A 72,089-nucleotide genomic window follows, 5' to 3' on the forward strand; every position below is an offset into this window, starting at 1 on the left:
AGGATCTGATATCTTTGAGCGTTTACTTCTATGAGTGGATGAATATATAGTATCTTTAGTTCAAGTGGGGTTTTTATATAAGGAATAGATGTAGAAGGTTTTAGGGGGGAAGAGAGAGAGAGAGTCAGGGAGATTTGGACGAAAGTTGAATAGTTGACGCTTTAGACAGTTAAGAACTTTGAAAGAATACACGAGTTGACCGTCAGCAGTCTTGGAAGACCAGAGATCCAGTCAAAATAAAACCCCACTGGATGGATGCATGCATGGATATATGGAGAGCTGCTAACACGAGCAGAGCCTGATGTAGGGGCATGGTTTTTAAAACCGACGAGGAGACCGAACCGGTTAGGGGTCCGGTTATCGGTTTGACCTAAACAGTTGATCCGTTCTGACTAAAAAAATAAAAAAAATTTTAAAAATTTAAAAAATAAAAACCGGTCAAACCCATTAGAATGGTTCGAATGGTTAACCGCCCAGGTCAACGATTTGATGACCAAAATCAACGGTTTTTATGAAAAATCCGATTTTGGGAAACCAAAACCGGTCACCTGATTGGTTCCCGGTTTTTCCAGTCCAACCGTCCGATCCGATTTTGAAAACTATGTATGGGGTGTTCATGAAAAACTGAAAAATTAAATTGAATCAATTTGATTTCAGTTAATCTAAAAGAAAAACCGGCAAATGATACTGAAAAAACTGATAACCAATCAGCACCAAAATTTACTGGGGTTGTGATTGGTCAGAGCCTTCTATATATAATATAGATTTTTCTTATATTATATATTTTTAATATAAAATATATTTATAAATACTTACATATTATATATATAATATAAAAAAAAAAAACTGAAGAACCAAATTGAACCGTGACCACCGAGATAATTTTGGCGGTTGGGAGCCAATTTATGCTGTTGAGAGTATCTTTGGGCTGGCCACGTTAACCATTCATTCCCACATCTATCCTCTTGGTCAAAAGAAAATAGGGAGCAATTACTTTTATACCCCACTTCATGGTAACGCGGCATGCATTTTCAAGAATATTCACAACAGCATAGGCTGTTGGGCCCCTAACAGCCAACCAAATTATCTGTTCGTCAGCCTAAGCTAAACCGGGCAAAACTCGGCAGTTGGAGCTGCAAATTAGGTGGAAAAATAAACAGATATGTTGAACTTAATTAAATAATTAAAAATTTCAGTTCAGCCAAGTCGATCAATAATTGTTAGATAGCCTACAAAAGTTGCTAACTCATGGTTTATGGCCCAATAGGCTCATGCGTGTTCATCCCTCCACCTCTAAACCTTTATTCTTGGGATAAACTTCAACATAAAATCCATCGCTATGTCCAAAATAAGACTTTCTAGGAGGAGGCAGAGAGTCAACATGTATACAGTCAATCTAGATGTCCAATGCACAATTCAAAATGGTCACATCATCCCTCGAGAGAGACAATGTGACCCCTTTTCTGTGCTGAATATGTATTCATGCATGTGTCATTCTTCTACGGGAATAGATTATTAGGACACATATTTGATAAAATGGTAATTTAGGCTGTGTTTTGCACTGATACAAAATTAAGGTAGTGCAAATTATTTGGGTACAAGTTTTTTTATTTATGTTTGTTTCAAATTTTGCCTACTTTGTTTGGTTGCAATAAAAATGAAGTCAAATAAGAAAGGAAAATCCAAAATAAAATTAAACCAAATTTTGCATTTTTTTCATTTGCAGCACTCTCATACACTTGTACTAGTGCGAATAAAATTGCATTGCAACCAAACATAGCCTTATGTGAACAAAATTAGACCCTGATGTGGGTTAGCTTGGCCCAGCCCACATAGGGTTAGGAGGCCCAGCCCACTAATGCCTACTAGCGTCAGCCACAGTAGGATGGAGCTCTGCTGCCTTCATACGGAGCCAATCACATAACTGTCTAGCGTACATGTCAGGGCCTGCAGCCTGACCTTGTACGGCTCTCATCCGGGGCATTCATCTTCACCTACCCCCAGCACGCTCAAGTATAAATAAGATGTAGCTGCCCCTTAAAAGGGGCCAGAATAGAGAAACTCCAACATCACTCATTCATTTACTCCCTGCACTATCCTTGTTTTCTTAGCATTGATTCAGGGAGATCTGGTGCATCCGAGGACTCTCTCCAAGGGCTCTCCTGCACCCTTCCTTATTCTACACCTCGTACTAACTTGAGCATCAAAGCCTCTGCCTCGGTATCCATCCCAAGGCCTCTAACACTCCTTGTCTTGCAGCATCTTTGGCCATCTGGGACTTCGCCTCGACCTGCAGTCCTCGACTACCATAGTCCTCGGAAGTAACACCTCGCCTCGACCAACAGTCATCGGCTACCGTAGTCCTCAGAAGGAACACTTCGCCTCGACTTGCAGTCTTTGGCTTCGGTCAACCTTTTTCGAGGCCCGGGGGTCCTCGGCCAACACCTAGAACCTAAAGAGTGAATTTACTTTGTTGCCCCAAGCCAATCCGCGGAGCAACAATTGGCGCCGTCTGTGGGAACCGTTGCTAAGATGATACCCACTTTAGGATAAAAAGTAAGAATACTCAAAATCAAAACACCCTATAAGCTCGAAAGTCATGGTGAGGAGAGCCAAGAACAACCAGAACCTGGTCACCTACGAGCAATTTCAAGTCATCATCGATCGTTTGGACCGCCTCACCCAACGAATGAAGGAAGTTTGCCCTCGAGCAGGAGGTACCTCTCAAGGCGACCGACCCACTGGGGTGTCACAAGATCAAGGCCGACACGAGAACGTCAAGCCACTGGCTCTCGGCCATGGTAATCCGCTGGTCAAACCGTCAAAATCAAGCAATAACCACCTCCTGGACTCACCTCGAAGGAATATTTGTCTTCCTAGCCGAAGGGAGAGTGTGCCCGCTCAATCCGAAGACAATCATCAATCTTCAAAGCAGCACCACCGCCACCATAGGGAGGCCCCACAAGACGATGGCGAGCACCACGGCCGCCCTGGAGTTCGCTCCCAAAGCGAGAGCCGACGCCACCCCACCCCACCTCCCGTCTCAGATCTCAGGGACGTTTTGAACGATTGTCGCGCCTCCAGAGGAGCATGGACCATATCTCAGAATATTCAGGAGTTCGAGCTGACACCCACCAGGTCCGCGAAGACAGGAGCGGGGCCCATGCCCATGCTGACCCAGGGCTCGCCGAATTGAGAGCCAAGTTTGGGGCCGTAAAGGACGAACTCCGCCAGGTAAAGGAGAGTCGAGCCGACGCCTCAACCAGTCATGGCAACTCCGTCAGCCGCATAGACGCATTCACCGCGGAAATCATCTCGGAGCCTCTCCCCCCACACTTCAAGGCTCCCACACTGGAGACGTACGACAGAAGTACTAACCCTGATGACCACCTAGAGGGTTTCAGGGCGCTCATGATACTATACAGCTACTCTGACGCCTTGACATGCCAAACCTTCCAGGCTACCTTTAGGGGGGCCACTCGTCACTGGTTCTCCAGCCTTCCTCCTTGATCAATCAGCTCGTGGGAGCAATTTACAACCTTGTTCCTCGCCCGCTTCATTAGCAATAGACGCTGCCAGAAGAGTGTAGTCTCTCTGATGTCGCTTAAACAGGAGTCGGGTGAAAGCCTGCGGTCTTACATCGACCACTTTAAGAAAGAAGAACTCAAAGTTCGAGACCTCGACCCTATGGCCTCCATGCACGTAGCCATCAACGGACTCTACCTCGGCTCGGCTCTCAAGTGCTCAGATGCTAAGACCTCGCTGAAGACTAAACTCGAATTCCTCAAAAGGCCAAAAAATACATCACAGCCGAAGAGGCTTCGGTCGAGGAAAACCAAGAAAGGGCAGGCGAGTGCCACGACGGGCCCCCGGAGAAGAAGAGGAAAGGTGGGGACCAGCGCCACCCCAGCAACAATGGCAACAAAGACAACAATGGCCTACAAGGACTACACGCCACTCAACTCCACCCACACCCAAATACTGATGCAGATAGGGGAAGAGAAGTTTGTGAAATGGCCAACGAAGCTGAAGCGGAACCCCAAGAGGGGGAACCCTATGAAGTACTGCAAGTACCACCGTGGCACTGAGCATGACACTGAGGACTGCTACGATCTAAAGAATGAAATAGATTACCTCATCCGCCGAGGACACCTCAAGCAGTTCATCGGGAGAGAGGTCGGCGCCTCGTCACCCCAGCAGTAGTAGCAGCACTAGCACCAACAAGTTGCAGGCGTCATCGACGTCATTTCCAGGAGCATGGCCTCGGGTGGAGCCACGGCCTCGGCTCGAAAAGCCTACGCCAGGCAGCTCAACATCCAGGAGCCTACCCCGAAAAAGCAGAAGTACCCGAACGCTCCGCAGAGGTCGAGCTGTCCACATGCCCTCGTCTTCACCGACGAGGACTTAGAGGGGGTTACTGTCCCCCATGACAATTCCCTCGTGATCACAACCATCATCTCCAATTTTATGATGAAGAAGATCTAGGTGGATAGCGGTTCGTCAGCCAATATCCTTTTTTACAACACTTATGAGAGAATGAAGCTCGTGCCAGAGCAACTCCAACCAGCTGACACTCCCCTTGTCAGCTTCTCCGGTAGCATCATCAGGCTGGAAGGAAAAATTACCCTACCCATCACAGTAGGGACAGCGCCACACCAGGTGACTTGGATGCATGAGTTCCTAGTGGTGAAGGTTCCCTCTCCCTACAACACGATATTGAGAAGACCAACCCTTCATGCACTAGGGGCAGCCATGTCCTCTTATCACTTGGCCCTTAAGTTCCCCACCAAGCATGGCATCGGAGTCATTCGTGGGAACCAGCAGATCGCCCGGCAATGCAACGTGGCAGCACTAAAAGGAAAGAATAAGGAGGCCTTGTCATTGGAAGGCCTCAACCCCCGGGAAGAGCTAGTGAGCTGAGGACCTCGTCTTTGTTTCTCCTGGATGAATCAGCCCCCAGAAAAGACGGCCCGCGTCGGGTCCAATCTTTCCCCTGAACACCTATTTGAACTAGTAAGTTTCCTCAAAACTAACGCCGACATCTTTGTTTGGTTCGCCGTTGACATGCCCGGAATTGACCCTTCGGTCATTACTCACAGGCTAAGCGTGGACTCGAGCTCTAGGCCAATCCAACAAAAGAAGAGGAACTTTGCACCAGAACGATGGAAAGCTATAGGAGATGAAGTTGATAAGCTACTCGACGTCGGCTTCATCCATGAGGTACATTACCCCAACTGGCTGTCTAACGTAGTTTTCGTAAGGAAAGCTAATGGGAAATGGCGGATCTGTATTGACTTCACAGACCTCAACCGAGCCTGCCCGAAGGACAGTTTTCCTTTGCCGAGGATAGACCACCTCGTCGACACCACCGCAGGGTATGAACTACTCAGCTTCATGGATGCCTTCTCCAGGTACAACCAAATCCAGATGCACCCCGACGACGAGGAGAAGACATCTTTCACCACTGAGCATGGCACGTATGGCGACAAGGTAATGTCATTCGGCCTTAAGAATGCGGGGCCACTTACCAGTGCCATGTCAACAAGGTTTTCAAGAATCAGATGGGGAGGAACATCTACGTAGATGACATGGTGGTGAAGAGCCTGAAGGCCGAAGCGAACACCTTGGACCTGGCCAAGACCTTTAATACTCTGCGTAAATTCAACATGAAGCTCAACCCGAGCAAGTGTGCCTTCGAGGTTACCTCGGGAATTCTTAGGCTTCGTCCTCACTTAAAGAGGCATTGAAGCCAACCCAACCAAGGTACAAGCCATACTAGACATGGCACCCCCTCGGTTAGTAAAGGAGACTCAGAGACTCACTGATAGCATAGCCGCCCTCAACCAGTTCATGTCAAAATTTGTAGACTGCTGCCATCCCTTCTTTTGCGCCATCAAGAAGCTAAAAGATTTTCAGTGGATAGAGGAGTGCCAGCGTGCCTTTGACGAGCTCAAGCTATACCTCGCCTCACTTCCGCTCCTCGCTCGGCCAGTACCAGGGGAAACCCTATATTTGTACCTATCAGCTGGAGACGAGGCCGTCAGCTCGGTCCTGGTGAAAGATGACGGAGTCCAGAGACCTGTATACTATGTCAGCAAGGTCCTCTGCGATGCCGAGACCAGGTACCCTGAAGTGGAAAAGCTAACTTACACCCTTGTCACCTCAGGCAGAAAGCTCAGGCCGTATTTCCAAGCCCACTCCATAGTGGTCCTGACAAATCAGCCCCTCAGAGTTGTCCTTGCCAAGCCAGAGACCTCAGGATGCCTAATTAAGTGGGCGATAGAACTGTCGGATTTTGACATACAATACCAGCCAAGGCCCGCGACCAAAGCGCAAGCCTTGGCTGACTTCGTAGCAGAAAGAACTTTCAATAGGCCCCTTAGCTGGCCCCATGAAGATGAGTCAGAAAAAGCACAACCGACCGAGGAGGCACCCGTCGCATGGAGACTGTTTGTCGACGGTTCATCCAATGCCAAAGGGAGTGGAGCGGGCCTCATTCTCCTCACCCCCGATGATGTCATCATAGAGTATGCACTGAGATTCGAGTTCACTGCATCCAACAATGAAGCCGAATACGAAGCCCTCTTGGCGGGGTTGCAGCTCGCCCGAGACCTTGGCTCCGCGCACGTCAAAGTCCTCAACGACTCGCAGCTAGTGGTGAATCAAGTCAATGGTGAGTACGAGGCCAGAGAACAAAGCATGGCTAAGTACCTCGCCAAAGTCCAAGAGTTAGCCCGCCACTTCCAACATTTCTCTCTACAACAAGTCCCGTGAGTCGAGAACACCCAAGCCGACGCCCTTTCCAAATTGGCGAGAACCTCGGATGCGGCCCTCGGCTGCACTGTGTGCGTGGAAAGATTGGTTTGACCCTCCATAGAGGACATCCAAATCCTACCGGTAGAGGCCGAAACATCTTGGATGGATCCTATCATCAACTTCCTACTGACAGGAAGGCTACCCGATGACAGGAACGAAGCCCGAAAACTCCAACAACAGGCAGCGCACTACACTCTGCTAGAAGGAAAATTCTATAAGAGGTCCTTCACTTTGCCTTACCTCTAATGCCTCCACAAAGAGGAGGGCGAGTACGTGCTCCGAGATATTCACGAAGGCATCTGCGGCAATCACCTCGGCGGCCAAACCCTAGCCCAGAAAACATCAAGGCAAGGGTACTTCTGGTCGACACTTCACAAGGATGCGGCCAAGCTGGTGCGGAAATGTGATCAGTGTCAGAGACATGCCAACCTCTACCATCAACCAGCCACCACCCTCTTGGCCCTCAGCAGCCCCTGGCCCTTTGCCAAGTTGGGGATGGACCTCCTCGGCCCCTTCCCTCAGGCAACGGGAGGCAGGAAGTACCTCATCGTTGTTGTGGATTACTTCACTAAGTGGGTGGAGGTTGAACCCCTATCCACTATCACAGCGCGGACAATTCAGAACTTCTTTTGGAAGAACATTATTTGTCGCTTCGGCCTCCCCCACATGCTAGTCACGGACAACGAAAAATAGTTTGATGACACTAAATTCCAAGAATGGTGCACCTCCCTCAGCATCAGGCAACAATACACCTCGGTGGGCTACCCCCAAACGAACGGACTGGCCGAGGTCACGAACTTTACCATCCTGAACGGACTAAAGACCAGGTTGGATAGAGCTAAAGGCCTGTGGGCCGACGAACTACATAAAGTCCTCTAGGCGTACCAAACCACACCTTGGATAGTGACGGGAGAAACCCCTTTCAGCCTAACCTACTGCAAGGAGGCAGTGATCCCAGCGAAGATTGGCAAGCCGATGCTTCGGATCCAAGGGTATACCGAGGCCAAGAATGACGAAGCCCTCAGAGCAAACTTAGACTTGCTGGAAGAAACCCGAGAATAAGCACAAATTAGGATGACTGCCTATCAGCAGTGAGTGGCCCGCTACTACAACTCCAGAGTGAAAGAAAGGCACTACAGAGAGGGAGACCTTGTCCTCAGGAAGGTCATGGTTCCCGAACCTGGAGTAGGAAAGATGCGCCCCAACTGGAAAGGCCCCTACCAGATTAAGCAAGATCTCGACCCTTGCACATTTTGGCTGGAAAACTTAGATGGAAGACCCGTCCCTCGGACGAGGAACTCGGAGAACCTCCGGATGTACTACAGATGAATGTAATTTTTTGATGAAAGTAATGAATGAATGAATGAATGAAGCAAAGTTCCTCTTCACCTCACCTCATCACCTCGGAGCGTGGTGACCCCCTCAGCTATCTACACTTAGCGCAAAGAAAATAATGAGACAGAGCCCTCGACTTCGCCGATGGGATGCCTTGGCCTCCCCTGAGAAAATACTTGGTAAGAACGAGTCAGGGGAGTTGCACCCCGATGGTGCTACTCCGTCGTAGCTCTCCATCCACACAAGTACCTTGGAGGTATACTTTGTCCCTAGACCTCGGCCACGATGCCAGGTCTCTTCGGCCTCGTCTGGGATAGCACGGGATTTGGAAGCCAGGCGAGCCCCGGCTCGGATGTATGACTCCGCCTCAGCTCCCAATATCCCAACAAGTCGAAATGAGCATGCAAATAAACAAATACTACAACTGAATCATGTGTGCCTTGTGTATCGTGGTTTCAACCTTTCGGAGGGGAAAGGACCTTCACAAAAAAAAGAAAAAAGAGAAAGAGAAAGGGAAAGAAACAACATGCATGAAACACAGTATACACAAAAAATAGCTTCATTCACTATTCAATGTTGGTCTTGTACAACCTTTACAAAAATTTTGTATTGCCTTTAAAAAAACAAAACAAAGTGCAAGTATTACAACGATAAAAAAAAAAGAGAGTAGGAGGGGGAAAAGTCTATGCATGTGCCTCATCATTGGCAAGAGGGGGAACGACATCCTTGGTTGGCTGAGTCTTGGTAGGAGCGTCAAGGATCACTTGCAGTCCCTCGACATCAAAATCTGGCAACACCAGTAGGAGTGCCTTCTTGGTATCTTCAATACCGTCGAGGTAGGATGATGAAGCATACTCCATCAGCGCATCCAAGTAGTCGGAAGACTTCTTGTACACCTCCACTGCCTCGGCCGCTGCCTTCTTTGACTCCTCTACCAAAGCTAGGGCTTCAGCAGCTTTTGCCTCTGCCTCGACAACCATCTTTTTGGCCTCGACAGATCGTCTCTCCGCTTCTGTGATGATGCTTTCTAGCCACACCCGTTCTATTTGCTCTTTGGAAAGCCCTTGTTGCGCCTCCTTCAACTGAGCCTCAAGGCAATCCCGAAGCGATTGTTCATCCAAAATCGCCTTTCGGAACTTCTGGTGCTTCTCCTCAGCGGTGGCGGTTGCCTTCTGGAGCTTCTCCCTTTCCTTCTTGAGCTTCTCCTCCGTGGCCTTCTTCTCCTTCTCTACCTTGTCAGTGTGACCCATGGCCAATCTTGTTCGGTCCCCCAAACCGACAAAGTGTGGACAGGCCTGCCACAATACCATTTAGTAAAAAATAAAAAATAAAAATATATACATGATGAAGTATTGGGGAACATCTTACCTCGGCCAAATGGCACAGGCCCTCATCGTAAATGGACTTGGGGTCACTTTGCAAAAGGCGGTAGCGATCCCTCGGCAAGATGGATCCGCTAACCAGCTCTTGGCTGACCCCCTCGTCACGAATGGAGTCCCCCTCTCGGAGCTGCCATTGTGGGCGGAAGGTCTTCCCAACCCCCTCGTTTCTCTTGGGTACCCCCTATACTGATGGAGGGGCTGATGAAGGACGAGATGGGCGCTTCACAGGCATGGATCTCTGCACAACCTCCTCGGCCTGCCTGTTAGTGTTGGCAAGCTTCCGCGGGGGCTCCTCCCTCAACGTGTCCACAGCGGGCCTCTTCCTATCCGCCTCAGGTCCATCCATAGGCTTCTTTGGAAACTCTACCCCGGTGGTGGGCTTCTTCGGCACCTCAACCGTCTTCTTCGGTGCCACCACCGGCTGCTTCCCCTTGGCGGGAAACTGCGAATCTCTCCCCTTCACTGGGGCAGGGGGGCAGCTTCATCACTGGGCCTCTTCGGCATCTGCCCTCCGGCTTTCTTCCCAGCCTGCTTCGCCCGAGCCTTCTCCGGCAAACATTGCTTGGCATCCATTGGCACTTTTGCGAAATAGCAAAGGACAACAGTTAGTACATTAGTGAAAAAGAAAAGAACATGGAAGACGCACTAACCACAGAACCTCTCCTATCGAGGGGGGTTGGGCTAATCCCAATGAAGACTAGGGGGACCTCCTCCTCCACCAACGGCTTCGCCTGGAATGTTCCCATTACAAGTAGGTGAGCTACAGCTGCAACCTCTTCGTCTCGGAGCGGTGGGGGATATCTCTCGATGTTGACGCAGGCCTCCCCTTAGTCGGACCTGAAATGCCAGCCCTCGGGGCAGGAGACGTAAAAGAACTTATCCTTCCACCCGTGAACGAACGAGGGGTTATGCACTGGCTTCCCCCTCCTCGGGTGGAAGTAATACATGTTGGCCTCAGAAGCATGCTTCCTCGGCACGAACATGAAATGGAACAGTCTCAACATCAGCTCCATGCCCCTGAGCCGAGCCCACACTATCATCGCCACGATGGTCCTGAGCGCGTTTGGTATGAGCTGGCTAATAGTGATGTCGTACCACTCCAGCAGTTCGAAGATTAAGGTTGGGAGGGGAAACCTAAGGTCAGACTCTAAAAAATGCTGGTAGATACAGATTTCCTCCTCCTCGGGGGGCCATGGCCTATCGCCCACATCGAGGACCCTCAGGTTATAAGACCGGGGTATGTGGAACCTCATCGCCAAGGATTTGACTTGACACATGTCTAAGGAGCTATCAAACTCCGAACGTAGACACCAGCGTCAACCACCCTTCGGGTAGCACTCCCTCCCACTGGTCTGGCGACGAGTACCACGGCATCATCCTCGGAGAGAGGAGATCCCTCGGGTTCCCTCGGCGACGCCGAAGCGGCGCTTTCATTGGGAGAATCCTTTCCCCGGTGACTACCCTCGGCACCCCTCGAGGTTAACCTCTCCCTCAAAACAGCCACCTCCCGTTGAAGGGGGACTACGGCTAAAGAACCCAGAGAAGACAGGGGTGAAAGGGTTGTAGGAGAGCTCCCTCCCGAGATGTTCGGGAGTTCATGGCACTCAGGACCAGAATCTGAAAACAACATGTTTTGATTACCTAAGAGAGGGTGAAGTGTACCGAAGAAGGGAAGAAGTAGAAAAGTAATGGAGAATTGAGAGTTGGGGAGCTGCGTTCACTCAAGAGCAAAGGCGTCTAAATTCAAACAGAGAAGAAAATCACTACCAAGGCCCCTATTTAAAAGAAATTGAATGGCCTGGATTTTTCCAAACCCGACGGCTGAAACCAATCCGCTCCCACCATCCAACTGCGATGCACCACCTAGACGCAGATCCAACGGATGCGGAAGTCCCCCGCTCCTACAGACTAGTCTCACTGCACCTCCTAGCGCATGCTCTCGGAAGGCGAAACGACATTGGGTGGACCGCGAGGATCGCCCGTGGCAACCCGCCGAGCGAACCGAAATGCCCGCTCATCGCAAACCATTAGACGGATCGTTCAACCTAGCAAACATAGGACTCCTAGGATGGCCATCCTCTGCACAGTAGCCCCGCTAACGTGACCTGCCCGTGCGGGATACAGGACACTCCCGCCAAGCCGAGGCATCCACATCGCTCACACTTCCGAACTGAAGAGGGATGATGCAAACAGCGAAGATGATGCCACTGTAGGACATCCCTCGACTAACGAATCCGAAGGCATAACAACCACTACTCCCAATGACCGAAGTTGAAGCCTTACTTCAATTACTACCCTCATTACGGGCAAAATCCGTGGCCTCACCTCAGTCTCAGGAGTGGGGGGCAAGTGATGTGGGTTAGCTTGGCCCAGCCCACATAGGGTTGGGAGGCCTAGCCCACTAATGCCTGCTAGCGTCAGCCATAGTAGGAGGGAGCCCTGCTACCTTCATACAGAGCTAATCACATAATTGTCTGGTGTACCCGCCAGGGCCTACATCCTGACCTCGTACAGCTCTCATCCGGGGTGTTCATCTTCACCTACCCCTACCCCTAGCACACTCAAGTATAAATAAGAGGTAACTGCCCCTTAAAAGGGGCTAGAGCAGAGAAACTCCAACATCACTCATTCATTTACTCCCTACACCAACATTGTTTTCTTAGCATTGATTCAAGGAGATCTAGTGCATCCGAGGACTCTCTCCAAGGTGCTCTCCTACACCTTTCCTTACTCTACACCTCGTAATAACTTGAGCGTCGGAGCCTCTGCCTCGGGTATCTATCCCGATGCCTCTAACACTCCTTGTCTTGCAGCATCTTTGGCCACCTGGGACTTCGCCTTGACTTGTTGTCCTCGGCTACCGTAGTCCTCGGAAGGAACACCTTGCCTCGGCTACTGTAGTCCTTGGAAGGAACACTTTGCCTCGGCTTCGGTCAACCTTTTTTGAGGCCCCGGGGTCCTCGGCCAACATCTGAAACCTGAAGAGTGAATTTACTTCGTTGCCCCAGGCCAATCCGTGCGACGGCAGACCCAAATATAGATTGGGTTAGAGGAGTCTCCAATTTTTCTTGTTTATTGGATCTATTATTTCAACATCATAGAATATGGAAAAAGACAGGGATTTTAGCATTTAAATTTTGCATTTTAGTGGAATTTGAAATGACATGAAATTAATTGTAATTTCATTTCCATAGAATGGAAGTGAGAATGAAGAATCCAAATAGAGCTTAAATATCCTTTAATTAACCTCCAATAATCTTCGCGGGTACCTTTCCTATGATAATCTATTAGTTAGGACGCACACGGGCTTTGTCTAATATATGGCTTTGTCAAGTATATAGTAGGAGTTTTATGACATTTCTAATTAGTTAAATCAAATTTATCCCAATTTTTTTTTATTTTTTTGAATATAGGAGGAAAAGGCTCTAACATAAGCAAGGGGTAAAGCAACCTCATGATCAAGGACAGAGCCAGGGCAACCCGGGGGAACCTTAATCCCCACTTATATTACCCCTCTCCATGTAAATTTCCCCTCTCCCCCCACCCCACCAAATGATTAGCCCCCCCAAAGCCCCATCCATGTTTATTCTCCCATCCCACACATTTAATTAGGTTTTGGCCCCCAAAGAAAAAATTTTGGCTCTACATCCCCTACAAAGATCATTGAGCTTAGCTCTTTCAATGGAAAATTGATCATATTTTTTGTTTGATTACCACTTAGCCCATGATTTTCTAAAGTATAGTTGATTTTGGTCAGTGGACCTTTGATCCATATACTATATCATCATTGAACTGTTTGAAGTGGATAACTATTCACAGATTGATAACTATTTTTTACAATTTTAATATTTTGTTATATTTATGATGAATATCATGGTTTTCGAACCGTCATTGACCTAGACGGTTTAACCATTTGGGCTGAGAAACTCGAGGAAACCGATTCCATTTCACCCTTACCCCCATATCTTGGCCAAAAACCATACCTGAATGGTCAAACCATTGACCCGTTCAACCGTGACAATAGTCTTGGCCATTTTTATTTTATTTATTTTTATTTTTTAAATTGTAATAGGCCTTTTGTTCAAACTGAACTATTAAACCACTAACCCAGAAACCAGTGGCCAAAGTGGTTCTGGTTCCATGTTGATTTTCAAAACATTGATCAATATCATAAGTGGATTCATTTCAAACCTGATGATTGAACCACTAACCTAGAACCCAGGCGTTCCATTTTCAGTTTGACTTTTAAAACATTGGGTTAAGGTTAACTTCATTAATTAGGTTTTGTAGGTTAATTAGGGTAACTTAATTTAAAGTTTATTAACTACGTTACTTAATTTAAGTCCATTTAACTTAATTAAATGAATTAACTAGGATAGTTATGTTACTCAATTTAATTAGGTAATACTAGAATTAGCTAATCAAATATATTATTTATTAATTAGCTAACTTTAATTAATTTCCTAATTAAAATAAATTAGTGCATTAATTTAATTAGGTAACTTTACACGTAACTAATAGTATCGAGAAAAGATTAAACTTGAATTAAGTTAATAGGTTAGTGAAACTTAATTAAGATAATTATGTTAATTAAATTAGCTCTATTTAGGGAAGTTTAAGTTAGTCTAACCTAACTTAACTTAAGTTAATGTTAATTTAGGATAGTTCAGGTCAATTATGTAATTTTACATGTAGCATATGTAACCATACATGATTAAAGGCAATAATTATGTTTAATGGGTCAGGTTTATGCAACATTGTTTTAAAAATGAGTTATCTAAAATGTGATCATTGCGATGAGAAGAGAGAATAAGAGGAATATGTTGAGAGGAGGAAAAAGAAAATGGAAAGATGATAAATATGCATGGTAGGAGGTTGATCAAAAAGTTAAGGAAGGTGCAGCATGAAAAGTGGAGAAGTTTCTTAATGTGTTAGGAGAGATTTTAGGGGTGTGGAGAGAGAGAGAGAGAGATTTTAGGAAGATCTTTAGGTAATTGGGAAGAGAGGATTAATAGAAGTAAACAAATTTGAGACAACACACTTCCATTAGGGGTGGGAAAGGGAGAGGGGACATGCTGAGGTGGCAACTCTAGAGGCTTGGAAAGGGAATAGTGCGCCCCCTCTAGAATTGCAAAGTTGGGGTAATGCGGCATGGAAAGGTCATCTCATGTGCTCATCCTTATTTTAGTATAGGATTACATGTAGCTTATGTAACCAAACATGTTTAAAAGTAATAATTATTTTTAATAGGTCATGTTCGTATAACGGTGTTTTAAAAATAGCTTATCTAATATGTGGCCATTATGATGAGAAGAGAGAGTAAGAGGAATGTTGAGAGGAAGAAGAAGAAAATGGAATGATGATAATATAGTAAGAGTTTAATCAAAAAAGATAAAGAAGGTGCACCAAGGGTAGTATGAAAACTAGAGGTTCCTTATGTATTTGAGAGGTTTTAATGGTGTGGAGAGAGAGAGAGAGAAAGAGAGAGAGAGAGAGAGAGAGAGAGATTTTAGGAAGATTTTTAGGTAATTAAGAAGTGAGGATTAATAGAAATAAACAAATTTGAGACAACACATTTCCATTAGGAGTGAGAAAGGAGAGGGGGCATGCTAATTCACCCCCTCTAAAATTGCAGGGTTGGGGTAATGGAACAAGAACAGGCCATTTGACGTGATCATCCTTATTATATATATATATATATATATGAAAAATATTTTTTTATTTTTATTCAATTAAAAATTATTTTATTTATATTAAAAGACCTCAAAAGCTAAAAAAATAATGAAAGATCTCACTATTACTTGAAAAAATAGAAGGCTTATAAACGATGTTAGGGTAATTCCACCCCCCCCCCTCCTTTCCCAAAACCTTAGGGGCTAGGGACTTTGTTATTCTTTTCCTCTCATTCTCTTTTCCAGTTCACCGGCATGCCTACCTCATAACCAGCCCCCCTCTTCTCCCATTCATCACAACATGACTGGCTGGTAACAGACCTCTCTCACCGGAAAACTTCAATTGAAACACATGTGATAAAAGGTTTGTACAGGTTTCCCTTCCTTTCCCTCTCTTTTCCTTTAAAACAAACATAACCTAAGAACCTGATCAATAGATAATGATTGAAAATATACATATAAATAAATGAATAATACAAAGATAAATTTGTAGTCAGTTCATTCAGCCCACATGAGATGCAAGTCATCCATTGGCGGCAGCCCCTTCAGCAATCTGTCCAACTCCATTGCAAGATCTCTTGGCGACCTTGAGCCACCAGCTGTTCCAACCCCATCTTCAATGCTCTCTTGCCTATTTACATTTCGTCCTACAAATGAGCCATCAGCTCCGGCCACCCTGATGGTGGCATCTTTGCCCGTGAGACTCTGAACCACAGATTTGAAGTTCATGGCATCAATTTGGACATATTGAGTGTTGATGAATTTCACTAAAACTGGTTTTTTTCCTTCTCCAGACATGGAAAATAAGCAAAACTGCAACTATCACTCTTTTCTTTTACAGCAAGCAACCTTCTCTCGAATGTTTTGATGTGTAGACGATTAATTTATCAAATTCAAGTACTCAACTGGTTCTCTTTGTATGGGAGTTTGAGGAAGGTGTGAGGAAAAGGAGGAGGTGGACTTTGTAGTAGAGTTGAGAGTTGAGAGTTGAGACCGTTAAGAAAACCTCCGAGAGAGGGAGTGAAAGGTTGACGCTTCCAGTTCTATAAAGAAAACAAATTTTTGGTTCCGAGAAAGACCACACAGATTGGGTCATAGCACACAAACAAGGAAATTTTGAATACATGACGCATATGAGGCGAAAAGGCTAAAGGACAGAGGATGCGTTTGACTCAATTGGGCAAATGAGGATTCACCTGGAGGGATTTTTTAATGTAGGGTTAATGAATTGGAATTCCGTTGATTTGGAGCATCCAACGGGTGAGTGACACGTAAAAGATATCCAAATCCCAAAGGCAGTCCCCTTTGAATTCTACAAATCGCAGCCATCTATCTGGCATGTATCCTTTGATGGGTCCAAGAGAGAGAAGTTGTGTACGGCAATAACCTAATGGATGGTTCAGAATTATACATTTAGGCTATGTTGGGTTCTGTGGATGCCACCGTATCAGTATCACTTAGGGCGTTGGCATTTATCAGTACCACTTGGGCCCTGTTTGGTTTGTAGGAATAGGGGTCCGGAATCAGAATTAGAATGGGCTATTTCAATTCTAATTGTTTGTTGGATGGAATCAGAATCCCATTCTCATTTATTCTGAAATGGCATTCCCCCATTTTGAGGGAATGGCCATTCCTTGCTCTTCCCTTAAGAATGAAATCTCATTCTTAATGATTTTAATTTCCATTCTCATTTCTGTCTGAACCAAACAGAATAGGGGAATAGACCATTCCAAAGGATTTCAAATTCCATTCTGATTCTAATTCTGATTACAAACCAAATGAATCCTTAAGACTTATGTGTTTGATAGGTTGGGGAAAACTTCAAATTATGGTTTTATCTAATGCCCTAACATTTATTAAAATGAAATACTTATCAGAATAGAACATTGTAAACTGAGGTGGAAGATAACTTTATAGGGGTGTTACTTGAAAACACCCAACCAAATAACAAAACCAATAAATGTTAAACTATAAAAGATAATTTTATGGAGTATTACCTAAAATGCCCAACTAAAAAACAAAAACAATAAGCATTTAAAATAATATTTTTCAATTAAATGTTTATTAAAACAATAAACACTCCATCTATAAACGTCCACAAAAATCAAACACATAATTAGTGTAATATACCGTATTGTTCTCCATCGACTATTCAAATTTCAAAGGATTCATAATTTCCAGGAAAGACGCAGATCCTTCCTATCTAGCTGTAGAACCTTCGGTCCATCAATGCAGCTTTCAAATGTTGGCCCACCAATAAAGCAGTCCAGCTCAAGCAATTGCTGGGTCTGGGTCCAAGGTAGTTTCTTTTTCTTTTTTTTCTTTTTTTTTTCCTTTTTTTTTTGGGATCTTTTCTAACTGCTTGTGGTCCCCTTGTTGGATCTGAATCCTCGGGGGGGCGTTCAGTTGCATTAAAGGTGCAATCACTGAACACTATTTCATAAAACATCATAAGAAATCAGAGATTGCACGCAAGGCTGAATACTCTGTTATTCTACAGAGTAGCCGTCTATCAATATATAAAATCAGATTATCAGTTAATTCCTGTTTTGTACTGATTTCTTTGAAACTAGATTCAGTCGGTGCAAAACCCGTTTAAACACCCATTATAGCTTTGCATTGAGAATATCTCCCCATGAAATAAAGGATAGAAGTGCCAATCCCGATTTCTTTATCTTTTCTTTCAAACCAGCTAGAGACAAAACCATGCACATCAGGCTGGGCTTGAAGGGATAAGAGATCCATCATATGGATAGCCGAACCCTGCAGGAAGGTAGGGCGAAATTTCAAAAATTTATCTCTCTCTCATGTGCGATTCACATTCCCTATTTTAGAAGACTGTATTTTCAATGATCAATCTTGAACCTAAACCAGACCAGATCTGAAACCAAAAGGGAGTGGAGGGTTATACCTTATATGAAGTAATAGTAACCTCCAATGAAGGTGTTCACGCCCAAAGATGAATCCAAAGACTGTTTCCACCGAAGATGACACGGCGCAGGATGAAGCAGAATTAGCAAGATGGCTCTTCAGCAAGAATCTGATGGATGGCGAGTGAGCACGACTTAAGATCACCTTTTCGGCCAAATGATGATATCAAGAACCCTTTCTTGATCGCTCCCAGAGTGGAGATCGAACTGGTTATGGCGGCAATAGCAGGAGAGAGCAAGAGCAGAAGATAGAGGCAATCCAACTGTATGCTATCTTCTCTCTTGAATCAGTAAACTGAAGGATGAACTGGAGGTTTGCCCTGCTCCTCTATTTATAGCCTTAAAGAGAGGTTCTCCTAATCCCATTAGGATTTTCCTAATCCAAATCTTGTATTTGGATCTGGACTCTCTCTTTAAGAGATAAGGATAATCCCTTATCTTATCTGTAAATAAAGATCAGCCCTCCTAATCTAATTAGGAGTTTCCTGATCCAAATCTTTATTTGGATCAGTACTCTCTTTAATTAATCTAATTAAGCTAGTTCGAATTGGGCTTTAGGCCCATTAAATCTATGTGCTCACTTATCCTCCAAACTACTACTCAGTTGGATATCCTTGTATTGTGTAGGACCCAAACATTGATCTACGCATCAGCCACATGGGTTCAGCCCAGCCTCTGTTATAAGGCCTGGCCGAATTCACTATAAGAGACAATGAACCCTTGAGCCCATCACCATGGGCTCTTAATGATCCCAACACTTACACTAAATGGTCTCTGGGTCAAGCCACCTTATAAAAACCCAAGGACTATGGGCAGATGCAAGGCTAGCCCATCAAGTATTACCCTCAATGATCTTACACTTAACCTCTCAGCCCATAATGATCAAACACTGCCCGACAAGAGAGGACCTCTCCCTCAGTTGCAAGGTACAGTGCTACACTCTCTACTCACATGGATCCCGGGAATTAAAACCTTTTTGCAAATATTTTGAAACCATAATATATATGTATATCTCTATATAAATATATTTTGCAAAACAAATTTCAACGGTTGAAATCGACTGCCGGCAGTTCTGGTTTCCATCAGAGAGAGTGCATCCCCGATCATTCACTTTGTTCGACAAAGGGGTTGATCCTGTCACTATGATCACCCACTCAGATAAATTCTCGAACTATCCCAACATACCCAGGTTTTGACCCCCTCTAAGGATTTCACTGATTGGCATATCAAAGATAGCCCAATCCAATACCTAGTGTAGTATTATAATCGAGTCTAGGGGTCAGGTGTAACATTCCAGTTTTGCCCATCTATCTCTAAGGTCTAGGGCAATACTAGAATTCTGGTCCGATTTAGGGTTTCAAGAAAACCCACACTGCATGTACCTCAGGTCTCACCCTGGCAGCTGAGACAAGCCACCCCAACCAATTTGGCGGCACATCAGTGTCAGCCTTGGTAGGATAAATCTCCCAAGATCTATCCAACGGATGTGAAGATTCTAAACTAACACGAGTCTCATATGTGTTCAGTTTAAGGGTATTACACAGAAACACACCACAATAACATGAATCAAATATGTACTTTATTCATTTACATTAAATGTCATAATGTACATCGTTCTGATTGGAGATAAGGGCATACACTGTCTAGCAGGGCTATTTATCACATGTGAGCATACAGTATTTAGTACACATGAAACTCACATGGACCATACTGTGTATGAAATACTGGCATGTTCACTCGTGATAGATAGTTCAGCTCTATTTGTATGATTTTGTCTCCAGCTCATCTGATCTTTAGAAAAAGCATCATCTCCATAAACCACATGCACAAATTCATCCCATTGAACCCATTTCAATTTTCAAAGGCACGTTTATTCTTCATAACATTTCCTTGCTCTTTGACCAAGGAAAACCCCAAAACAACACAAATTTACCATTTGAAATATTGGTTTGTTGAGGTCAAAATTAAGGCTCAGCTTGGAAAGAATACAAAAGCAAATATGTACAGTGCAAATGCATACAAAATGATACAAAATACAAGATTTTGCACTCTACATATTTATATTTACTAGCGGAACCGTGCAATCCACGAGACTTATTAAGAGAAAGTTAAATAATAGAAAGGGTCATTTACTAAAATACCTCTTATAGTTTCAGGGATTTACTAAAATCTACCCTATAGTTAGTATTTTATTAAAACACTACTTGTAATTTGCAATGGATTTAATCAATCTTTCATTAGATGATAGTGGAAAATGACAATGTTGACCCTGATGTTCATTTAAATAAATTTAATCAAAAGAAAATAAAAATAAAAATATCATTTTTGCACTTAATAAGACACAAAAAACCACTCTATTGGCTATATTTGGTTAAAATTGTTTTCTATACAAAAAAAGTGTTAAGGCTATTTTTGGAATAAAAAACCATGGGTTTAATGGCAAAACAAAAACTCATTAATGAAAGATTGATTAAGTAAATAAGTTGGAAAATACATGGGATGTTTTAGTAAAATGAAAACTATAAGGTAGGTTTAAGTAAATATGTAAAACTATAAGGTGTGTAGGAATGGCAACGGGGCGGGGATCATATTCCCCATCCCCAACCCTGATTTTGAAATTAACCCCCATCCCTGATCCCCGACGGGGATGGGTTCCCTATGGGGACCCGAATCCCCAAAATGTTTTCAGATAATAGTATTTTTTTAAGTAAATTTATTTAAAATAAATAAAAATTTTAAATTATAAATAATGTTTTAAATATGTTTTGATATATATATATAATATAAATAATATAATAGTATATTTAATATAAATAACATTTAATATATATATATATATATAATCGGGGTCAGGGTGGAACGGGACCTCAATCCCCATCCCTGACCCCAACTAGGGATTCCTATTAATCCCCGTCCCTGCCCTCGCCCCCGCCCCCACCACGCCAAAACAATCCCCATCCCTGGCCCCATTAGGTCGGGGAAGTTGGGTCCCTGTCGGGGATGGGGAAAATTACCGTCCCTAAAGGTGTATTCTAGTAAATGACCCTAATAGAAACACATAAGAGTACAATTGTTTTATATTTTCAAATTTTTAAATAATTAATAATTATTCATATTTTATTTACTACTTTTAATAATTTTTTATAATACAAAAATAACAATAATTAATTTTAGTTAGGTTTATTCATCAAATTGATGAAACTGACCAACCCGATCAACTCGACTTGAGTTGCTCATTTTTCTTGTATTTTAGGTCGACTTTGGTTCAAAAATTTCCCAATTCGACCAAGTTGGATCAATTTCACTTTGGCCATTTGTAAACCGACTAAAATCGAACGACCTAACCATGGATATATATTAATATTTTATATTTTAAATATAATTTGTAATATGGAAAAGTGGAAAATTTCCCATATTTCTTAATCTAAAATGTTTTATATCATAAATCTAATTTTTAAGTTTATTTTTTTAATAATTGCACTATAATTTTTAAAATTTAATTTAATTTTTAAATCTAAATCGTTTGAACCGACTGGCCAAACCAAAAAACCAACCCAAACTGGTACAATTTGAGTGGGTTGGATTTCACAAAAGGTCAATCGGTTTCAGTTGACCAACTCCCCAACCTAACCAAGTCAATTTGGTTGGCCAAATAGCCTATGGCCGAACCGAACCAGCTCACGAATACTCATAATTTCAGCTAAATTAATAGTCTCATCTCTAATGAATAAGAATAGTTTAATCTCCGATAATTATTGAAAATTTATGGTGAAAATACACAACTATTGAAAATATATTGATAATGAAAAAATACAATAATTAAAAAAATACAATAATAGATTACCTTTGTCAATAAATAGTATAATCTCAAATAATAGTTTTATCTCAAATAAAATTTAATTAATAAGTTATAACAAAAATATTATAAATACAATAAGTACAATAAAGTAAATTTAAAAACATCATTCATAGTAGTTTAATCTCCAATAATTATTAAAAGTTTTCTGTTAAATAGAAAAGCAAAATAAATTTATACATAACCATTGAAAATACATTTATCACAAAAAACAATAAATATTAATTTTAGTATATATAACTATATAATAAATACAGATTAAGAGTTTAAAATGATTATAAATAAATATTATTTTTTTGAAAGTTATTTTCTCAAATTATTACTTGATATAATTGAAATTAGTTATCTACAATATTATGTAAAAATATTAAATTATTATTAATTCCAGTATTATGTTATAGTTATTTTTCTAATTTTCAGGATTTTTTTTAAATTTATTACATAATTTCTTTATTTTAACTATTTAAAAACTAGTTGTGTTAAATATTTTGTAATTTAAAATATTTATTTATTTAAATACTTAAATAATATGTAAAATGTTTAAATTTTAAAATATAAATTATTTATTGAATTTATTGTCAATATTATGTTATAAATATTTTTCTACTTTGAAGAAATTTTTTAAATTTATTACATAATTTTGTTATTTTAACTATTGAAAATCTAGTTATGATGAATATTTAAACAATCTATAAAATATTTAAAATCTTTTGTTATTTGAGTTTTATTTATTTAAAGATATTACATATTATTAAATATTTAAATTGATAGTCCAAAAAAACATAATTTAAATTGTTAGTACATAATTTAATGATATATTTTGTAAAAATTTAAAATTATTTTTTTGTGTTTTTAATAAATATTTTATAATTTTGTTAGAATATTTAAATAAATATTAATTTTTTTAATCTAAACTTTCTTTAGATAGAAATAGATAAAACATAGGGGAAATTAGAGATAATTGAGGAGACAAACTCTCTACTAAATTAGAGATAACATTAAAAATAAATAGGAATTAGAGATAATTTTGGAGAAAGTAGGGGATAGTGGGGGAGGTAGTTTAATTAGGAAAAATTTTAGGAGAAGTGATTATTTAGGTTATTGGGAAAGTGCATCTCATTGGTTATCTTGAAAATGACATGGAATAAAAAAAATCAAAAAAATCAAAAAAATGAGAAAATTTCTTGGCCTCTTTGTTTTAATATATATATATATATATATAGATACTCCTTCCAAACTAAACCTAAGAGTACAAATATAAATATGTACAGTGCAAATACATAAAAAATAATACAAAATACAAAGTTTTACACTCTGCATATTTGTATTTGTATTCCTTCCAAACAGAGCCTATGAAACAATTTTTCTTTGATATGTCAATCTGTTTTTCTTTGTTTCTATTTTTCACGGTAAGATACTCATCCGTTAACAGCTTATGATACTGAAATCGAAATAGTCAAATAGGTATGTCAACACATGCTTACAAAACCAAACCATAGTGGGGAAGGGTCATTTTCGTTTTTTTTTTAAAAAAAAAGGTAAAATATAAAAACTTTCCTGAATTTTTTAACAATCATAAAAACCTCCCTGAGGTTTCACTTTCACAAGACCTCCCTGTAGTTTAAAAAAAAAAAAAAAAAAAAAACCTGCAGTTTTTCAAAATTTTCCTCTACAAAAACCTCTGTTGTTATTGTCCTAAATGGAAAACAGTGAATTAATGCATTAATTTTTCAAAATTTTCCATTTTACCCTTATATCTATCAATTCAGATGAAATTTTACTAAAATATCCCCAAAAGAAACTTTAACTTCAATTAAAAAATTCCTAGAGTCACGTTGATATGAGTAGTAAAGTAATTTTACTCTACAAAAACTTTAGGTCTAGTTAAGTCTAGAAGGGCAAATCTGACATTTTGAATTATATTGAATTCTCTAACAAGTGGATTGGCAATCACCTACCTTTGATGCAAGGGAGGTAACTGCAGGTTTTTCAAACTACAGGGGAGGATTTTGTTAAAGTGAAACCTCGGGAGGTTTTTATGATTGTCAGATTTACCCTTTTAAAATCACCCATATTTAGTTGTGTAATATGAACTATGTGATCTGTGACTAGTTGAGGTGCCCAAAAGAGTAAAGGGCAAACCAACAATGACATACTTGAAATAGTGAAAATGATTTTAACAAAAGATATGACACTCAACAGAGGAATGGCTGAACAGGTTATATGTAGCCAAATCCATACGGTTTGGAAGGGGCCATTTGATAAGGGCAGAAGTAGCTGATTTGCCTTTTAGTGGATAAAATAATGATTTATTTCTTTGCCTTTTAGTGGATAAAATAATGATTAAGGCTCAGTTTGGCAAGAGTACGAATACAAATATATACAGTGCAAAGACAAAATAATACAAAATGTAAGGTTTTGCACTCTACACATTTGTATTTGTACATTTTCCAAACTGAGCCTGAATAACAAAATATTCGAGAGTATAGCCATCAACGCAACTTCATCTTCCAGCAACTAAGGAGCATTTAGTTCAGCCACCTCAGTTGTTATGAAATGGCTATTAGTTCAGTTGAATTGATTAAAGAGCAACTCCAGAATAGCCCCACAAGTCCCATACGCCCTAAACATATCTTGACCCAAAATCATTTGGACCCACAACCTCAACCTGGATTACATGGAACCTACCGATCTCAGCATGAGTTAGGCCCCAATGGAGAATTGCAAATATTCAAAGTTTCAAACTATGAAAACAAGTCCAACCAATCAAACTTATTGTAGCTTGAACCCAACCCACTCATAACCTGAGTTGGGTCGATTGTTTTACAGGCTACCCCTACCCACCCTAACCTGGCAGCTGGCACAAAGTACACGTGAAATTATCCAATGCAAGAAAAACTATTCATTAGAAGCATTTAATGCAAGGAAAACGAAGACAAGTGTATACAACAGGATCCAGTTCCATATAAATTCCCTACATTGGGACCATCACATGCTCCATTTCCTGCAAAACCCCACATTCTTAGTCATGAACATAACTAAATTGCTATTACACCACTAAACTTCAATATAACATTGAAATATCAAGCATGCTATAATCTAAAACCCGCATTTCAGAACTAGGGGGCATTACCCAATGTTGGTCCCCACCAACCTGGGGTATTGGGAGGGCAGGGCTGGATATGTGCCTAACCTATGGCATTTTTTTGCACAAGGTAGCCATACCCGTTGGCCTGAGATTTTACCATTGCACCATACAATGAGCATTAATCCCTTGTTTCAGAACTCAAACATACAATAGTACCCTCTCTGAAGCAAATCAAGCTGCAAAATTACCAATAATGCTCTAAACTAAACCAAAATGTTAAGGAAAATGCACGAATCAACTAGACTCTAACACCACATTAGAGCCGTCAGGTGAAACCAAAAAAATCAAACCAAATTGACCCTACTATATAGGATCTGGTTCTGCATTTCATGTCCCAATTATACTTGGGTTGGGATCAGTTTTAGTTGTTCCAACTTCCAAGTCGAGTCTAATACCTATCGTTCTCGTGGTACACTTGCTATAGTATCATATTTTCATGTCTAAATTTATCAACTTAACAAACGTATCAGGTTTAATGTCAACAAAGAGTTTAAAAAGTAGAGCTGCCAATTATAATTGGTTCTTATCAGGTCAGACCCAATATTCCCAATTAATAATTGGGCTGATTTTGGGTCTATTATAACAGATCCTACAGGGTCTGGTTCAGGAGTGGTTCTGCATTTGGGACTGAGTCTACCCTGAACCAAATCAGACTGAATACACTGACAGCACTGCACCACATTATTTGAACAGAACTTGTATTATCGCCAAATATATCCAAAGATCTCTGGTAGGCACTGTTTCTCCCTAACTATAACCACTAGAATGTCCAAAATATGATGTAAACCAGCATCAGAATCTCTAATTCATACATTCCAAAACCTAGGATAGCTGATAGCTAAGTACTTATATTAGTATTTTCAACCCATCATTGACCTGGGCAATCAAAACATTCAAACCCATTACGGCATCACCAGACACTAATGGTTCCATACATGTTGACTACGGTTAAAACTTGTCAACCCAGAGAGTCAACCTGTTTAGTGGGTGACAAGTTAGACCACAACCTATCAATTCTCTTAAGTCATGTAATGTTTCGAAACCCTAACTGACTAATTCAACAATGGCACTGCAGACTGTAGTTGTGGTTGGAGACTTGTCGACCTATCAATTCTTCCTCTCAGATACCACAACTGCTACTAACTGCTGCTGCAACTAGTTGCCACTGCAGTTGGATGTCACTACTGCTTCTAGAGAAGCCACTGCTGAATATCACCAAAACACTATCGTCAGCCTCTTTTTCCTCCCCCTCATTCTCAGCTACCATATCTATTCTTTTATTTCCACTTATGTATGGGTAGAGTAGAAAGCTAACCTACTATTCTAACCTAATATCCCAGATTTCATTTGTTGATAAAATGGCCTGATCCATTCAACCCAGAAGGTCAAACCAGTGAACCATCATCAGAAAGAAAAATGGATCAGCCACTGGTCTGGATTTTAAACACTACCTTATACTCTACATCTGTTAAACCACTTGGATAAAAAAGTGGAGAAAACTCAGAGGCAAATGCACAAGGGCAGTTTCAATCCATCAAGCATATGTATCCCACTTATAAATTTCTTGCTTTAAGCTAGCAATGTATAAAGATTAGTAGCAAGTGTAGGTAACATAAGTTGTTGACCCCATAAGTATTCTAGTTTTGTACAAGCACTGAAGCAAGTTGATGTCAAACTTTATAACCATATTAATTGCATACTACACGAAGACATTTAAGACCCACCTACAAACTGGGAGAACAGTTTTCATGAAAATTTTTGAAGAATCTCACCTCATGAGTGGTCATATTCTCCAAATTTTCTTTCATCCTCCTTTTTTCTTCTTTTTGATATATAAGAATGTCAGTTTACTAATTTATAAAGGTATTGTAGCACACAAGAAATTTATGCAATCATTGGGTTCTTCCCCCTATATACAAGGTGAGAATCGTGAAAAGACACGTCCAGCATTGTTTTCTAATTTTTGCTTTTTGTAATATATTAATAAAATGTTTTAAATAAAAGTGGAGACTTTGGTTTCTTTTATTGCATTACAGTCATTTGAATGTGAAATAACACAATTGTTGATGATAATATTGTACAATTTATGTGAAACTGGTAATTTTGAAACTCTGCTTTGCAACTTCGCAAACAGCATATTGATAGCTAATGAAACTTGCATAAATATGGACGGTAATACATTATATACAATGAACTTGAGTTCTGATTTAAATGTGATGGTTTTAGGGGATATTTATTATTTTTAATTTATTTTATGTTATTTCTAATCATTTATTAAGTAAAAAGTCCAGGCTCAAGAGACTAACACCTCTAGCCTTCTAGTTTAAACCTCATGCCTAAGGATGGTGGAATGCCCTGCATCAAGCCTCCACATTTTAAAACATTGTCTAGGATTTCTTTTAGAACTCTCTTCATCGATCTATGACATGTGAGAAAATATAGATGATGAAGAGAGGGAGAATGCTGAAAACTTAGAGGGGGTGATTTTGGAGTTAAACATTGAAGATGAAGCTAGGATCATGAGGGACCTAGGAAATGAAAGAAGAGGAACATTTGAAAAGAATGTTTTGAGATATCACAATCTAGAGATAGTGACATTGCAAGATTCGAAGCTGGGGTAAGATGAGCTGAGAACGAAGATTGAATGTTGGGGGGTCCAGTAATGGGGAAGAGGCGCAAGTGAATATGGTAGTTTTCTGGGAGTCTGGCTTTCATACGGGATGGAGGTGGGGGCATTTCAAATGTGAAGGACTGAATGAAGGAGAGAGGGTGGAGTTTTAGTCAAGTTTCCAAGATTCTTTCGGGATAAGCTTCGAAATGCATGGATTTCGTAAGTGTATTCTGGATAGTTTTTGATTTTCTTTTGTATTTGAGTTTGCTTCTGTTAGAGCTGCTGGCTTGTGGGTGTTGCCTTAACACCTGGATAGGGTCTGCACATTGGTGCCTGCACATGTTAGTGTTTTTGGCCATGTTTTGTAACTATTGATCAATCTTTTTCTCTTGGAACATAGCAACAAACTATGAAAAGTGCATGCATGCACACAAGCATGTGTGGCACAGAAACATGAATTCACATCCTGAAACATGTACAGAGAATCAAACAAAACATTTACTACAGACCTGGGACTGCATATACAGTTTGCTCCCAAGTCAAACAATCCCTGACCAACCTGAAAAGTGTATATGAAATAAACCGCATAAGACCTAGACGAAATGAGTTACAGAACTGCTTCTGTCAATCTTATTATCTAAGCAAAGAAGCTGTCCAAATAAAAAGACTCACCATCATTCTTTCCAGATTGATCTGCACCACGTGAACCTTTACTGTCACCCTGCTAAACAACAAAGCCATCTTTTCTAAGATGGGAACAAAGCAAATAAAGAACAAGAAAGAAGTTTCATGGATATGCACATGAACCTTAGGATGATATGTTCCAATTTAAGTCCCAAAAGGAGCAAAAGGAATGGTAGTGAAAATCATATAAAAAAATTATATGCCTTGGTTAATGGAAATATTCATGTAGAGAAGCTACGATGGATGCATATGAACCTTGAGGTGGTACATCCCAACAAAGTCAAGAGAGCAGAAGGGATGGTACTGAGTACTGACAATTGCATAAAAAATCGTATGCCTTGGTTGAATGGCAATATTCATGTCTTAGCAAAAAGATCCAAAGAATGAGCACAGGGATGAAATTCAGAAAATGGTTTTCAAGGAGGATTGCTATAATAAAAGCTAACACTATATGTGCTGGGAGCAATGTTGTCAAAATCTTACAATTTATGATACGATTCATAATTTGAATCATAAATCTCAAGGGTTTCAATTTGAATCTTATTTTTGAATTCTTTTCTGCAAAAATCTTACAATTGCATAAAAAATCGTATGCCTTGGTTGAATGGCAATATTCATGTGGCTTAGCAAAAAGATCCAAAGAATAAGCACAGAGATGAAATTCAGAAAATGGTTTTCAAGGAGGATTTCTATAATAAAAGCTAACACTATATGTGCTGGGAGCAATGTTGTCAAAATCTTACAATTTATGATACGATTCATGATTTGAATCATAAGTCCCAAGGGTTTCAACTTGAATCTTATTTTTGAATTCTTTTCTGCAAAAATTGTAATCCAAATCCTACAATTTGGTTCAGTCTTACGGTTTATACAATTTACTACAATTCAAACCACTTTTAGTTCTCTACTTTGTTATTTTGTTTTGTTTATATTTAGTTTTTCCAAGGGTGACAACATGTCTTAAAGACCTTAATAGAAATTGATCTATTTATGTTATTTAATACCATATATCAAGTTTATTTTTCATCATATGTAGGATAAAGAGTCAATGTATGTGGATTATTTGACTTTCAATTCAAACTTGATTATGTCATCTTAGACTTTTATTGTAAAAGTGGTAAATTCTGTTTCTTTTTTAGTTACATACATACATAGGTTTCATTTTTTTTTTTTTGATAAATTACATACATAGGTTTCATTAATCAAGAGAATGAAGAAATACAAGCAGCCAAAGAGGAGTCCTGAGATCTGACCTCCCCTTTAAGTTTATTATAATTTCTGAAGACTAAACAAATTACAATTTACAAAGTAGCCCAATACAAAGAAACCTGAGAAGCCACCTGTTTAGCAAGAGAATCAGCCAAAGCATTTGCCAATCTGCCCACCCAATGAAATCTAACTGTCATATTCCTTGTAACCAAGTTAACTTTTTTAAGAAGGTCTCTATAGCCCCCAATGACAGTATCAGGATCCAATGACCACCCCACAACCACCTTAGAGTCTCCTTCAATTAGCAAACTCTCCACTCCAAGTCGGTTTCCTTTTTACCATATCTATATTTAATTTTTGACAGTTTTTAAAAAATAGAATCAATCTTACAATTTACGATACAGTTCATGAATTTACTTTCTCTACGATTTACGATAGAATTATGATTTTCAGAACATTGGCTAGGCGTGGCTTGAAATCCATGCCACTCACAATCTTACATACAGCCAAGATGTGGTTTCCTTTTAACATCAAGTTATAGAGAGAGAGAGAGAGAAGCAGAGACAATGTACATGCAAACCAATTGCAATTCCCTCTTTGGGACTTCTTTTTCCTTGTGAAACAAGGATTTGACCTAAAAGTCTATAAATATGCCTTCTGTGGCTGTTTTGGGAAACAGACCAATCATGATTTGATAGATTTTGAGTTCTCCACCAAATATGTTGCTTGATTACAGGTTGTGAGGTTCTACACAGTTCGTATCCCATGTTTTCAGATTCCTAGCTTCTTGATGCAATGCTCTCAACCTGCTGGTCATTTACCCAGCTGGTCAGACTGGTGACCCAGTGGCCATGTCACAATTCCATGTCCTTTCAACCTCTAACCTGCCATATTACAAAAACTGTTAACTTGGTCCACAACCTCCCAACCTGGATGGTTGAACTGGTCACCCATTCAACCCATTCATTGGGCATGTTTTGTATTATTCGATTTTTTGGATAAGTCCTTATTATCATGACATCATCAAAAGTTGACCAATTGACCCAGACAATTGAATCAGTGACCCATCACCTAGAGGGGGAAGGGTTAAGCCTCTGACTGGGCAGCCAGTCTTTAAAACATTGTTTTGATGTAGGGAACCATTTGAAGACCTGCTCAAGGACAGGAGAAGGAAAAATGGAGAACTTCGTTCAGGCAAACAAGTGGAGAAGGGTGCTCAAGTTAGAGAAGAAAAAACCATTTGTGAATCAGGAAATATATTTTGGTTCTTGGGAAGAATGTTTCTCTTGGGAGTAGTGTCACTTTGGGGAGAAAGCATTGTTCTTCAGAATGGAGCTTCTTTTTATTTTTTGTTTTTTTTTTTTTGTATCTGGAAAGATTCTTGAATTTTTGGCACAGAATCTCTTTAATCATCTCTGCCATGGACATAGGCATCTTGCCTAACCACACAAGTTCTTGTATTATATGGATTTGGTTCTTTCTTCTGTCTTTTGGATCGTCATCAATTCCTAAGATCACACTTCAGCACAACAATACAAATGATAATTGGCTTCACATGCTTCAGTCAGAGTGATTTAAAGATGCTTTAGGGGCCTGACAATGAACCGAAAGATGAAAGAATCTTTATTTAAGGGGCCATTACTTGGTGTAATGGCAAAGTAGGGCTAACATGCATGAGAGCAATGGCTTGTGCAAAAGTGCAAGAAGTTAGTAGATACTCCACCCAAAACCCCAGCTAGCTGGAAGCTTGGAACCATATTGAGTGATATCCCCTTCATGAAAGAACCTCTCTTTATTCCTTTAAGAAAAATGTTGCAGAGGACATGGGGAAATACTCATTGCCCTAAGAACAAAAATGGTCATCACGTCATTAATCTCTCCAAATCAAGGGGCCTTTGTCTTTGGGAGAAAAATAATGGATCAAATACGACGTATTGCCAATGAATGTGTAAGTTTAGGAGGAAGAAGGAAAAGGAGATGGTTTGTAAGCTAGACTTGGAAAAGGCTTATGACATGGTAGATTGGGATTTTCTTCTAAAAGTTCTCAATTGCAGGGGCTTTGGAGAAAGATGGAGTAGATGGGTGAAGGGTTGCATATCGTGTCATTATTTCATATTGGTGAATGGAGTAGCCAGGGATTTTTTTTCCTAATAAAAGGGACCTTAGACAAGGAGACCCTTTGTCACCCTTCCTCTCTACTTTAGTAGCTAATGTTTTGAGTGAGTTGATTTCAAGGGCAGATGCTAATAATTTGAGGTTGGAGAGTTGGGAGGGAGAAAGTGGTTATCACATCTATAGTTTGCAAATGATATCATACTATTTTGTCAAGGGGAAGCAAAAGAGCTCTTGAACTTAAAAAGATTAGTGCACCATTTTGAGAAAATATCCAATCTTAAAGTTAATTGGGGTAAGAGTCATGTGGCAAGAGTAAATTTAGGGAGGGAAGAGGTAGACAGTCTAGCTAGAGTTTTGGGATGTGAGGTAGGGGATTGGCTACTACAATATCTAGGATTACCACGGAGAGGAAATCCAAATGCAAACAGCTTCTTGTACCCAGTGATTGAAAGATTCACTAAGAGACTTGCAAATTGGAAGAGAAACTAAATTTCTTTAGGGGGGGGTAGGATAACTCTAATCAAGTTCACTTTGGCCAATTTGCCAGTTTACTTCCTGTCTACATTCAAAGTACCAATGAAAGTGGCAAACCGGCTAGAGAAGATTATGAGGGATTTCTTATGGGAACGGGGACACCAAAAAGGATCACCTAGTGAAGTGGGAGGTGGTTTCTAGGATTAGGGATGAAAGAGGCCTAGAATTAGGTAATATCGAATTAAGGAATACAACTTTGTTGAGGAAACGGCTTTGGAGACTATCATTGGAACAGGATAGACTATGGTATAGAGTGATTATTAGCATGCATGAGTGATAACCCTGCATTTTGATGCCTTAAGGGCATCAATTCAGGGGTATTTTCGGCCTTAGAATAGTCAGTGTACCCTTTTCCCAATTAAAATCAATTATGTGACCTCTGAGAGTCTCTGTGCAAATTATGTAGAAAACTAGGAAGTTTTCTAGGCTGAAGTGCACTTTTTGGGAAGCTGGAGTGAAGTCCAACTGAGAGAGGGGGTGTTTTTGTAGAGAAGTGAGAACAGGAGGGCGCCTCCTATCTGCTAAACCCAGTTGGCGCTCATCTTATTGTATTACCATGCTCCCCTCTCCTTAGCAAATCCTAGGGAGACTTTTTAACCTAATCTTTTCACTCTTAGCAAACCCTAGCTGCCCCTAGGTGTTTAATCTCCACCCTCCACCTCTTTTAATATCAACCACTCATTTTAGGGCTCTCCTTTATAGCTTTTAAACCCTAGGGCCCCACCTATACTGCTAATCCTCACCATTCAGCTCCCCACCAATAAATCACAGCCACTCTGTTGGGACACAAACTAAAGAAATACAAGTGTACAAGAAAAGGCCACGACAGCCTTTAAAGATTGTAACTAACAGCCAACCACTAGATCAAAGATTGTAACAAACTAGACAAGTGGACTGACAAGTGGAGAGGCTGGTACAACAGAACTGTAACAGCTGTATAACAGTAGTGTATAAATAACAACATGCTATAATCGAATGGCATTATTGAATTAAGAATACAACCTCTCTCTCTCTCTCTCTCTCATTCTGGAGGCAGTCTCCCTCGAACGAGTCCCTGAGTTAGGCAGTTCCTAACAAGTTGGTATTAGAGCCAATTCAGAGCCAAGATGCCAAGCACAAGATCATCAACAATGGAGAACAGAGTCGATTACATGGAAGGAGAAATGCAAAGAATATCAGCCGATGTCAAAGAAATCAAAGAAAGCTTTGCATCCTTGCTGGAAAGACTGGCACAGGAACCACCTGCGCAAATTCAGGAAGAACGCAGTGACACCAGTCATCAAAGTGGATCAAGAACTGCAAGAATCGAGTTTCCCATCTTCACAGGAGGAGATCCCACTTCCTGGCTTCTGCAAACAGAAAGATACTTCGATTACCACGACACACAAGGCCCTGATCGTGTTCCACTAGCCTCTGCACACCTGGAAGGAGAGGCGATCGTCTGGTACCAATGGTACCGGCGACAACACCCAAGGGCCACATGGACCGACTTCACCGACGCCTTAACCATGCGATTTGGGGTATCTGCCTTTGAGAATTATGACGAAAGCCTCGCTAAGCTACGACAGACCGGCTCCATCCAAGATTATCAGATGGCATTTGAAAGATTGGCAGTGTGTGTGCAAGGCTGGCCAGAAAACGCGCTCGTCGGCAGTTTTGTTGGAGGACTTAAGGAGGAATTGCGGCTGGAGGTAAAAGCCATGCAGCCCACCACCGTTCTTGAAGCAGTAGCAATAGCCCGATTACATGAAGACAAAATAAACCGGGCAAGAAGGATCAGCCGACCCCTGTGAGCTGCGATCAGACCTGGTGTAACCAACCAAGAACCTGGAATCTTGGGTAAACCAGAGCCCAGATCAGGAGTAGGAATCACAGGCAAGGATGCCAGCTCTGGTTCAGGCCCCAGCTCAGCCAAGAGGTTAACCTGGGCTGAGATGCAAGCCCGACGAGAAAAGGGCCTTTGCTACGCATGTGGAGACAAGTTCAGGCCGGGCCACCGCTGTAAGGTCCCGCAAGTTTTCTTCCTGCAACCTGAAACTGAATATGTCGAGCAATCAGCCGACATTGAGGAGCCAAGGGATGACCAAGAATGGGTACCAGGGACAAAGGAATACCCGGAAGTATCCCTGCAAGTCTTGACCGGTCTTGCTTCTTCTCAAACGATGCGAGTAACCGGACTGATACAGGGGCGCCATGTATCGGTTCTGATAGACAGTGGCAGCACCCTCAATTTCATCACCCAAACCTTGGTCAGGCAACTAGGGGTTCCAGCCCAACCATGTGCAGCCTTTCGGGTGCACGTAGCTAATGGGAGCAACCTAGTATGTGACAATATGTGCACAGAATTAAAGATAAGGATACAAGGACATGAGTTCAAGGTGGATCTACACCCCCTGGAAATCAGTGGAGCAGATGTCGTTCTCGGAGTCCAATGGTTAAGGCAACTAAGGCCGGTGATATGTGATTGGGCCCGCCCCACCATGGATTTCCAAATGGGCAGATCACAGGTACATATTCAAGGGAAACGATCTAAGGGCCCAGGACCTTAGAGCCTCGCCTCCCTAAGGAAGCAAGCAGCAGAACCAGCCCACATCGTTTTAATGCAGATAGACTCCCACACAAATGACCCCATTCTAGCCCAAGAAAGCAGATCCAAAGAGGGCCGCACACAGCTACAGCAGCTCCTTCAGAAGTTCTCAGTGATCTTCCAAGAACCTAAGGAACTACCACCAAAGCGTGCCCATGACAATCACATCCCCTTGCTGCCCGAGGCTGCACCTACAAATGTAAGGCCCTATTGTTACCCCTATTTTCAGAAACTGGAAATTGAGAGGCAAGTGCAAGAGATGCTTGATAGAAAAATCATACAACCCAGCCAAAGCCCATTTTCCTCGCCAGTATTACTTGTGAAAAAGAAGGATGGGACGTGGCGGTTTTGCATAGACTATAGGGCCCTGAACAGTATCACTGTGAAGGATCGGTTTCCGATACCAGTAATCGATGAACTACTGGATGAACTTGGCAGGGCCACCATATTCTCTAAACTAGACTTGAGATCGGGATATCATCAAATTCGGGTCCATGAAGGAGACATCCACAAGACTGCCTTTCATACACACGAAGGGCATTATGAATTCCTGGTTATGTCGTTTGGGCTGACCAATGCGCCAGCTACATTCCAGGCCCTTATGAATGACATATTTCGACCCCATTTGCGCAAATTTATACTTGTATTTTTTGACGACATACTTGTATATAACGCTACATGGAACGAACACCTAATACATCTACAAATCACCTTGGAATTGTTAAGGACTCATAAGCTCCTTGCAAAGGAGTCAAAGTGCGTATTTGGACAAACACAAGTACATTATTTGGGGCACGTGGTCGAGAACGGCAGGGTAGCAGCAGACCCGGAAAAGATCTCAAGCATGACAAATTGGCCCCGACCTCAAAATGTTAAGGAGTTACGAGGCTTCTTGGGATTAACAGGATACTACCAGCGATTCATTAGAGGGTATGGACTGATTGCTGCCCCCTTGACCAGTTTGCTTAAGAAAGATGGGTTCTGCTGGACTAAGGAGGCCCAACAAGCCTTCGAGACACTCAAGACAACTGTCTCCTCCCCGCCAACGCTCGCGCTTCCCGACTTCTCAAAGGACTTCATCATTGAATGTGATGCATCAAACCAAGGAGTGGGTGCAGTCCTCATGCAAGAAGAAAGACCATTAGCTTTTTCAGCAAGGCAATGACCGCACAAAAATGGGCCAAATCAGTATATGAACGCGAATTGATAGCAATTGTTCTTGCAGTTCAGAGATGGCGTTCCTGGGAAGGAGATTCATCATACGAACTGACCACCAGAGCCTGAAATTTCTGTTGGAACAGTCCGTACTCTCCCCGGAACAGCAGCGATGGATAGCCAAATTACTTGGCTACGATTATGTCATTAAATACAAGGTCGGGCACACTAACAAGGTGGCAGATGCATTGTCACACCAGCCACAACTGTTCCCATTACTTCTCACGGGCCCTACATGTTCCATCATGGGACAGCTAAGGGAGGAAGCTGAAAGGCACCCACAACTGTGCAAGCTGCGCGCAGAGATCCAAGAATACCCTACTAGCCACCCAGGGTACACAGTGGAAAACAACTTGCTACTATATAAACGCCGAATGGTGATACCACAGGATTCAGCCCATATTCAGCAGCTCCTGGAATTGTTCCACTCATCCCCAGCAGGAGGGCACTCAGGGATCCTACGCACTTACAAGAGACTAGCCACCCAATTCCATTGGAAAGGCATGAGAAATTCGGTCCAAAAAGTCATAGCCGAATGCGTCATTTGCCAGAAAAATAAGGCGGATACCCAGTCTCCAGCGGGCTACAACCACTCCCAATCCCGACACAAGTATGGGCAGATATATCCATGAACTTTATAACGGGACTCCCCCTTTCCTATGGCAAGTCCGCCATTCTCGTAGCAATTGATAGATTCACAAAATACGACCATTTTCTCCCTCTGCCCCACCCCTTCACAGCCTCCATGGTTGCTGAAATTTTTACTAAGGAGGTGGCACGACTGCATGGTACCCCCAACTCTATTGTCTCCGACCGCGACCCTATCTTTATGAGTCAATTCTAGGCAGAACTTTTTCGACTACAAGGAGTGCAACTCTTAAAATCTACCAGCTACCACCCTCAAACAGATGGACAGACTGAAGTGGTCAACCAGAGTTTGGAAACCTACCTAAGGTGCTATGCAGGGGAAAGGCCCCGCCAGTGGCTCAAGTGGCTTCATTGGGCAGAATGGTGGTACAACACCACATATCACAGTGTAGCCGGAATGGCTCCCTTCCGAGCTCTATATGGTCGGGACCCACCTCCCCTACTTCCCTATGAGAAGGGGTCTACAGCAGTAGCCGCAGTAAAAGACCAACTCCTCCAACGAGATAGGGTGTTATAAGATCTCAAATCCCACCTCCAGCGAGTCAATGGATGGTGGACTCCTACAACAAAAGACATAGGCCTGCCCAGTACCAAGTCGGGGAGCAAGTCTTCCTTAAATTACAACCATACAAGCAGGTTTCAGTAGCAGGCCATCGGTGGAACAAACTGAGCCCGAGGCACTTCAGCCCATTTCGGATTGTGGAGCGCATCGGATCAGTGGCATACAGGCTGGACCTCCTAGCAACATCAAAATTACACCCTGTATTTCATGTATCCCTATTAAAGAAATGGCCAAAAACAGGAGCAATAACAACAACCACCCTCTCATCATTCTCGGAAGAGGGCCAAGTTCAAACTGAGCCCACTCAGATAACAGATTTCAGGTGGATACGCAAAGGGAATCACATCAAACCAGAAGCCTTGGTGGTATGGTCAGGCCTCCCAATTGAGGATGCAACTTGGAAACCTTACTTGGAGTTACAGAACAGATTCCCACATCTTGACCTTGAGGGCAAGGTCGAATTTAAGGGGGGAGGGACTGTTGGGACACAAACTAAAGAAATACAAGTGTACAAGAAAAGGCCACGACAGCTTTTAAAGATTGTAACTAACAGCCAACCACTAGATCAAAAATTGTAACAAACTAGACAAGTGGACTGACAAGTGGAGAGGCTGGTACAACAGAACTGTAACAGCTGTATAACAGCAGTGTATAAATAACAACAGGCTATAATCGAATGGCATTATTGAATTGGGAATACAACCTCTCTCTCTCTCTCTCTCTCTCTCATTCTGGAGGCAGGCTCCCTCGAAAGAGTCCCTGAGTTGGGCAGTTCCTAACACACTCCCTCCATCTCATATCCCAACCATTCAATCTAGGGCATCACCTATTCTTTTAATCTTAACCCTTCAACCTTAGATGTTCTAATCTACACCCTTCATTTATGGGCGCCCAAATCTCAGCCCTACATAATATTGGGCGCCTCTCCTTTTATTTTCAGCCATAGGATCACCTCAAAACCATTTTAACCATCCATTAGAAACCCTAGGGCGTCCCTAACTTTGCTAAATCCCATCTGCCTCCCCCCATCTTTCTCCCTATTTCCAGTTGTGTCCATCCTTCTCTATAAAAAGGTCTCATGGGCCCTGTAGAAGGGGTTGGTCAATTCACCCAGGTAAGAAGGAAGGCTAATCTTGAGAAGTTCAAGGGTAGAGGAAGAGAGGAGGACGCCAGGCAAGAGGAGGGGTTCCTACTTGCAGTTCGCCAACACCACTACTGCCACCTCTGGATTTGAATCCCAACCATTTTTTTTCTTCAGTTTTAGAATTACTTTTTGTTCTTTAATTTCCAGTTTAATTTTTTTCCTTCCTGCAAATTTATTTTTATTAGATTTAATTTGTGTTTTATTTCTTTTCTGCAGATCTAAAATTCGGCCAAGTAAGACGGAAGGCCTAGCTCGAGAATTCGAGGGTCGAAGGAGAGATCCGGAGGCTACCTCTGATCGGATTCTCAAACATTTTTATTTCGTTCCTTTTATTTATTTGTTTTTGTTATTTATTTTTATGCACTTGCTATTCTCAGTACTATTCGAATTTGGTTTTAATGAATTCCATTTTTTTCTTTTTAATTAATTAATTTTATATTTCTGCAACTCCCCTTTGTGTTCTCTCTCCTGGATCTGAGTACGTAATTATTTTTCCCTCGCTTCCCTGTGGATAAGACCCGTTCTCATCACTTTACTACGTTAGTATTTTTTTGAGAGTCAGAAAATTTTATAAATGTTTAAACAGGTGTTCCGAAGTGCTTAATGACATGCTTCCGAACACACTAATGAGCTGGTAGACCATGGTTGGGATGCAGGTCTTGACCCTAGGGCTTCTCATTGCTCTTCTTGGAAAACTATTCATTGTATGTTGCCTTCCTTACTTCCTTATTTCAAATATGATGCTTGTGTAGGAAACAAAGTGTTGTCTCGGGAAGACATTTGGGTTAGAGAAAATTCCCTTAGAGATAGGTTCCCTCGATCTCAAAAAACAAAAGAAAAGTGATCTCTTTGTTATTTACGAATAACTCATGGGATCGGGGCTTGAGGAAAGGGTTAAGGGAGTCAGAAGCGGGGCCTGTTGACTTGTTACTCTATTAGGGACAATCTGCATGGAGCAATCTTGCTTGGATAGCAGAATTTGGAAGCCTTTACACATTCCAATTATTTCACTTGCTCTTCTTTCTTTAATGTCCTCCTTCAGTCCTCTAACATTGGAAAATTTGGGCTTTCTACTAGGAGGTGGTACTCCAAAAAATCAATTCTTGGACTTGTTGAAAAGAAAAAGGCCAAATATTTGCCCTTCACCCCATGTTTGTAGTCTCTACTTGGGTTCTAATAAAACGACCACACATCTATTAATCTCCTATCCATTTTTTTCTTCTTTAATGAAGTTTACCATTTCCAATCAAAAAAAAAAAAAGAATTAACAACTAACGTAGCAAAATAGGTTTCAACAAGAAAAAAAAAAAGTTCAATAAAGAAGAATTTCCAAGAAAGATTCCTTAAAAAATAAGAAATATAAAAAATAATAACATGAGCATGCAAAGAATCAATAATAAAATCAAGATGTAATGAAAATTAATTACGCAACAAAAAATCAAGGAATAAGATAAGGAAATTAAATCTTAATTCAAGAATTGCAAGAGCAAGATCAGATCTTACTTGATTTAAAAATAAATAATGGGTCATTTAATAAAACACCCCCTATAGTTTCATTAATTTACTAAAACCTACCCTATAGTTTGTGTTTTACTAAATCATCCCTTACAGTTTGCAATAAATTTACTTAATCTACCTTCCATTAGATGAAAATAGAAAATGACAGTTTTAACCCTAATATCCATTCAAATAAATTTAATCAAAAGAAACTAAAAACAAAAATGCCATTTTTTCCCCTAGTAAAACATGGACAACCACTCTATTTTTCTCTATTTGGTCAATTTTGTTTTCTATAGAAAAAGTGTTATGGTACTTTTGGAATAAACAACCACGAATCCATACCCTTGAACATTTTTCACTCAATTTAGGGGCACTTTTGGAATAGACAATCATGGGTCCATGCCCTTGAACATTTTCCAGTTACTTTATGTGATCATGTTACTATTTTCAGATGGAAAAACAAATAGTTCTTAATGAAAGGTCAATTAAGCAAATAGGTTGCAAACAGACTTGTTCACGGGCCGGGCTTTGGGCCCAATTTTACACTGTCTCGAGCTTGGGCTTCGGGCCGGGCCCATTAGAATTTTGACAAAAGCCAAGCTCGAGCCTAGCCCATAAACAGGTCTAGTTGCAAACTATAAGTGGTGTTTTAGTAAAATGCAAACTATAGGGTAGGTTTAAGTAAATCTGTGAAACTATGGGGGTGTTCTAGTAAATGACCCATAAATAAAAGGCCATTACCCAATGTTGGTACTAGTTATCTAGGGTCTTGGAAGGGGTAGATTGGATATGAAATGACATTTGGCATTTTTTCACAAAGTAGCCACTCTCAGACTCATATCCATCTTGTCATACTTGTCAGCCCAAGTTTTGTCATAACAATCAATAGCCCCTACATTTTACTTGAAGAGATAAAATGAAATAAGAAAACCCTTCATGAATACCAATTTTTTAATTTGAAAAATCAAACCTTTATTGCATAAATTGTTCTCTCTAAATATGGATGGCCGCCTTACAAAGACTTAGTTATAGAAGATACAAAGACTTGTAAAATATTTTTTAATATCTAATACAATATACTTTATCTTTTCATAAAAAAGGGACCTCGTTATAGAAAATAGGATTGACCAGCCCTCAAAAGGTATTCTCCTACTGCTATTACAACTCAAGAAAAATAAAGGAAGATTAAATTCTCATCACCAACGTATATTCTATTGGTAAAACAGTTGTAACTCTTTCAAAACGCATTGGATTTACAAGGTGTTAGTCTCAAAACCTATCTAATGACACCAAAATCAAGCAAATACGATAAGTTTTGACCCCTAAAATATAGAGTGAAAGAAGGTGATGAACCGCAACTTCAGTAAAAAAATTTCAACTTAAGTAGACCAAATATATTAAATCTGACCAAGACAACAGAACAGACTAACTGACTAAATTAATCAATTGACACCTATACGGTGGGGGAAAAAAGCTGAAATAATGAGAAATCAATCCAATGGTCAAAAAGATATAAATTACAAAACTGCCATTGGAATACAAAAAATGGAGAAACCAGATATCTCTCATATGGACAGGAGATTTGATAATCTGATCACATTGTAGCCCATGTCTAGAAAAGCCCTAGGGTTTTCAACTTGAGTAGACCAAATATATTAAATCTGACCAAGACAACAGAACAGACTAACTGGCTAAATTAATCAATTGATACATATATGGCGGGAAAAAAAAAGCTGAAATAATGAGAAATCAATCCAATGGTCAAAAAGATATAAATTACAAAACTGCCATTGGAATCCCAAAAATGGAGAAACCAGATACCTCTCATATGGATGGGAGATTTGATGATCTGATTGTATTGTAGCCCATGTCTAGGAAATCCCTAGGATGTGAGTCAGGTAGCTGACCCCATTTCCAATATAGACTAGTTTTTCTCCCAAGACCTTCTCATGAGATAGGGATGAAAATAGAAGTTATTTGTGGCCTTGCATTCCTTATTTTCAGATCTTATGGCCATCTTTTAGGCTTCCAAAGTGGATCCATATACAATATACATGCAGCTGCATCACATGGTAATTGGAGGAACTTTACAGGATGGTTAATGGAAAAACAGAGTAAATTCATAGGAAGAAAATGGAAAATACAAGGTTTCACCTCTAGATCAATGTTTGTCAAAGCTGGACAGATTAGACTATGAAGGTAGATGTGAAGAAAAAGGGGTAGGGGGAACCAAGGCATGAGGAGGTTCAAGGTGTGTTCCATCAAAAATTGATTTGGTCAAATCAGTTAAGGATGGAAGTGCTCCTTGTAGATGGCAGCCAAATTTGTAGTGAAGCTCACTAAGGCTGCGTTTGGCATTCCTTATTTTAAGGACTTATCTCCTTTTTGCAGTTAAAATGCCCCTATGAACACTGAGTTTTTAACTGCAAAAAGCAGACAAGTCCTTAAAATAAGGAATGCCAAATGCAGCATAAACATGGAGCTCAATATACTGGGTAGCTTAAACTGTTTAAGATAGATACTGACTGTACATTTTGACGCTATGAAATGTGATCAAAATCTGAAGGAAGAAAATAACATTTCATCTTCTCAGTTTCTCAGCCAAGGTCTAGCATTTGTTCTCTTAAGTTCAATACAAAGCCAAATTATAGTCTAATAATAAACTCATGAACTACATTAACCTGGGATAGCAACCTTTAACCCGGTAATGTATGTAAGAATATTTGCTCCATTAATTCAAAATCAATTATCCTTATTCATAAAATAATAAAATAACTATCAGGAAATGGAAATAAATACCTCCATCTGTAAGCCGATAAGGATCACGTCAGCCACCAAGGACAACCCAAAAGGAAGAAAAAAGGAACAAACAAAAGTTACACAGATGAGCCTCCCATTGGAGTTACAAAACTCTATTGGGACAAGCATAAACACAAAACCAAATGAAGGACACTACTTGCAGTAACAGTACCTCTCTGTAGAGCTGCAAGTACATCTTGAGAGGTGCAATGTAATCTTCAAACCCCAACGTCGCCATGGCCCACAGCAAATCGTCTCCATTGATCGTCTTTCTCTTCTCCCTCTGGCATTTATCGCTCGCCCTAAATCCATCAATTAAAACCACAATTAATGGAATCAATTAGGAAAGATAACCAGAGAGCAAAAGCAGTTGATGGACTTAGTAACTACTCGCTGGTGATGAAGCTGATAAATTCAGAGACACATTCCTGCACGCAATCTTTGGCATCCTTTGCGATCTTCCCATTTGGGGGAATGACTTTCTTCATGATCCGGCTAATGTTGGCAATTGGAAGAAACCGATCCTGCTCCCGAGGACCAGTTCCACCCGACTGCGCGCCGCCACCGCCTTGTTCACCGGAGTGCACGCTCTCAGGCGTGCCCGGAGCCCCCGATTCCGCCATGAAACCCTAGAGAAACAGAGCAACTCAAATGTTAACAAGCAGCACGAGCAGTAGCATGAACAAGAAGGAATTGATGTCTTGATGATGATGATGAAGAAACCCTAACCCTAGCCCTAAGGTGGTGTTGGTGTTCATGTTCAGTGGCCAGAAGGAAGAAACAATAACAGAGAATAGGAGTTGGGTTGTGAATTTGAAATTCAGAGAGAGAGAGAGAGAGAGAGAGAGAAATTGGAAATTTTTATGGTGGGTTTTTACCAGAGAGAGTTAAAAGAAAATGGCGGGTAAGCCGGTCAGGTAAGGTTGCTGTGACGGAAGACTTGGCTATGTGGCTCGCTGTCCGATAGTTACCGTTGGATTTTTTCTTTTAATCTTTTTTTTTTTTTTCTGCTCACAGCTCACTCAGCCTCTCTCTCTCTCTCTGGAACTAGAGAGAGAGTATTTTTCAAGAGGCAGTGAGGCAAGGCCACCTGTTCATTTATTCCACGCCATTGCCCATAGCTGCTTATATTGCTTACCCGTTACCTCGCTCTCTGCTTCACCTTGTTTCGTTTCGGGCTTCGATCTGCGATTCGGCGTTCGGATCGTGGTTAGCGGTTCAAAACCGGATTGGATTCTAAAACCATAAAATCAAAAATCCCGAAAGAAACGGATTATTTGGATACCGATTATCCGCGGATCATAGTAATCGCAAAGCTGGATTCTAGGTGGATTCTATATTCAGGCTATATCTTCTTATTCTTCTCCAAAAAGGCTTCTGTAGGCTATATCTTCTTATTCTTCTCCAAAAAGGCTTCTGTCCTGTGCTGATGGATCTTTCAAGTCTCAACCCAAACACAGCCTTAGGGAAGAAGAAGAAGAATATTCAGACTATATCGTCTTTATTCTTCTTCGAAAAGGGGTCTACTATCTTTTGATGGATCTTTCAAACCAAACACAGCCTTAGGGAAGAAGAAGAAAAAGAATAGGAATCTTCTGCATACCATCATGGTTTGTGCTTTAGGCCCAAAAGGAGATCACAAGCTTTACTATGAGGCAAGTCTAATAGATTAGTGAGTTATAAAATGTGGCTAATCAGGTTCGGTAAGAGTGCAAAAGGTGAAAGCAAACTTGTTCAAGTGGAAAGAACTATGGTTCGGTTTTGCATTCATAAATTTACATTGTCTTGTTTGGTTGTAATGGGTGTAAGCAAGAATGAAGTTTGAATCAACCTATTATTTTACATTAACTGATTTTAAATGTGAAAACAGTTGAAAAAAAAAACAAATTTATTTTCACTTTCAATACAAAAATGTATTCTTACCAAATACCCACAAAACTGAATCATGAGTGCAAATTGGCTTTCGGTTTCTACATTTACACTTTTAATTACCAAATCCAAGTGATATTGGGGCTGAATGTTTCTCCATTTGCTAATAAAGTAATAAGGCAGTCATCAAATGAACAACCTTACAAATAAGTTTTTTTTAAAGGTGGTAACACACATTTTCTTTCCATAATTTAAACCATGTTTAGTTTGATAAAAATAAGAAAGGGAAAAGTTGAGAGGTAGCTCTTAAGTAATTTCAACAAACATGGCATTAGAGTTTAAGCAAGAAAAACAAAGGCAGAAGAAGAATAAACCTTTCCAGATCTAACTCTGAAACTTTTTGATACACAATCTAGCTTTGATACATGGCTTTCCAATATTGTCATCAAAGGATCAATGTTTTAAAAAACAAACCTGGAGGCCGAACCATTTTTGCCTCGGGGTCGTGGGTCACTCGTTCAACCATATGAAATGAATGGATTAGACCGTGCCACATCAGCAAATAATATATATATATATATAGTAATTTGTGGTGATGATGAAGATGACGATAGTAAATAATATGTTCCCAAATTTTTTACAATTACTTTATATTTTTATGTCTATAAAAACTATTCTTATTTGTCACACTTACTTTTGCTTAATATTATTTTTATAAGAAAACAAAATAGTAGGAGATCAAACTTAATATGATTGAATATATGATATTAAAGAAGTGCCAAATGCTTTTTATAAAATATTTTTATATATTTGTGAGTTTTCATTTTTTTTAATTTTTATTATTACTAGTAATTAAGCACATGTGTTGCACGTGAGAAATTTTACTTCATATTAATTACTTGAATTTTAGATATATCATAGTTAAGATAGAAATTGAAAATTAACAAAAGCAATAATATGATTAAAAATAAACTTAAATTCTAGCTTGTAGCAATTATTATTATTATTATTTATATTATTATTACTATTATTATTATTATTATTATTATTATTATTATTATTATTATTATTATTAAATTTTGTATTTGATTTCTATCATAAATAAAAAAAACTTTAGCCTAAGTACCAATTTAGTAGCCGAACTTTAAAACGTGACAATCTAGTAACCGAACTTTCAAAATGCAACATTCCAGTACCTGCTGCGTTAAGTGTCAAGAGAAAAGACATAAATTCCCTTCAAGTATCATCTAATTTTCTTTATCAACCTTCTGTTAATAAAGCAACAATGATCCCAACTTCCCACTAACCAAACCAAGATTGGATTTTCTGCACTCGTTTGGTATGTGTTGAGGTGCACTTCTAATGAGATTGGAACAAGTTGATGTTCCATTTTCTTCTTCCCTCTCCTTTGGTATGTGTTGAGGTGCACTCGTTTGGCAGTAGGAGGAGGGCACAAGAGCAGAAAATGGCGCAATCTTACTGTAGTTGTCTTCTCTCTTTCTGTGATCTGAGATCTGTTGTGATGAGATGAATGGAGGTTCGCCCTCCTCCTCCTCCTTTTATAGCCTTAAAGAGAACTCCTAATCTCATTATGAGTTTCCTAATCCAAATATTTGGATCAGGACTTCTCTTTAAGAGATAAGGATAAGCCATTATCTTATCTGTAGATTAGATCAGCCCTCCTAATCTTATTAGGAGTTTCCAAATCCAAATTTGCATTTGGATCTGGGCTCTCTGAGTGGATAGGGATAACTCCCTATCCTATCTACTGATCCAAATCCCAGATCTGCCCCCTTCTTTAACTAATCAAATTAGACCAGTTCGAGTTGGGCTTTAGGCCCATTAAGTTTATGTGCTCACTAACCTTCCAAACTGTTGCATAGTTGGGTTTCCTTGTATGGCGTGGGACCCAAACATTGATCTACACATCATCCACATGGGTTCAGCCTGGCCTCTGTTACAAGGCCTGGCCGAATTCACTGTTATGGATAGTGAACCCCTGAGCCCATCACCATGGGCTCTTAACGGGCCCAACACTTACACTAAGTGGTCCCTGGGCCAAGCCACCTTATAAAAACCCAAGGACTGTGGGCAGATGCAAGATTAGCCCATCAGGTATTACCCTCAATGGTCTTACACTTAATCTCTCAGCCCATAATGATCAAACACTACCCGACAAGAGAGGATCCCTCCCTCGGCTGCAAGGAACAGTACTGCACTCTCCACTCACATGGATCCCGAGAATTAAAACCTTTTGCAAACATTTTGAAACCGTAATATATATGTATATCTTTATATAAATATATTTTGCAAAAACAAATTTCAACGATTGAAATCAGCTGCTGACAGCTTTGGTTTCCATCAGAGAGAGTGCATCCCCGATCATTACCTTTCTCCGACAAAGGGGTTGATCCTGTCACTATGATCACCCACTCAGATGAATTCTCAGACTATCCCAACATACTCAGGTTTTGACCCCCTCTAAGGATCTCACTGATTGGCATATCAAAGACAGCCCAATCCGATACCTAGTGCAGTATCATAATCGAGTCTAGGGGTCAGGTGTAACATTCCAGTTTTGCGCACCAGTCTCCAAGGTCCAGGGCAATACTAGAATTCTGGTCCGGTTCAGGGTTTCAAGAAAACCCACACTGCATGTACCTCAGGTCTCACCCTGGCAGCTGAGACAAGCCACCCCAACCAACTTGGCAGCACATCAGTGTCAGCCTTGGCAGGATAAATCTTCTTAGATCTATCTAACGGCTGTGAAGATTCTAAACTAACATGAGTCTCATATGTGTCCAATTTAAGGGTATTACACAGAAACACACCATAATAACATGAATCAAATACACTAATTTACATTAAATGTCATAACGTACATCATTTTGATTGGAGCTAAGGACATACACTGTCTAACAGAATAAGCCTAAGAAAGCAAGCAAACACACACAAAAGGCAACAAAGATGGCACACGAATTAGTAAAAAGGCACTTTATATTGCAATAGATGGCAAGCACAAGCACACAAGTCTATGTCGAGGGGACCTCATGCTTAACCTTTACACGGTCTTGGGACCTCTCAACTACTCACCTCCCCTCAAAGAGTACATTAAGTTTTTGGTGCTTTGGCAAAAGATTACATGGAAATACTGGAAAATCATACTACCTAATTACAATAATGCCATTGGCAATCCCCCTTTACAAAATACACATATAGACCCACCCCAGACGCACTAGACAACACTTTGATGGCATGTCGTGGGCACGGCAAAGGCACTTCATGTCGCGAAAAAGTGGTCACTTGTGACAAGGAGGCATGGATCGTGGGGTGTGGGGCTGAGTGTATGAGCGCAGAGGGCAGAGTGACCCATTTATGCATTTCAGTGAACACGTGGGGGTCAAATCTACAACCCAAACAATATTAGCAAATCCATCCACCTATCGCCCCTTCATCTCAATAAAGTATTAATTTTTCATTAATATGAATAAAATTTAACAAAAAATAAACAATAATAATTTTAATTTCAAGTATATGCAATAAAAATTTGGTAAAACCTTATTTATTGTTTTAACTTAAGATTTTCGTAGGACCATCCTGAAATCGAATGGTCCCCCATTAACAGGCACAAAATCATGGATATAATAAACAAAAAGATAAAATATGAAAAAAAAAGAAACACTCTTTAAAAATATAATCCAATAAACTATCTTTTAAGAGAAAAACGAACCTGTAATTTTTTTTTATCAATAACACTTTCATTAATCATCAGTAGAAAATTTATAGGAGGAATACAAATACACTTATCTTCCAAGAGTCACTAAGAGCCTCATAAAAGAAAGAAAAAAGAAGAAAAAGAGAAAAGAATACACTAAAGTTACAGCTTAGCCCAAAACTGTGAATCCCTTTCTGCCCCTTGTTTAACTAAACCGTCAGCTAGGGAACTAGCCGATCTTTTAACCCAACATGTCTTAACTTCCATCTCCCGCACCAGCCACATGAATTTCCTCCTCTCATTGTTATACTTCCATAAACCATTTTGATCTTTAGTCACCCATCCTATCACCACCTCTGAATCCCCTTTAATTATGAGTTTCTTGATGTTCAACTCCTTAGCTTTCCGGGCTCCTTCCATAACTGCAAGGATCTCAGCTCTAAGGAAGTCACCCACTCCAATTGGGCCTGAGAACATGGCAGAGATGACTCCATTTTCGTCCCTAAAAACACCTCCAATCCCCGATTGCCCCGACTATTGCATCCATCAACGTTTAATTTCAAGAATCCTCTAGGTGGGGGAGTCCAAACCACTTTCATTACTAATTTGGTTTGTGTGCAATTTGCAATTTCACCCCACTTCCTCAACATGTCATCCACAGTGTAATCTGTGAATAGTTTCAAATATTTCAGCCACTGTACCGCCCTAATATGTATGATAGCCTTCAGATATGCTGCTCCTCTTTGGGTTTCTGAGAATATCCTGGAGTTTCTTTCCTCCCACAATGTCCAACATACTACAGCCCTTAGTCCTCTCCACATTATCCTTCCCCTTTTTATCCACCACCGGAAAAAGGTGGGGGAGAAAAGGCCCTGCAAGTCTGATGGGGGATTCCAACTGCGTCCAAATAAGGAGGAAGCCCAATCCCAAATTGACCTCACAAAGTGGCAAGACACCAGTAGGTGAAAACCAATCTCCCCATCTGCTTTACATAGAACACACCACTGAGGTGACAAACAAGTATTGGGTCTCTTCTTTTGGAGTAGATCACCAGTGTTAATTCTTTCCAGATAGGCTTCCCAACAAAAACTACCCACCCTAGGAGGTATTGCTCTACACCAAACCTCACCAACAGGAAAAGGGGGGAAGGTAGGACTGGTGGACTGACTTAAGACTTTGAAGAATGAGGCACAAGAGAAGATGCCATTGGGGGTAGGTGTCCAAATTCTAGAGTCCTCCCTAGTAGGGTCTAAGACAACATTATCAAGAAGTGCAATAATGCTCGAAATATTGTCAAGGTCTGAGTCCCTCAAATCCCTTCTTAAACCCAAGTTCCACCCAATCCCAGAAGTGGAAGAGGACGGGGTGATGAAAGACGAGATCGGCTCATTTTTCAAATCAGATAAAGCATACAAAGAAGGAAATTGATCCTTTAAAGAGGCGCTCCCCACACAGGTTTGTTCCCAAAATTTTATGGAATTACCGGAATTCAAGTCATACCTGATATTAAGGGAGAAAACTAGTAGCAGGTCATGAATGGCTTTCCAAGGAGAGTTGCTTGTGGTCCTAGCTCTGATTCCAACGTCCCATCCATTGTCCTCCAGCCCATGTATATTTGCCACTATTTTAGCCCATAGCTTCTCCTTCTCCATAAGGAACCTCCACAACCACTTCCCCAACAGAGTCATATTCCTTCTCCTGATACTCCCAAGCCCCACACCACCACAAGACTTACTCCTACACACTATCTCCCAACTAACTCCGTGATCCCTCTTCTCCTCTCCTGGCTCCCACAGGAAATCTCTCATAAAATTCTCTAATCTGTTAGCGACCTTCACTGGGATTTTAAACACCGATAGGAAAAAGATGGGTAAGTTAGCAAGCGTGGCCTTAATTAGTGTAATTCTTCCACCGAGAGAGAGGTAATTCTTTTTCTAGGATACCAATCTTTTTTCAAACCTTTCCACCACCGGGTTCCAAAAGCTCTCTCGCATGGAATTATCACCTAATGGAAACCCTAAGTAGTTCAACGGCCACCCCGAGACTTCACACCCCAACAGTTCAGCACTCTCCCTGAGCTCTCCCTCCTCCAGTTGTATCACCAATTTCAAGTTCCTATCAAGCTCACATTACCGCCTTCACAAAATAGAATCGTGTCATCAGCAAACTGTAGGTGAGTGAGGGGGGTTTCCACCCTCCCAACTCTCCAGCCTCTAATGAGCCCCCTATCATCTGCTCTGTGGATAATGGTCTTCAGAGAGGAGAAAACACGACCCTGTAAGTGTGACCAGAGCTTCGTCGACGGCAATGGGATGTAGGTGTGACCGGAGCTCCATCGGCGGCAACAGAATGTAGCAGATTGGCGATGAAGTTTTCACTATTAGATGTTGAAAGTGATGGCTGATGATAATTAATTAGGTTAGTTTCCAATTTCATCTGGGGTATAATAGTAATTTTCTTTATTACCGTTAGAGATAACATTTATCAATATGAGAGGGGAGGTCTAACCGTCTAAGTCTAATTGAAAAAACGAAGGAAAATATAAGTATTTTGGTGAAAAATCAGGGAAGGTTTGAGACTTTTACCCAAAAAAAAAAATCTTGAGTTGGGCTTGTACTTAATTATCACAAGGGTCGTGTCACTCTTACCATAATCTTTTAATAAAACCCGTGCATTGCACGGCTCCCCCAATTAGTTTCATTATAAATCATGCCATAGCATTATTCTTTTCTTGATGTTATGACATTGAAATTGAATTTTGTTTCCTGATCTAGGATATTAGGATCCTCCATAGGAGTCGGGATCTGTTGAACCCCCGCCCCCCCCCAAAAAAAAAAAAAACTCAATTTGTGAGCTAAGATGATCCTTACAAACTTAAGCATGGCACAGGTTAACGCCAAGGCAGATTTTTCACATTGTATGCCGATGGGCCGGAGGTTTGTTGACTCCATAAAATTTTAACATTTTAGGCTGAATAAAACAAAATATTCTACAAATGACCCATTAGTTGAGGAGTTTGAATCTGCTCCTCACACAACGCACCTGACACCGACCTCACAGGCACATCCTATCATGGGAAACATTTTCCCTACTTTTGTAGTATTATTATTTATGGGAGATGTTCATAATGCAGAGTGGGGTGTACCTCTGAGGTCGGTGTGAGGTGCGCTCTATGAAGAGCAGATCCCAATTCTTAGTTGAAAAATAAGGAGGTGCAAAATCAAACCTATTAAACTGCAGGTCAGTGGGGTCTCACGTACACCCTGCTTTGGCCTACACACAAGCAGGGGGAGGGGATTCTCAAGAAATATTAATTACCAAAAAAAATAAACTATCTAAGGAGGCATTCTTTTTTTGGATTTTGAGAGGGAAAAGTTGGTCAATGGGATTTTGATTCCCACTGATCAAGAAACCCATGTTCATTTTTCAAATTTATGTGGAAACCAGTGAAATTTTATTTTCGTGGGTATCACTTATCCGGGTAAACACACTTACCCGGGTAAGTCTTTCCTAGGAAACACTTACCCAAGTAAGTGCATTTTCCGGGTAAGTCACTCACCAAAAAGCGAACGGGGCATAAATGTAATACCAAGAAAAGATAAATTGGGATCTGCTCCTCACACAAGGCGCCTCACAACTACATCACAGGCACATCTCACCGTGCATTCGGTACATCTCCTGTAAATAATAACACATAAGTATGGGAGATGTTCCCAATGCACAATAGGATGTGTCTATGAGGTCGGTGTGAGGCGCCATGTGTGAGGAGCAGATCCGATCTCGAAAAAGATGTATGCCAACATAATTATTTAATTATATTTTTTATTTTACATATCAGAAAAGTAATAAGATACCTTTAATTATTTTATTAAACCAATGGTTTTATACCCTAATGGTTCTGAGCTCACATCTCAGCCCCATGCCCCACATGCACATCTCAGCATGCATTTGAAACATCTTCCAAAATTGTCATTGGGAGATGTTCTCAATACAATACACAGTTGGGATGTATTGTGGGACACCCGTAGGGGTGCAGATGTGAATTCAGTGCTGCAGAACATCATAGAGGATTGTTTGGAAGTGAAAAACCAAGCGAATGAAGAGATTCTCTACAGTTACCGGGAGGCCAATTAAGCTCTATCTTCTTGTCAAGGTTTAGTTTGTCTCAATCTCAGTGAGCTTCTTTGGAATTTAGCTTTAATTTGTTTCTCTGTGAGGACATGCTACCCCCCTTCTTGTATAATCGTTTTTGTTTTATCAAAAAATGCACAAGAGGACAAATAACTTCTTTCAACCCATCTATTCTTAAATATTGCAAAGTATTGATGCATATTTACTTGCTTATCGTTTTTTTAATCCATACAAACCTTAAATAAGGAGAATCAGGACAAGTTGCCACTTTTATTAGAAGGTTAATATCCTTCCAAAGATGCCCTGGTTGGTTTTTTATGAAATCCTGATTGAATTCTTGAAAGTTGAAACATTTTAATAATAATAATAATAATAATTGATGGAGGTAGATTTGGCCCAACCCCTTGGTTGTGCGACACGTGGAAGAAAACGGGGTGACCTGGCAGGAACGCCAACTCGGCACGGTGACATTGCACGGCCATATCCCAAGAAGAGGCCCAAGCTTCCCAAGCTCCCCAATAAGGGGTCCGAGCTCCCGAGCTCCCCAAAAGGAACCCACACTTCCTGGGAGGAGAAACCCGAGCTCTCCCTAAGAATCCCGAGGTTAACAGAGAAGCCCACGAGGGGCAAAGCCTGGACTAGCCCACCTCGGGTCAGTCTGGACCATATGCCGGCACCTCGGGACAGTAGGACATACTCTCATCCGAACTCAAGATTTCACCTCGCACACCACTCCGGCACCTCGACTCCAGGTCGCGCAACTGTGAAACCGTACCTGACAGGTTCGTACTCTGAGGCAGCACGCCTAATTGGTTTGGATCTGATAGATGGCCATCACGCCGTAACGGCCACCTGCTACCGCCATCTCAGTTGTGGCAGAGACAGCCCTGATAGAGAGGACAGTGGTGGTTATGTCTGCCCCCCCCCCCCCCCCCCCCCCCCCCCCCCCCCCCCCCCCCCCCCCCCCACAGATGCGGTTATACCTGACTTGGCAGAAACTTGGGAGTGAGTACACCAGGTGGTTATAAAAGGCCTTCTTCCCCTAGAGAAAGAGGTATGTGATATTTTTGCTTTCTGGTCTAGAAACCTTCTATTTTCCTTGCCTTCTCAAGAGTACTAACTTGAGCTTCGGAGTATTCCCACCGGGTTCCTACCCGGGAATCTCCAATTTCTCCCTTGTTTCAGACATCTTCAGCTCCATCAGAGGCAAGGTTACCAGCAGCTAAGACCGACCGGATTGTGCATCATCAATAATAATAATAATAATAATAATAATAATAATAATAATAATAATAATAATAATAGTAATAGTAGCAGCCATCTCTAAAATAAAAATAATATGGTAGAAAAGAGAGAAATACCTAGAAGGGTATAATGGTAATAAATAAATACTAAAGATATCTCATTGAGGCCAAAATATGATAGGACAGTTCTATGGTTTCATTATTTTGTTCAAATGGACGGGTATATTTTCTAAGTTTTTTCTTTTTTTTTTGATAAAAAGGAAATTCATTAACATACAAACAACCAACACTTAACCAGACTCCACACTCACAACACTAATAGACGGAAAAAATGACATACCATTACATCTAAACCAGCAGATTGGACCGCCATTGTTCATGACAAGAAAAACCATAAATTGCAGCAACATGTGTTCATTAGGCTGTGTTTAGTTGCATTGTAGTTTTATTTGCATTAATACAAATGCATGGGAGTGTAAATGTAAAAAATGTAAATTTTCATTTAATTTTGTTTTGGAGTGCAATTTTATTCTGTTTCATGTCTTAATTTACTTAATTTTACTGCAACCAAACAAAATAGGCTAAAATTTGAAACAAAAATAGGTTAGAATTTACACCCAAACCATTTACACTACCATGATTTTGCATTAATGCAAATTTATTTGCATTGCAACCAAACACAGCCTTAGGCTCAGTCAAGGTTCAAAATATCAATACGCCCCATACGCCTCTACTGGTGTATCGGGCAAATCGATACACATTTTGGTTGCTTTTTTTTATTTTTTTTCGCAACCGGTTCAGGGGGGCGGTTTAGGTCTCCTCTACCCCCTGAACCGGTCAGACCTCCGATACACCCATTGTAGGGGCGTATCGGAGGGGTCCCGGAACGATACAAATATGTAGAATTGCAAAACCTTGTATTTTATATTATTCTGTATGTATTTATACTCTTTCCAAACTAAGGCTCAGTTAGGAAAGAGTATAAATACAATATGTACATCATATTTGTATTTGTACTCCTTCCAAACCGAGCTTTAGACTGTGTTTGGTTGCAGTGCAAGTTTATTTGCACTAGCACAAATGCATGGGAGTGCAAATGAAAGAAATGCAAATTCTGGTTTAACTTTGTTTTGGGTTTTACTTTATTCTGCTTCATGTCTTAATTTACTTCATTTGTACTGCAATCAAATAAAATAAGCTAAAATTTGAAAGAAAAATAGGTCAGAATTTATACTCAAATCATTTGCACTGCCATAGTTTTGCATCAGTACAATTTTGTTTGTGTTACAACCAAACACAGCCTTAACAAAAAAGAACTTGATGTCTAAACCAACAAAAGGGTGGTGAATAAGTATTGGATCAAAAAGAAAGAATCTTTTGGTCACTCCGAAATATTTTTTGGTGAGATGATTTTTCAACAGCTTATTGAAGGGATGAGAGATCCATCGTATGGACGCCCAAATCTTGTGGAATAAAGGGGCAAATTTCAAAAATTTTTCTCTCCCTTTCAATTGGGAATCGCATTCCCTATTTAGAAAATCATATTTTTAAAAATCAATCTTGAACCATAAACTGAACCAGATCTGAACCAAAAGTAGTAGAAGAAGATTATACCAGATACGGAGAAAAAGTATCTCCCAACGAAAGTGTTCACGCCCAAGGAAAGATCCAAAGATTGCTCCCACTGAACAAGGCGCAGTGCAGGATGGAGCAGAATCAGCAGTATTCTTCTCTAAGAATTCTGTCATTCGCAAAAACAACAGGATGGCACGTGAGCACAACTTCCTATCAATTCCTTCTCAAAGAACTGATGTCAAGATCGAATCTTGACTTTTTCCACAACTGGAGATCGAACAGGATGTCTGGCGGCTGCAGGAAGGAGGCGGCAAAAAAGATCTTTTGCAGGGATTGCAGAAATCTTTATTCTCTGGTTTCAACTCTCAAGAGAATGTGAGTATGTCCTCTCTAAAGGCTGTCGCCCCCTCCTTATTTGTAACCCCAAAGGATCAGCTCCTAATCCAATTAGGAGTTGCTGATCCAAATCTTATTTGGATCAAATCATCTCTTTAGGTGATAAGGATAAGCCCTTATCTTATCTGCAAATTGGATCAACCTTCTCCCAATCTTATTAAGAGGTTTCCAGATCCAAATCATATTTAGATCTGGACTCTCTGAGTGGATAGGGTTAAGTCTCTATCCTATCTACTGATCCATCTTAGAATTCGCCCATATTTAACTTATTAAATAAGTCCAGTTCGAAATGGCTTTAGGCCCATTAAGCTTATGTACTCACTTAACCTCACTTAACCTCCCTAACTGCTGCCCAGTTGGGCTTCCTTGTATGGCGTGGGACCCAAGCATTGACATACACATCAGCCACATGGGTTCAGCCCAGCCTTTGTTACAAGGCCTGGCCGAATACATTGTTATGGACAGTGCACCCCCTGAAACCCATCAAATGGGCTCTCTATGGGCCCAACACTTACCCTAAGTGGTCCCTGGGCCAAGCACCTTGTAACACCCAGGAATTAAGACCTTTCTACAAATCTTTTAGAAATCATAATATGCATACTTTTATATCTCATATAAAATATACTTTGCAAAACAAATCTCAACGATTGAAATCGGTTGCCGGAAGTCTTGGTTTCCATCAGTGAGAGTGCATCCCCGATCATTACCTTTGTCCGACAAAGGGACTTATCCTGTCACTATGATCACCCACCCAAATGAATTCTCAGACTGTCCCAACATACCCAGGTTTTGACCCCTGCTAAGGATCTCACTGATTGGTACATCAAAGATAGCTCAATCCGACACCTAGTGTAGTATCATAATCGAGTCTAGGGGTCGGGTGTAACTTTCCAGTTTTGCCATTCAATCTCCAAGGTTCAGGGCAATACTGGAAATCTGGTCCAGTTCAAAGATTCAATTAATCCTACACTGTATGTGCCTACGGTCTCACCCTGGCAGCTGAGACAGGCCACTCCAACCGACTTGGTGGCACAACAGTGTCAGCCTTATCAGGATAGGTTTCCCCAGACCGATCCACTAGCTGTGAACATTCTAAACTAACACGAGTATCATTAAGTGTCCAGTTTAATGGTATTACACAGAAACATAACAAGGGAACATGAATCAAATATGCACTCTTTTTCATTTACAATAAACTCATAAAGTACATCATTCTGATTGAAGCTAAGGGCATACAAAACTGTCCAATAGCTCCCACTTTCACTTAGGTCCAATCAGGTACAAGCCGGAGTCCCATGCTTTCCACGTGTTTCTCAAACACTTTCTGTGATAGTGGCTTCGTCAATGGGTCTAGTACATTTTCCGCTGACGCTACCTTCTGAATCAGGACGTCCCCTCTACCAACAATCTTTCGTAGTACATGGTACTTCCTCTCGATGTGCTTCGACTTTGAGTGGGCTCGTGGCTCCTTAGCCTGAGCAATGGCTCCATTGTTGTCACACAACAATGGAATGGGTGATGTGCTGGATGGAACTACTCCCAACTCATGAACGAACTTCTTCATCCACACGGCTTCTTTGGCAGCCTCACCTGCAGCAATGTACTCGGCCTCGGTCGTGGAGTCTGCAGTGAACCCCTATTTGCTGCTTTTTCCGTAAACAGCACACGATCCTATCATGAAAACATATCCAGATGTAGACTTTCTATCATTTGGATCCGACTGAAAATCGGCATCTGTATACTTCTGGATCTGTAGTGAGCTACCGTCAAATACTAGACAAAACTCTTTTGTCCTTCGAAAGTACTTAAGTATGTTTTTCACAGCAGTCCAGTGCTCCTACCCTGGGTTGGTCTGAAATCTGCTTACTACACTCACTGCTTGAGCAATGTTAGGACGAGTGCACAGCATGGCATACATGATGCTCCCTACGGCAAAGGCATAGGGAACGTCTTTCATGCCATCAATCTCCTCAGAAGTCTTGGGAGACATCTTCTTGGAGAGAGTGACTCCATGCCTGAAAGGAATATTTCCTTTCTTGGAGTTTTCCATGCTGTATCTTTTGACTATTTTGTCAACGTAAGCAGATTGGGATAATCCTATTATCCGCTTCGATCTATCTCTATAGAGTCGAAAACCTAGTATATAGGAGGCTTCTCCAAGATCTTTCATGGAGAATTGCTGTGAAAGCCATACTTTCACCGTAGTTAACATTCCTACATCATTCCCAATGAGTATAATGTCATCTACATACAGAACCAAGAAGGTAACCTTATCTCCACTGTACTTCCTGTAAACACAGGGTTCATCCAGATTCTTCTTGAATTCAAATGATTTGACAGCAGAGTCAAAACGGATGTTTCAACTTCTAGAAGCTTGTTTAAGTCCATAAATGGATGTATTAAGTTTACATACCATGTTTTCCTGACCTGCAGCAATGAAGCCTTCGATCCAAAATTAAAATAAATAGAAATCCCAATTTTCTATTAATAATTACATCAGATTGAATACCTATACATTCAGTCTAAAAAATAAAAAAAATATATTTTACAGACCAAATGTAACAAAATAATCCATAATCTGCAAAATCGCAGGTTCCCTATGCAAATCAAGATTTCGATCTCCTCTTGTACGAACAACCCATCAATCAAGAAAATCATAAAGAACAATTCTAAACAATAATCAGATTTATATAAAAATTAATTTCAGATTATTCGCCCATAATTTTGGGAACAAATTTCCCAAAACCCATATCTGCGCAAATTAGGTAAAACGCCTTCTACCCAATTGCGCAGGTTCAGATCTGAAACAAATTGGTTCAAGATTTGAACATTGCTCTGATACCACTGAAAGGATGAGAGATCCATCGTATGGATGCCCAAATCTTGCGGAATAAAGGGGCAAATTTCAAAATTTTTTCTCTCCCTTTCAATTATGAATCGCATTCCCTATTTAGAAATCACATTTTCAATGATCAATCTTGAACCATAAACTGAACAAGATCTGAACCAAAAAGAGTAGGAGAGGATTATACCTGATACGGAGAAATAATATCTCCCAACGAAGGTGTTCACGCCCAAAGAAGGATCCAAAGACTACTCCCACTGAAGATGGAGCAGTGCAGGATAGAGCAGAATCAACAGTATTCTTCTCCAAGAATTCTGTCATTCGCAAGAAACAGCAGGATGGCACGTGAGCACAGCTTTCTATCAATTCTTTCTCAAAGAACTGATGTCAAGATTGAATCTTGACTTCTTCCACAACTGGAGATTGAATAGGATGTCTGGCGGTTGCAGGAAGGAGGTGGCAAAAAAGATCTTTTGCAGGGATTGCAGAAATATTTCTTCTCTGATTTCAGCTCTCAAGAGAATGTGAGTATGTCCTCTCTAAAGGCTGCCACCCCCTCCTTATTTGTAACCCCAAAGGATCAACTCCTAATCCAATTAGGAGTTGCTGATCCAAATCTTATTTGGATCAAATCATCTCTTTAGGTGATAAGGATAAGCCATTATCTTATTTGCAGATTGGATCAACATTCTCCTAATCTTATTAGGAGGTTTCCAGATCCAAATCATATTTAGATCTGGACTCTCTGAGTGGATAGGGTTAAATCCCTATCCTATCTGTTGATCCATCTTAAAATTCGCCCATATTTAACTTATTAAATAAGTCCAGTTGGAAATGGGCTTTAGGCCCATTAAGCTTATGTGCTCACTTAACCTCCCTAACTGCTGCCCAATTGGGCTTCCTTGTATGGCGTGGAACCCAAGCATTGATCTACACATCAGCCACATGGGTTCAGCCCAACCTTTGTTACAAGGCCTGGCCGAATACACTGTTATGGATAGTGCACCCCCTGAAACCCATCAAATGGGCTCTATGGGCCCAACACTTACCCTAAGTGGTCCCTGGGCCAAGCCACCTTGTAACACCCAGGGATTGTGGGCAGATGCACGATTAGCCCATCAGGTATTATCCTCAATGGTCTTACACTTAACCTCTCAGCCCATAATGATTATACATTGCCCGACAAGAGAGGACCTCTCCCTCGGCTGCAAGGAACAGTGTTGCACTCTCTACTTATATGGATCCCGGGAATTAAGACATTTTTGCAATTCTTTTAGAAACCATAATATATATACTTTTATATCTCATATAAAATATATTTTGCAAAACAAATCTCAACGGTTGAAATCGGTTGCCGGCAATCTTGGTTTCCATTAGTGAGAGTGCATCCCCGATCATTACCTTTGTCCGACAAAGGGGCTGATCCTGTCACTATGATCACCCTCTCAGATGAATTCTCAGACTGTCCCAACATACCCAGGTTTTGACCCCTGCTAAGGATCTCACTGATTGGTACATCAAAGATAGCCCAATCCAACACCTAGTGTAGTATCATAATCGAGTCTAGGGGTCGGGTGTAACTTTCCAATTTTGCCCATCAATCTCCAAGGTCCAGGGCAATACTGGAAATCTGGTCCAGTTCAAAGATTCAATTAATCCTACACTGTATGTGCCTACGGTCTTACCCTAGCAGCTGAGACAGGCCACTCTAACCGACTTGGTGGCACAATAGTGTCAGCCTTATCAGGATAGTGTTTCCCCAGACCGATCCACTGGCTGTGAACATTCTTAACTAACACGAGTCTCAATAAGTGTCCAGTTTAAGGGTATTATAAAGAAACATACCAACAGAACATAAATCAAATATGCACTCTTATTCATTTACAATAAACTCATAAAGTACATCATTCTGATTGAAGTTAAGGGCATATAAAACTGTCCAACACTTATTTGTCAAGTGTATATATATATATATATAACTTAAATGTTTGTACCAAATAACAATTATTATTATTATTATTATTATTATTATTATTATTATTATTATTATTATTATTATTATTATTATTATTATTTGTGTTCCATTTCTATCATAAATAAAAATAACTTATTTTAAAAATTATTTTTATTTAATATGATGAATGAATATATAACACAAGAAATGTTTTCAAATGTTCTTGACAAAATTTTGTACATTTTCATTTTTGGGGTTCTATCTTTTTTTAAATATTTATTATTCAATTACGACATCATAGGTTTCTTAGAAAAGCTAGATCATTGACCCACCATCTAGATAAGAAAATAGCTTTGCTTTCAAATTAGTTTTAAATTAGGGAAAATTAAAGTCAGAATCGGCTATGCATTTAATTAGGCTACAGGTTAGTGTAGAAATCAACAAAAGTCTGACAATGGACTCTACTTTTCAAATTTTAAAAAACCATGCCATGACATCAGAGGCTTATGTGGCTGTTGCCAACATGGGACTCTTAATCCATGTTGGAGACAACAAAAAGCTTATACTGAAATTGCCCTTTAATGCTGGGTGATTGGAAAATAAGAATATGGTTTTTAGTTTCTCTCTCTCTCTCTCTCTCTGAGTTGCCTCCCTGTGCTCAACAACTGTGTGATTTGAAAATAAATAAAAATGGTTTCTGGTTTCTGTATTCATGTTCTCTCTATCAATTTCCCTCGTTCTTTCTTTACCAATCGTTCTCCCCCAATCTCTCTCATTCTCTTTCTCGGTCAATCTCTCATTCTATCGTAATTTGTATTGTTCTCCCTCAGTTTCTCTCACACTCATTCTCTTGTTCTTTTTTTTTTTATTTTCTTACACACTTATATGGTATTAATTTAACCATATAAAAGAACATGAAACCAACTTGGTATAGTTCAAAAATCATTATACTGATTTGATAAAAGTTTATAAGAAACTCTTGGTTATGAAATTTACACCAACTTGATAGAAATTTATAACTTGATTGTACAAGTGGTTGGTCCCTTTAGTTCTTTTATACGCTCTGATTAATATTATAAAAGTTTGTAAGAAAAATTAATAAAAAAATGAGAGAGGTAGCAAGAAAAAGACTGGGGGAGAAGGAGATATTAACCAAGAGGGAGAGTGAGGAAGAAGAATGAGAGAGAGAGAGGTTTTGATTTGGCTACATACCAAAGCTGAAAGAGTGAGAGATTGAGAGATGATTGCGAGAGTGAGAGAGAAGGGAGGGAGATTGAGAAGAAGTTGAAAACCTATTTTTGGTATAGGTTTTTTCTTTTGTGTCCAACATGGATTAAGAGTCCCATGTTGTTAACAACCACATAAGACTCTAATGACATGGCAAGGGTTTTTATAATTTGAAATGTAGAGCCGGTTGTCAGAGTTTTATTGGTTTCTGGACCAACCTACAACCTAATCTTAAATGTATAACCGGCTTTGACTATAATTTTCTTTTTAAATTATATATTTCATTTACATTATATAAATAATTTTTACTTATCACACTTAATTTTTGTTTGTCTATGATCTCATTTGATCCAAACCACTAACCCACCACCCAAAAAGAAAATAGTTTGATTTATAGGTTAATATTAAATTTTGTATTACATTTTCATCATTGAAATTTTTTTTGTTATGAATAATACTTATTTTTGTTCAATATAATGAATGCATAATATTAGAGTTGTACCCAATATTTTATTTTTTATAAATATATAACATTAGATATGTGCCCAAAATTTTCTCTATCTTTTTTATTTTTGTGATTCTTTGTATTTTCTATTTTTAAAAATTTTATTATTTGACTATGACATCATTTCATTTTTACGTAGATTTTTTCCATTTCATCATTAATAAAAATAATTCTTACATTTCATACTTATTTATTTTAAAATTTTTATTATTTAATTATGAAATTATTTATTAATCCATTTGACCCCAAATGATCGAATTGCTTGCCCACCACCGGGAGGGAAGAAAACAGTTTTGTTTTCAAATTACTTTTCAAAATATTTATTTTTATACTATTAAAATTAATATTCTGGATTTAATTACAAGAATTTAATGATGAGAAAAATATATCTTAAATATAGGATTTAATGATAAAGAATAGGAAAATATTTTTATTTCCACTTGGTTTTAAATTTTACATTCAATTTCCATCATTAATAAAAAACATTTCTTATTTATAATACTTATTATTGTTTAATATGTATGTTAAAAATGTTTCCAATTTTTTAATTTCTATTTTTATGAATTTTATTATTTAATCATAGCAACATGGATTAACCCATTTGACCCAAAATGGTTTAATTTCTTACCACCACCTCGATGAAAACTCTATTTTTTCTAGGTAGATTTTAAAAGTATAAGCTTTTGTGTTATTCGAATTATTAATTTATTAAGTATGGATTTAATTAATAGAACTTAATGATGAGAAGAAACAAAAATAAATTAAATATAAGATTCATTGAACATGAATGCAAGGTAATAAATTAAAAATTGATTTATTGAGAGGAAATTGAATGTATTGAATATCATAAAATTACCTCTATTCAATTCATTTAATATCAATAGCGACTACTCTATTTGCCCTCACTTGATAAATTTAAATTTAGAGAGATAAATTTTGTCCTCAAAAAAATTTCAGAAATATTCTTGAGGCCATTCGTGCTTTTTAAAATAGTAGTAGTAGTAATAGTAATATATATATATATATATATATATATATATATATATATATATATATATATATATATATATATATATATATATTATATATTGAGCATTTTACGAGCCACTCCTGGTAAATGGTAACGCACCAATACCTTGCAATATTTTGAACCTTAATTTGAACTTAGAAGTACTTCGTGCAGCCACAATATGTATAAAAAATACTTTGCGCACTATCGTGCACACTATGATGCCCTTTGAATTTGATGTTTCCATATTTCCATTCCCAAGCCTTGTCTTTTGCGCTTATACAAGGCTGGAACCTGGAAGGAGATAAACTAATCTAATACTAGTCTCAGATTCAAAAACAGTTACCGACGGATGCAATGGATCTCCAGCTTACACTCCTTGGGGCTGTAGTGCTGTATCATGTTTAAGTTTTTAAGTCTTTAGGCTCAATTTAGAAGGAGTACAAATACAAATACGTACAGTATAAATACATACAAAATACAAGGTTTTATACTCTACTCATTTGAATTTGTACTCACTGTGCTTTAATTTCTTTTGATGTTACTAAGTTTGCATATAAAACCGTAGTGCAAAAAGCTTAGTCTAAAAGGGATCCGTGTAATATATATACTGGAACTCAGTCCCGCTCTTGTTTGTAGTTTTGGTTCTGTTTATCCAATAAAAAATATTACTACCGATTGGGACTCGATGTCTCGTTCTTTTCATGTTTGAAAACCACTGCACGCATGCAGACATCTATCTGACTACTAATGATTCCAACTTGAGAATGAGTAACTGTGGGACTCACCCTTGGCACGTCTTGAATACAGATCGAAGATCAACTAATCATTCTCATCTTGTCATTACCAGTCAAAAGCAAAAAAATGGAAAGAGTTGAATAGGTACAATGAGTGTTTGTGTCTGTGCAAATTCGGGTGGCACAGCTTAGAAAGATTGTTCTCTCGCTACTAATGCTTTCTTTTACTTGCAATAACTAGATCAAGCACCTTAAAAAGTCAAGACTCAAGAAGAACCGGGAGAGCAAAGCAATATGGAGACTTGGGAAAAAAATCAAGAGCCGATTCTGTTAAAACTTAAAAAAGCTTGAAAGTGAGTCATCATTTTTGGATGCTAGAAATGTTGCCACGAAAAGATGGTTATATACTGAAACCAAAGTTTCACCACCCCTTCAACACAACATACTCTCTCTCTCTCTCTCTCTCAACACACTGATGGTATTGACCCATTTATCTTGGCTGAAGTTTGTCGGTCAGTGCAATGTTGCCCGAGGAACTCTAGGTCTCACTGGTGTTTTTGATGGACTAACCCTACATAATCAACAAGTTCAGTAAGTCAACGGCATAGACAACCACATCCACACAGCTGAAAAGAGACTAGTAGTTAGCCACCTTACCTAATAGGAAGTGATCCCAAAACCAACCCGCTGCAGTTGAGTGCAATAATAGCGCTTTCTGCCTGTGCCATAAAGAGGAAAATCTGTTTGGATGATACCAAAAAAAAATGTCCAATACAGAAACAGAATAATATATTTTCACCCTGGTACCTAGCTAATTAGTTTGATACAACGTTGCTAGATGGGTAGGGAAGATGTATCATTAAAGAATATGAACGAGTGAGATGCTCTAATGGGAAACAAGGATCACCAAGGAAAGTGGTGCTTACTGAAACAGTTACAAAAAAAGCCCAATATACCATACAGAGGGATCAGGGGCTAACCTAGCTTGAATCATCCCAGATTATAAACAAGTTTTAAGTTGATAGAAACATTAGAAGAAAATGTTTTCACACAATAATCAGGTAATTGTATCTGCCTTGCTGAATCACCTGAGTCAGGTAAACCATGGCTGCCTTGCAAACTATGGAAAGGCCATTGCCCAATTGGGTCCCAGCTATCTGGGGTCTTGGTAGAGGTGAACTGGATACAGATCTAATCATACAACCTTTTGCATTTTTTCTGTACCAAGTGTGGCAGCTCTGAGATTCATACCCGCATTCTCACACTTGTCAACCAGAGATTTTATCATTACACCAAGTAATGCCTTGCAAGCTATTTACTTTTCAAATAGAATAAATCCTGGATGGAAGATATGTTTCCTCCAAATACATAGTTCAAGGTATCTTTGAAAACCCAGCTGAGGGTTTTCAGACCAATTAGGCATTCCCATCTAAGGATGAAATTGAACTTGTCAGCCCCATTCCATTTAAAATTGTACTGTTAAAGCCCAACTCACCATTGATTTAAATTGGATGATAAATGAAGTAAAAGGAGTTTCCAAGTTTTCTTCATAATTACCATGGTGGTTAGTGCAGAACTGCTAATTCGATTATATATAGTAGTCCTATTTTTTTAATCTAATCTAATGTTAAAAAACATACTTTTCCTCTTTTTCCACTCCTTATCCTTCCTAAATCAGATCACCCTCATCCAAAACTACATAACTTTCATCTTTGCTTGATTCTCCATTTCCTTTCCATCAAGATGCATTAAAAAATCACTCCTAGATAATTCCATTCAGAACAATTGTTTCACATGACCTTATACCTTAAAGATTTCAGATATATACGCCCATACTTGAAAAACTTAAAGTTTCTTTCCTTCGCATTATTTATTTATTTTTTTCATGCCCTACAATGTAAACTGAAGAAAAGAAGAAGCCATCAAGATATTCTATTTGTCAACTGAAATCTTCTATTATGTATGTACATCAAACATTTAAGGTAAACCCTTTATATACCCATATAGTTGTTTAATTACGGACATAGGAATGCAGTTTTATTCACCTCACCATATGTATTCTTACTGTTCATCAATTGCATATTATATCTGTTTTTACCTGATAGAGATTTGCATGGCCATATATGATCACATTGAAAGCTTCTGCTATCATAGAAGATATGATTTTACTATTCAAGTTTTTGCTGGTTGCCTAAATTTTCACTTGGTTGATTTCTTAAGTACGAATGTGCTCTTAGAGCTTATATAATGACATCTTGTCTGCAGAGAAAATATAGGTGTGCAGTAGGGGTGCTCATGAAAATGAACCGACAATCTGAACCTAAAATCCCAGGGCAACAAAACCAATTGGTTCAGTTTTGGTTCTTCTTTTCAGAGATTCAGTTTTTCAGTTCAGTTTCGGTTAACCTAGGAAAAAAGCTGTGCTAACCAAACCAACCAGTATATTTATAATATATAATATATAGCTTCCCAATTATGTGTGCTCGGTTTATTAGAAGTTGTGAGTACTGAAGATTGGTGTGTTTTTATAATAATTACTAGTTGTTTGGTTTATTTGGTTGTATTTGGATAAATATTGTTGAAATGTTAATCTTTGTTTTGTTGGTGATAAAATATTATTTGGTCGTTTTCTTTAATTTAGGGAAAGAAGAGATTTATCCAAATACAACCAAATTTGGTGATAAAATTATTTGGTCGTTTTCTTTAATTTAGGGATAAATATTATTTGGTCGTTTTCTTTAATTTGGTGATAAAATTTAGGGAAAGAAGAGATTTTTTTTTCTTGTTTGCATGAAAATTACAATAAAAAACTGAAAAACCAATCAACCAAACTCGTTAACTGGTGAATTTGATCTGATTTTGGTTCAGATATTTACCTAACTGAAAGTTTCGGTTCAGTTAGGAGCACCCCTAGTGTAGGGCTGTAATCGGATCGGACTCAGATCAGATGCAGCATGTTAGGTTGAAGGTTTTTTATGTATTGATGGTTCGGCTGATAAGAGTTCTTATTAGCCTGTATTTGAGTTTAAGTTATTATGTACTGGGCCTGTGTTAATGGGCCTAAGCTTGTTTAGTGTTTTAAGTTGTCTGGGTGTCCCATCACTAATCAGGGGCATTCCAGTCTTTTTCTGTAACATTGTACTATACTCTAATATAAATAATAGTACTGTCGAATGGGCTATTCAGTTCGACATTCTCAGCATCTCTTGGTCTCCTTCTCTCTTCTGCTACTTCGGCTACAGTATTTCAGCTTTCATGGTATCAGAGCATTGAGCACCTTCCTGGTTACAGCCGACGCCATCTCCTCTCTCCTGCTGTCTTTCTTCTTCTTTTTTTCATCTTGGTTGCTGCTGTGAAACCCTAGGGTTGCAGGAGAACAACACAAGGTTCGAACCTAGGGTTTCCCTTGGTTGTAGGGTGCAAGGGAAGTAAGACCCAGAAGCTGATGTCCTACTAGACTGTTTCTAGTAGTTAGCAGCAATTCGACTGCTAAGAGAGGTCTGTATAGGACAGACCTAGTTGAGGACTGATTTCAGCAGTTCTAGTATTGGCCGTAAGGAGGGGCACTCTCTTTACAGTTGCAGTACTTGAAGTTCAGGTGGAGTCTGCATAGCACAATAGTGGAGAGCCCTTAGTTTCAGGTCGGTTACCAACCCAGAACACCTCACTTGCTGCTGTAACTGAACTGCTTCAGAACTGTGACAGTCTCGGCAAGTCTGAAACTGTGTTGAGAGCTGTCAGAACCTGCTGTGATCACTTCGGCTAATCAGAACCTGCTTCAGAACTGCTCCAGAACCTGCTGTGATCACTTCGGCTAATCAGAACCTGCCTCAGAACTGGTTCAGAACCTTCAGAACTGCTTCGGCTAGTCTTAATCAGTGTCATCTACATAGAGGCTGCAGTCAAGATGTCTTCAGTATCCGGAGAGGTTTCTTCTAGGGATGACCTATGGCAAGGTCTTCAAATCTGGAAAACCCTAATCTGCACAGCTTACAGATTACAAGTGTGCTACTGGATGAATACAACTTCAGGGAGTGGTCAGTTTCCGCACTGCTGTTTATTACTTCCCGTGATCTCATAGGCTACCTAGAAAGAAGGAACCTGAGGTTGGCAGTACAGAGTATGCTGTGTGGCACAAGGAGAATGCTATAGTTATGTCCTGGTTGCTTGCCTCTATGACTCCTCGGGTTGTCAGGACTGTTCATCACTTTCTTACAACAGCCAAGATTTGGGAAAAGGTGTCTAAGACCTATGGACAGAAGAAAAACAATGCTAGAATCTACAGATTGAATCAAGACATTGCTGCCTTAAGGCAAGGTGATATGACAGTTGCCACATACTTTGCAACTCTGGAAGGTCTTTGGGAAGAACTTGACCATCACTTGATATTAGATTGGGAAAATGCCAGGGACAAGGAGAGACATGATAAGCAGATTGAAGAGAGCAGAGCCTTCAAGTTCTTGGCTGGTTTGGACCCAGTGTATGAGGGTATAAGGTCGCAAATTCTGGGGAGAGATGAATTGCCCAAGTTACACCATGTTTATTATCTGGTGAGGAATGAAGAAGTCAAGAGAAAGGAGATGCAAGTTGACTCTTAGACTCAACCAACTGAACAATTCGGAGAACATTCAGCCCTGGTTTCTACTAAGGGAAACAGACATCCAGACAAGAAGCACCTCAAGTGCACTCATTGTGGTGGTGAGAGACATGTAAAAGAAAAGTGTTGGGTTTTGTATCCTCACCTGAAGCCAGCTGCATTAAGAAAGGACAAGAAACAACAGAAGGGTCATGCGACAAGTGGGAATCTTGTCACTAGCAACAATGGTGACAACTCACAGAATATACCAACAGTGTCTTCTTCTCCTATGGGACAGGTTGTTGATTCCTCTGGAACTTGTGCTTTGGGCTTCACTGCTAGTGAGGTAGAGGTCCTTAGCCGGGCATTAGCCCGTCTAAGGAATAATTCTTTTGTTTCCACCTCTCTTGCCAGATCAGGTACAGTCTCTGCCTTCAGTGCCACTAGCTCTATTGACTCTACTTCTTGGATTATTGATTCCGGTGCAACTGACCACATGACACATATGTCCTCCCTATTCTCTTCATATCATTTGTTGTCTGGTCAGGATAAGATGAGAGTTGCTGACGGGTCTTTCTCCACCATCTCTGGAAAGGGGGTGGTTGACCTAAGCAAGGACCTCTCTCTTAAATCAGTTCTACATGTTCCTAGTACTTCAAATCTTTTGTCTGTTTCAAAACTTACCAAAAATTTGAACTGTAGTATAACTTTTTTTCCTACTCATTGTGTCTTCCAGGACAGATTGACGAGGAGAACGATTGGGAGCAGTCATGAGTATGGAGGCCTCTACTATTTTGATGCAGACATCGGTTTAGCCTTACAAGCATCTGCTGCTAGTAGTCCGGAGAGTGTGGATTCAATAGCTAGGTTGCATCTTTGGCATGCTAAGCTAGGTCATGTGTCTTTCTCTTCATTAGAAATGTTGTTTCCCGAATTATTTAAGGGCATTTCAAGTCAGAGTTTAATCTGTGAAGTATGTCAAATGTCAAAACAATGTAGAACTATTTATCCAATTTCCAGTAATGAAATTTGTGCTCCTTTTGATTTGGTTCATTCTGATGTCTGGGGCCCTTCACCCATTGTTTCTATTGATGGCTTCCGTTACTTTATCAGTTTTATTGACCACTATTCTCGATGTACATGGATCTACCTGTTAAAAGGACGGGATGAAGTACCACGGATAACTATGGCATTTTGCAAGATGATTGAAACGCAGTTTAATAAGAAGATTAAGCAATTCAGGTCAAATAATGCTACTGAATATTTTGAAAAATCCTTGAACTTATTCATGGAAGATGCTGGCATATTACATCAATCATCCTGTGTTAATACCCCTCAGCAGAATGGGGTTGCTAAGCGCAAGAATAGACATCTATTGGAGACAGCTCGAGCCTTACTATTCCAGCACAAAGTCCCCAAGCAATACTGGTCTCAAGCTGTACTTACTGCCTCATATCTGATAAATCAGATGCCATCTAAGGTGTTGGGTATGAAAACCCCTTTCTCTGTTTTGTGTCCCACTCTTCCAGACTTTCCCCTTCCTCCTCGGGTCTTTGGTTGTATATGTTTCATACATGTGAAGGATCCAAAGAAGACCAAGCTGGATCCTAAGGCTACAAAGGGAATATTCTTGGGGTACTCTCCTACACAAAAGGGTTACAAGTGTTATGACCCTGTCTCCAAGAGAAAGTATGTCACCAGAGATGTGGTCTTCTTTGAGTCTCAACCCTATTTTCAGTCTTCTCAGAATCCTCTTCAGGGGGAGACTAGTGGGATGGAAGAGGATTTTCATTTTCCCTCCTTTTTTGTTCCCCTATCTGCCTCGGGTCTTCCATCTTCTTCTTCTACTCCTTGTTGTGGCATTCCGGGTCAACCCAGTGAGGCTCCCACTGTGCCAGTCACCTCTCCTGATCCTGCAGATGTTCCTGAAGGCTCCAGTAGGCAACAGAAAGAGATACTCACATACAACAGAAGAAAAAGGGGCCCTCAACCTCATGATAGCAACCAGTTGGACTCGGATCAATCTGTCTCTACAATCCAGGTAATTCCAACTCACATACTTCTGATTTGGATCTCCCTATTGCTCTCCGTAAGCCTATACGCTCTTGCACCACCCGACACCCCATTGCTGATTTTGTTTCTTACTCACATTTATCTCCTGCCTATCACTCCTTTGTATCTGCTCTTTCCTCTATGCGTGTTCCTTCTAGGTACTCAGAGGCTGTGTCTGATCCAAGGTGAAAATGAGCTATGAATGAAGAGATGAAAGCCCTAATGAAAGCAAGAACTTGGGAATTAGTGGATTTTCCAGAGGGGAAGAGCGCTGTTGGGTGCAAGTGGGTGTTTACTGTAAAGCACAGGGAGGACGGGTCCATTGAAAGGTACAAGGCCAGACTTGTGGCAAAGGGGTTTACTCAAAAAGAAGGGATTGACTACAAAGAAACCTTTGCCCCAGTAGCAAAGCTCAACACAATTCGGGTTCTACTGTCACTAGAAGCAAATTTTTCATGGGAACTTCATCAACTGGATGTGAAGAATGCCTTCCTAAATGGTAACCTTCATGAAGAGGTATTTATGGAACCTCCACCAGGCTATGACTTTGGTAGAAAGGTGTGCAAACTGAGGAAAGCATTATATGGGTTGAAGCAATCTCCCTGTGCATGGCTTGAGAGGCTTTGTGGGGCCATGAAGAAAGTGGGGTACACTCAGAGTGGTGCAGACCATACCTTGTTCATAAGGAGACAGGAAACTTACGGCACTCATTGTTTATGTGGATGATATGGTAATTACCGAGAATGACTTGGATGAGATAAAAAGACTGAAGGAATTTTTAGCTTCGGAATTTGAGATCAAAGACTTGGGCCATTTGAGATACTTTCTTGGGATTGAAGTTGCTAGGTCAAGAGAGGGAATCTACATATGTCAGCGGAAGTATGTTCTTGACCTCCTAGAGGAAACAGGCATGATAGGGTGTAGGCCAGCAGATACTCCAATAGAACAGAATCATGGCCTACAGGAATCAGTAGGGGAGGACTACTGTGATAGAGAGAGATACCAAAAATTGGTAGGGAAGCTGATATACTTATCCCTCACTCGGCCAGATATTGCTTATGCTGTGCATGTTATCAGTCAGTTCATGCACTCTCCAAAGATCCCCCACATGAAAGCAGTTGAAAGGATTCTCAGGTACTTGAAGACTTGCCCAAGAAAGGGAATTCTATTCAGGAAAAACAATAGAATTGAAATTGAAGCTTATACTGATGCAAATTGGGCTGGTTCTGTTGGAGACAGAAAATCAACTCCAGGATATTGTACATTTGTGGGAGGGAACCTGGTCACATGGCGCAGTAAGAAGCAGAATGTAGTTGCTAGATCAAGTGTGGAAGCAGAATATCGAGCTATGGCTCACGGGGTTGCTGAACTCCTATGGCTTAGAACCCTTCTTAATGAGCTTGGTATTAAAGCTGAGGGTCCTCTCAGACTATATTGTGACAACAAGGCTGCCATCAACATTGCAAATAACCCTATGCAACATGACAGGACAAAACATATTGAAATT

The 72,089-nt window shown here is 40.2% G+C and overlaps 2 protein-coding genes across 4 annotated transcripts in view; both read right to left on the reverse strand.

Moving 5' to 3' along the window:
* Positions 1 to 24,719: 24,719 nt before the first annotated feature.
* Positions 24,720 to 43,847, reverse strand: LOC104613487 (nuclear transcription factor Y subunit B-1-like). 3 transcript variants are annotated; one of them, XM_088901777.1, is made up of 5 exons: positions 43,626 to 43,847; positions 43,138 to 43,376; positions 28,423 to 43,049; positions 28,260 to 28,309; positions 24,720 to 24,995 (listed from the first exon to the last, which is right to left on the reverse strand). In XM_088901777.1, exons 2-3 carry the CDS (start codon positions 43,368 to 43,370, stop codon positions 42,851 to 42,853), a joined length of 432 nt encoding a protein of 143 aa, XP_088757903.1. In that variant the 5' UTR covers positions 43,371 to 43,376; positions 43,626 to 43,847; the 3' UTR covers positions 24,720 to 24,995; positions 28,260 to 28,309; positions 28,423 to 42,850. The 3 variants fall into 3 exon arrangements, with proteins under 3 accessions (XP_088757903.1, XP_088757904.1, XP_088757905.1); XM_088901778.1 differs by lacking the exon at positions 43,626 to 43,847 and adding an exon at positions 43,477 to 43,619; XM_088901779.1 differs by lacking the exon at positions 28,260 to 28,309.
* A 20,409-nt stretch (positions 43,848 to 64,256) lies between these two features.
* The window catches only part of LOC104613486 (polyadenylate-binding protein-interacting protein 9-like), a 19,318-nt gene continuing 11,485 nt past the window's right edge, over positions 64,257 to 72,089 (reverse strand). The window contains exons 9-10 of the mRNA XM_010281310.3: positions 64,612 to 64,673; positions 64,257 to 64,525 (exon numbers count right to left, since the gene is read on the reverse strand). Coding sequence (XP_010279612.1) covers positions 64,468 to 64,525; positions 64,612 to 64,673 — 120 coding nt within the window. The 3' untranslated portion in view covers positions 64,257 to 64,467. The remainder of the gene's footprint in view (positions 64,526 to 64,611; positions 64,674 to 72,089) is intronic.

This window comes from Nelumbo nucifera, chromosome 3 (genome assembly GCF_055504915.1).
Source record: "Nelumbo nucifera cultivar China Antique chromosome 3, China Antique-T2T, whole genome shotgun sequence".
NCBI classification, from domain to species: Eukaryota; Viridiplantae; Streptophyta; class Magnoliopsida; order Proteales; family Nelumbonaceae; genus Nelumbo; species Nelumbo nucifera.

What these genes read in the sequence shown, in the direction of transcription:
- LOC104613487 (XM_088901779.1), bottom strand. Translation starts at nt 43,370, where the DNA reads ATGGCGGAATCGGGGGCTCCGGGCACGCCTGAGAGCGTGCACTCCGGT. An exon ending in ATCAGCTTCATCACCAGCGA is followed by an intron (nt 43,050 to 43,137) that starts GTAGTTACTAAG and finishes TGATGGATTTAG; the next exon opens with GGCGAGCGATAAATGCCAGA.